The 72,089-nt window shown below is 36.3% G+C and overlaps 1 protein-coding gene across 2 annotated transcripts; it reads left to right on the forward strand.

The window, feature by feature from the left end:
- Positions 1 to 4,327: 4,327 nt before the first annotated feature.
- On the forward strand, positions 4,328 to 43,982 carry LOC139122671 (rifampicin phosphotransferase-like). 2 transcript variants are annotated; one of them, XM_070688276.1, is made up of 41 exons: positions 4,329 to 4,694; positions 8,827 to 9,083; positions 10,307 to 10,378; positions 11,051 to 11,164; positions 11,920 to 12,029; positions 12,819 to 12,927; positions 14,450 to 14,577; positions 14,868 to 15,015; positions 16,061 to 16,119; positions 17,641 to 17,774; positions 18,708 to 18,764; positions 19,980 to 20,068; positions 20,778 to 20,905; positions 21,659 to 21,729; positions 22,056 to 22,120; positions 23,807 to 23,877; positions 25,035 to 25,111; positions 26,331 to 26,448; positions 27,353 to 27,453; positions 27,784 to 27,855; positions 28,830 to 28,936; positions 29,632 to 29,704; positions 30,408 to 30,500; positions 30,751 to 30,825; positions 31,047 to 31,133; positions 31,560 to 31,652; positions 32,215 to 32,352; positions 32,768 to 32,852; positions 33,600 to 33,688; positions 34,589 to 34,747; positions 35,381 to 35,440; positions 35,882 to 35,976; positions 37,274 to 37,337; positions 38,019 to 38,090; positions 38,652 to 38,743; positions 40,224 to 40,302; positions 40,853 to 40,901; positions 41,382 to 41,458; positions 42,591 to 42,693; positions 42,910 to 42,984; positions 43,386 to 43,982. In XM_070688276.1, the coding sequence occupies exons 1-41, from the start codon at positions 4,404 to 4,406 to the stop codon at positions 43,439 to 43,441; spliced, it is 4,092 nt and encodes a 1,363-aa protein (XP_070544377.1). In that variant the 5' UTR covers positions 4,329 to 4,403; the 3' UTR covers positions 43,442 to 43,982. The 2 variants fall into 2 exon arrangements, with proteins under 2 accessions (XP_070544378.1, XP_070544377.1); XM_070688277.1 differs by lacking the exon at positions 31,047 to 31,133 and having other exon boundaries at positions 4,328 to 4,694.
- The last annotated feature ends 28,107 nt before the right edge of the window (positions 43,983 to 72,089 follow it).

The following is a 72,089-nucleotide window of genomic DNA, read 5'->3' on the forward strand; positions in this document are numbered from 1 at the left end:
TTTTTACAATTTATTAACTTTATATACCAAAGGCAATGCTTGTATGCAATCTATGAAATCTGTGTTTTGTTAAAAAGTATGTTACAAATATGAAATTAACTTTTAACAGGAACATAATATGATTTTGTAGCCTTTTGGATCATATTTGGAAGGGTACCCAGGTATCAGGGCAAATTTGCCGAAACACATACATTTGCAATATATGGGTTCCCCCTCCAAAAATGATCCAAATGGCTACTAAATTGTATCATCTTCCCGTTAAAAGTTAATTTTATACTTGTGACATACTTTTGTAACAAATAAATCAGATTTTAAACAAGAATTGCCTTTTGTATTATGTGCAGCAAAAATGGTAGAATTTAAGATAAGCTGTAATTTGCGATTTGAACTTTTTGGGTATGGGGTAAAGTTTGACCATATTCCAGGAAAACTATGAATGACATTGTATATTACAATATGTCATCTTAAAGAAGAATAAATTTCCACTAATGATACCTCACAAGCCAGGTTGTGTCACAAAATAAGTTCAGCAGATGACTTACAAGAAGAAGAATTTAACAAAAAAGTGCCAGTTTGCGGTACTGCGATTTTGCATTTCCCTTCAAAATATGGCTGTTACAACTATACAGTCCAAATATTTTTTCTGTTAAAAGTCTATTTCACATTTCTGACATGACCCAGTACCATATACAACAGATTTAATACCGAAACAGAGCTATTTTTATCATGTCTAGCTAAAAATTCACGGAATTTGATCACGTTATCTATGACAGTACTTTCAATATAAACCTTGGGGTATGGGTACGTTTTGGTCATATTCCATGAAAAATATACAAGATATTGCCTGTTACAATATGTCATTGTAAAGACTAGTCAATTACCTTTTCAATGATACTAAAGGATACTAAACAAACCCAGTTATAATCAATAACAAGCTCAGTAGACGACTTATAAGATGACAGATTTAACAAAAACGCATGCGAATCAGGAATACTGAGATTTTGCTGTACCCTTAAAAATACAGCTGTTACAGCTATAGAATCCCAATATTTTTTCTGTTAAAAGTTCATTTCATATTTCTGATATGGCCAAGTACAAAATAAAACAGATTTCATACAAAAAATTGTCTAATTTTTTATGTCTGCGTAAAAAATTGCTTGAATTTGACATTAGCTATGACAGTAGTTTTCGATGTAAATTTTGGGGTATGGGGTAAGTTTTGGTCATATTTCATAAAAATCTGTACAAGATATTGCATGTTACAATATGTCATTTTAAAGAATAGTAAATAATCTTACTAATGATACCTAACAACTTACATTATATTCTATAAGAAGCTCAGCAGATGACTTAAAAGATGATAGATTCAACAAAAATGCACGCAAGTCAGGAATACTGAGATTTTGCTGTACCCTTCAAAATCTGACTGTTACAACTACAGAATTCCAATCTTTTTTCTGTTAAAAGTCTATTTTATATTTTTGACATGACCCATTACCGAATGAAATAGATTTCATACAATAAATGCCGGAATTTATATGTCTAGGTAAAGAAAATGGTAGAATTTGATTTTAGCTATGACTGAAATTTTCAATGTAAACTTTGGGGTATGGGGTAAGTTTTGGTTATATATCATGAAAAGTATAGAAGATATTGCATGTTACAATATGTCATTCTGAAGATTAGTAAATTATCTTTCTAATTATACCTAACGAGCCAGGTTATATTCAAAAACAAACTCACCAGATGACTTATAAAAAGACAGATTTAACAAAAATGCATGCAAATCTGCAACACTAATATTTTGCAGTACCCTTCAAATATGACCGTTACAGCTCTAGAGTCCTAATATTTTTTCTGTTAAAAGTCTATTTCATATTTCTGACATGTCCCTGTACCAAATAAAACAGATTTAATAGCAAAAACGGCCAGATTTTTGTGTCAAGCTAAAAAATATGTAGAATTTGGTTTTAGCTATGACTGAAATTTTCAATGTAAACTTTGGGGTATGGGTAAGTTTTGGTTATATATCATGAGAAGTATAGAAGATATTGCATGTTACAATATGTCATTCTAAAGATTAGTAAATTATCTTTCTAATGATACCTAACAAGCCAGGTTATATTCAAAAACAAGCTCAGCAGATAACTTATAGGAAGACAGTTTTAACAAAAATGCATGCAAATCTGCAACACTGTTATTTTGCGGTACCCTTCAAAATATGACTGTTACAGCTGTAGATTCCCAATATTTTTTCTGTTAAAAGTCTATTTCATATTTCTAACATGTCCTGTATCAAAAAAAACAGATTTCACTGTATCAAATAAACAGATTTCAGACAAAGCAATGCATATTTATTATGCCTAGCTAAAAAATTGGTAGAATTTGAGTTTTACTGTAATTTGCAATGTTAAATTTGGGGTAAGGGGTAAGTTTTGGTTATATTTGACAAAAACTGTAGAAGATATTGCATAGTGCAATATGTCATCTTAAAGAGGAATAAATTCCCTTTCTAATGATACCAAACAAGTGAGGTTATGTTAAAAAATGAGCTCAGCACATGACTTACAAGAAGACAGATTTGACGAAAATGCATTTGGCTTGGAAAATCGTGATTTTGCGGTACCCTTCAAAACATGACCATAACAGCTATTGCGTCCCTATATTTTTTCTGTTAAAATTCCATTTCGTATTCTAGGGATCCCAAGGGTTCTGAAAAATACAGGTTTGTTATCCTGTGGGGGGGGGGTGCACGTAGACCCCCTCTAGCCCACGGACTAAAGCCTGTGTAGTGATTTGTAACAATGACAAACGACATTCAGTCTGGACTCTAATTCAATTATCACCAATAGTATTTACATATACGGGCTTTGTGACAAACTTAATATTGTGTGTTTCAGCATGCTTTAAGGAGACAGCAAGAAACTGTATTTGATACATTGCATAGAAACATTGAAAAATATCATCAACAGTTGCAGCTTCTGCCCCGTTACAAGGCCTACTTGTTGTTTTTCTTATGAAAATACAATGGCATTAATACAAGTTTAGATTTTTTTTAAATGAAGGTCATGAAATACGACAAAATGTTTCTACATTTTGTCTAACATTAGAACCGTTGGATGAGATAAATGTTGTTAATTTTCCATTGAATTACCTACCAAACGATGGAATATGAAAATATAAATAATAATAATATGGAACAAAAATATTAAGTCCCCCCTTGTACGCAGAGCAAAACTTTCAAGACCCCCTCTACTACCCAAAAAAATTCAAATCCCCCTGAATTCCTCCAGCTCCCCCCCCCCCAAAATTTGTGACTGCAGCCTTACTGGTTTGCCTCGCTGTGCGTCCATATATAGCTGTGGTGTTTTCAGACGGGATTCCTGCCTTTTACGGACTGATTTTAACCTTACGACCTTTACGCTACCACCACACACAACAGCTATGAACCAACGGCTATGGTTGGCCAAGCCATCGCATTCAACCCACGATCTGCGAAACAGTGTAACGCTCCCGGGGTAACGCTAAATGCGAGTTTGATGTGGGTCCTTTTACGGGCTTGTTTTGACTTTTACATTTTGTGGTTGCGGGGTTAAAAGTCGTAAAAGTCAAAACCAGCCCGTAAAAAGCAGGAATCCCGTCTGGAAACACCATAGCTATGGACCCACAGCTAAATGCGAGTCTGCTGAAATGTATTTCTTCAGTTCAATTTATCCTGCTTTGATATATGCCCACAGGCTATGGGCAAGTAATGGGCCTGTAAATCAGATTTTCTATACTCCCTTGCAGAGTATGTTGACATATCAGACACCATCGATATCGCGTACCCCTATACTCCGAGCAATGGAGGTATATCTTTTTTACCTCCATGCTTCAAGCATCGACCCAGAGAAAACTTCCCAAGGGTATGAGCAGGCCAAACATTGAATTTCTGACGATAGGAAGGAAGTCTTGAAAATGAAGACGTCTTGCTGGAGCTTTCCGAAATTGTTTTATAATCTCCTTTCTGTCACCATCCTGTGTGTGTGTCTCTCTCTCTCTCTCTCTTCTCTCTCTCTCTCTCTCTCTCTCTCTCTCTTTCTCTATATATATATACCACTAAGTTTTATATATATATATATATATATATAAAAGTTTATATTATATTATATATTATTATATATACTATATATATATATATATATATATATATATATATATATATATATATATATATATATATATATATATATATATATATGAAGTCTATTCGAGAACTCCCACCACGAATCTGGGGCTGAGAGAGCTGAGTGAAAAGTTTGTTCACCCTGCACGACCGACCCCTCGATACGCGATGCGCATTGTCAGATTGTAAAGTGCACAGTGAGTGCAGCAGAAGCTGCAAGCGGCACGGGTAGTTGAGCATGGCTCTGCTTCTGTGGATCATCTTGACTGTGATCATAGCATATATCGTGAAAAACTTACTCCAAGGGGAAACAGAGAAATTAGATGGCGTGTACAGTCAGCCAGGGAGGTGGTACGGCATCAAGAAAACCGTTTTCATCCTCATATATCTGGTACGCCAGTTGAGAAATAAACGGACGGCTCATCTCGATAGCCGCGACATCGATGAACGTACCATCGGCTATGGACAACGATCGAAGAACACCATTGAAGAGATGGAATGTGTACAAAAGCTTGTTCCGGGAAAAGACGTAAGTATTTTTAAATATTACATGGAACAATCGCCTCAAGAACTGAAAGCCCATAGCCGTAGAGCCAGTGAGAACTACCCGGGAGCACTGTACTGAACAGTGAACGACGGTAAAGTTGATAGCGGGTGACTGCACCCACAGTCGCGTGTGGTTCGATACGCATTTCTAATGCATACACATCAACACGGCAGCCTTCGCGACAGGCGACTGTGGTGCCGACATGTCAAGCATAGTCCACATTTGGAGAATTGTGTTGTGCACGCTTGAATAGCTACGAAAAACAGGCTCGGAGTACTCATTATGCAATGTATTATATAAACAAGCCAGCGCCAGTGAGACATCCCGCATTGAGTCTACGCTGATATGAAAACATGACCCCGCGGGCCCGGCCACCTGCAAAAGTTCGATGACCCCTGTTATGTTAGCTCCCCTTGTTACCACAAGAGAGCTCAGCTGACATCATTGTGACGTCTGGGCTCTCTGAGTGTCTGTCTGTCTGTGACCCGATGTTCTCGAAAAACATTGACCGGATTCGCCTGAATTTTGACTTACAGGTGTAGTTATGAATGTAACTTACATAAAGTAGTTTGGTGGCAAGGCTTGCATACTCAGCACTGTGGGCAAAATGGCCTCTATATTGTTCACCTCAACATGTGACAATTTTTTGCCGCACATACGCTGATGAGCGTAAAGAGAGCCAAATCAAGCTTCCGCGTAATGTTGAAAACTTCGTCGAATTTCCTAGCCGCACAGCTAAATATTCAGGAAAGAGATGCAGATTCCATTTCCTCATATGTTCCTCTGTCCATTATGATATTTCGGCAATAATTTCATGAAGGAATTCTTAAAATACCGAAGCGAAAATACTCTATGTAAAAATAGGCGAAAACACGGCCAACAGCACAAACGATCGTAAACTCGTCATTTCAGAAAAATAAGAGGGAAATTCAAAAATCTAAAACCATAGAGTTTTAGTGAACCTTCATGAGATGCTTAATCTCAAATATTGTGAGAAATAACAGCGAAATGAAAAAGTTGGTCCGGCGGGTTTTTTCAGATGTATTTTTCATTTTACGATGTGCCGAATAATCTCGATTCCCATAGAAAACAATGGCGTTTATGCGCGTCCGATCGACCGAACACATTGCAAACTTCTCGCCGGTTCAAATTTTTCAATTCTGAACCAATGATAATGAAAATTAGTACAATGATCCTCTGACTAATAAGCAAAAATCGTATCGTTTTAGATTTTTGAATTTCTTCGTTAAATTTTTTTTATTGCCATTCTATTTATTCTGATCACTGAAATATACTGTTGCCGTCAACAATATGGCGATCTGACGGCGTTTACATGTGCAGAACAAGGGTCTGAAATTGACGCAAATTAATCAGCAAGTGTCTCCTAAATTGTACAGATCAAATACCTGTCAGGTTGTTGTCTTTTATACAAAATTTGGGTGAATATGAACCATGAATATCGCAGTAAATTGGTAAAAATAACACGAAACGAAAGCGAACTGGTGTAGAGTCTCCACTGTGAACGTGTAGTGAACGTTATCGATCGATATTCTTTTGTTGCGAATTGTTACAATGTTGTGTTGCATACCCGCGGATCGCATGGCGCCAAACTTGTCCAAAGAGCGCCAAAATATGCTGAGACATAAAAGTATCACCAAAACTAAACAAATTGTCTTCGATTCAATTTGAGTGGAAGTAAACGACCGATACGTTGATTTTATGGTACATAAGTCACTATATACGGGCTGTCATGGAAAAATTCATGGCGTAACCTGAAATTACGAGCGACAGGCGAGCAGATTTCGATCGATATTCTATTGAAATGAAATTGATACAATGTTCGCTGTCGTCATTAGCAACCAGCCCAAAGCGTTGTCCGGCGGGGGCGCTGTACTGAACAATTAGGGCCCTTTTTTGCCATATTGTGCAGCGCAGCAATTTATAACCATTTGAAAAATGAACATTTTTAGATATCGTATTCAACAATGCCTGCCCCTAGGTTAGTGAAATTTTGCTTCCAGTGTAACTATAGAAATTATCTCATTCACGTTTCTAAAATAATGATGAAATCTGTATTTGGTGTTTCTGGGATTTTTCCTCATTATTTTGTTAAAATTTCTAATCTTTGAAAGTACGTCATCTGTGAGTCAGCTTTAATAATGTCCAATTTTTGCCTGGTTTACCGAGATGCCTGGAAAGAGTCCTTTAATATATAGAGAATCTGCCAACTGGCAGTCAGGCAGAAATTTTTAATTGTTTACAATCTTTTGCTGTTAGCAGGTGCTAATAAAATTAAATACTTGGGGTTGATCTTGATCACTTTCTTTACTATAATGGAGTACCAGGGTTCTCAAAAATTTTGAAGTAGGCGGAAAATTAAGAAAAGTAGGGTTAGCTTCTGTGTGCAACCAGGTTCCCCGGGGGAGGAGGGTGTTCAAGTATTATTTTTTAAATTGAAGACATTTCTGAGCAATTTCATGCATTCTTATACAGTGTATAAAAGGCTATTCCAACATACACACAGGGGAGGGTTTCAGGGACGGGGTCCCCCGTCCCTGTGGGCAAGAAATTTTTAAATTTTGAAGACATTTTGGAGTAATTTTGTGCATTCTTGTACAGTATAATTAAAGACCATTTCAGCATACAGAATAATCATTATCATTGTCAATTACAACATGTTTTCAAGGGATACAGTTTTTAAAAAACGTCAGAAAAATTAATTTGATATCACTCGGGCCTGTCATCTGTATCCAGTTGACAAGGATATAGCAAAATTTCACCAGACTGTTGTGTAGAATCATATTAGCTCATGACTTGAACAAACATTTTGAAATGCATCATAGAATAGGGGTTTTCAAAACCCAGAAATGATCCGCTAGAATCCTGACCAGCCTGGCTATACAAAGTTTTTTACTGATTTAAATAAACTTGATTAAAGATACAGTAAAATCAAACAGTTTATTCAATTCAATGAATTATAGGAACACAATTTTCAGTGATTTTAATTCACTGTACTAATTTCACAATAAAACGAATCTGCGAGCTGATTATGGATTTTTTGGTGATGTTGAATATAATTGAAAAAGAAAGATAAATTTCAGTGTTCATGTTTGATAAAACCTCAAACTAACGACACCGAACACCAGCCTGTACTGCACCGTGTGTGTACAAAGCACCGGCAGTCAATTGTAAGACAGTACACACAACGCGATATTGGTCGACCTGAAATTTGACACTGTGATCAACGTAGCATTTCAAAAGTACGAAAAGTGAGACCAAGTAATTTTTGTTTATTTAGATTTCATCTACACCTCCCAAAACCAAGAGACAAAGTCCTACTCTTACGCAGAAATCAAAGTTTTCAAGCGTCGACTTTCTCTTCAGCGATGCACCACGGCCCCTCCACAAAACGCGATGTCGATCGACTTGAATATTGGCATCGTGATTGACCACGGATGGATTGACATGGCGTTTCAAAGTATGAAAATAAGACTCAGTAACTTTTGGTCGCTTTAGATTTGATCAAAAACCTACCAAACCCATCAGACAAGGCCCTACTCTTACTCTATACTCTTACGCAGAAAAAAAAGCTCTCAAGCGTCGACTTTCTCTTCCCGGTTTGAGCGAAACAAAAGTCGGCTTCACTCGGAAATGGTCGGCTATTCGCGGGCAAACGTAATTGTATCGGCTATACCCGACGTGAACGTCGGAATAATTCTGCTTGTGATCGGGCAAGCAAGGTTGACCTCGAGAGCGATTAATTCCCAGTATGCTATAACGTTCGCTGATCACGGAACTACAGTGATAGCAACAAGTTCACCGCGTAAATTGCTAGACTACATGATATAGCCACATCGGCACTTCTGAAATATTATCTCCGGCTTGCAAGACCACCAAAAAAACACAATATTGTTATCAAAACCAGAATTTCCGGGCCAGAGAGCGAAACAGTGCTGAAAAGTAGCCGGTCAATTTGGCCGGCATCCGGCTAAAAATGAACACGCTGAGTACATAATAAAAATACAATTTCACGTTAAATTTTCTTTATTATTCAATCAGTGCTTGCAATACCTTATATATTATGTTAACCTTTTGATATATATTGCATATTCAGGCCATGGACTCTATATATTTCAATGGCTTTAACGAAGATGGTACTGGGCTAGTATTGAGGATGGCCCGTCGGCATGAAAACAAAATGGAAGTCTGGTTTCTTATTCATCTTCCCGGGATTGGCAGTTTGCAGCTTCCAATTCATCCAGATACCATGACAACGACCTCTGATGATACAAAATACAGCGCTCTGGGATTGACAATTGAACCCGTGGAAGCCATGAGAACATGGAAGATTACATTCAATGGAATGTGCAGGTATAAATCCCCTTTCCACAGAACAGAATTGAAAGGACACACAGACAGGGGACATGACACTTTTTCTAGTGGACCTACCAATAATCAAAATAACAAAATTAAACATACATGTAAACAGCCAGACCAACATTTTATTCTTCAGGCTGGTATGCTGATCAGGAATCTTTGACGTCATGTTCATCCCCTGGGTTGCTTGTAAAAAGTTCATAATCACCATATATAACAATGGGTTTGGACAAAACCATTGTGATGTAGGGTTACAAAAGAAATCTTTCCTTTCTGTTTTCTGCTCAATGCAGACCCTTCTATCAGCCCCATGTGCAGTACAGGTGTGTTTGTTCCAACCTTCATACTGTTTCTACACTTCAAATTGCATTGTACGTGGTTTTAATTTTGATTTCAACGAAAAGAAATAATTTCTTTTGACCAAAATGTGTCAACTATTTCAACACTAGGTATTTTGACATAAGAGACTAGAACGAATATTGTATCTCAAAGACAAAATAAAAATTGTGATTCATACATCAAAAGTTATAATTTATGGTGTTTTGATTAAAAGAATTTTAAAGTTTCACTTCAGGAAGTGTTTCCATGGCAGCAGCAAATAATTGATGAGTTGCCCGACGTGTTTGTATCATTCAATTTTTATTGCATTGCACATGGAATGTTCTGCAGTAAGCTGACTGTCAAACATACATGTATTATAAGATGTTGTGAAATCATGTCACTTTTATGAAAAAAAAAACACATCCATCAGTGATATGCCAGTAGGCTTGCTAGAGTAAACACATACCAAAACAGTTGTTTTGATGAGACTGATCTTAAAGTAAACAACTGCATGAGTAAAATAGATTCACAAACTGAATTTGTTTATGAGACAATAGCTGTATATATAATTATTTTTGCTCTCCAAAACAAGTACATTATCTTCTTATAAATGCATGTTTTACAAAATACAAAATATGATATTAACCCTGAAGAGCTGTGATTTTTCCCACCAAACTTTTAGTGCAAGATTTTACCAATATCTATGATTTTTTCCATAACTGTTTTGATAATTTTGAACTAGAAAAACATCACTTTTCATTGGCTACAGTTTTTGATCAAAGTTTTTGAAAAAAATCTGAAAAAAATTGTCCGGGTTATATTTTATGAAGGTTACAAAAATTGACTTTGGCACTCAAAGGGTTAATATCTATGGTAACTCTTCATCTTCTTTTCAGACTTGGATTGAAAACTGACTGGAAAGAGGATACCAGTAATGAGGACTTACTTCATGTCAAGTTTTCACTTTTGTGAGTAGAATTATTGCAAAGTTGTCCATGATTTAAATTGATGGAATTGAACATCAAGTTTTTATCCCAGATTAAGTATCAAACCTTATCGGATTTGATCAGATTGAGCTCCAATCGATATTAATTTATTAAAGGGACAAAGTCAGCCATTTTTCATGAATTTTGTTTGATACGAGATACTACTTATATTGTTTGACATGTTGAAAGATACTGAATAAATGGGTGACCATGCGTATATTCAACACAGGTTTTAGACACGATACATGCAATCATGGCGAAAATGAATTTATGGTCATGACCATTAATTAATTTTTGCAACGGTTTCATTTGATTTGTCCAAAAGCGGGGTTGAATATATGCATGGTCACCCATTTTATTCAGTATCTTTCAACATGTCAAACAATATAAGTAGTATCTTGCATCAAACAAAATTCATGAAAAATGGCCGACTTTGACCCTTTGTTATTTGTGAAAGGGACAAAGTTGCTCTGTTTTGACCTTTTTGTGATACCAAGAAAACCTGGAATACTTGCACAATATCACTCATTGTACGAAATGACGATGGTACATAACTGCAGCAGTATCAGCAATTACCCCTTTGCTGAATGCAAATAAGATTTTCATATCTTTCCAGAAGAGAGATAATCATAGTTTTTGTTTTTTTATTGACAGATGGAAATCTTACACCAGTCATTTTGATTTTGACACTGAACTTCACCCATTCTTGTTGGCTGATGGTGTGGCGAGAGAAAAGTGGTCCTCAGATTTCTTTGAAAAACTCAAAAAGTAATTATGTTCTTGACTTCCTGCCTAAGTCATCTATAATAAGACTTTTGATTCTTTTGTGTACTGATGATATTTCAATCACATGTTTTATTAACCCATTGAGAGCTGTAATTGCTCACACCAATATTTAACACAACATTTTACCAAAATTCATTAATTTTCCTGCATTTGTAAAAATAATTTTAGACCAAACGACAACAACCTTTAATATGCTACAGTCTTAGATAAAAATTTGAGAAAAATCTGAAAAAAATTTTCTGGATCTGAAATAAATTGTATGTGTTATATTTTACGAAGGTGACATAAATTGACTTTGGCGCTGAAAGGGTTAATATAAGTTACTCCAACTCTCTTACCCCTATATCTTTGTTTAGAGATCTGCTAATTCTTTTGAAAAAATGAGAATATCTTTTGGTTTCAGGGTTTCAACTACTGTTCCTTTTATCCTGATAACTGCTGTGAATTTAGTAATGTGTGATAATTTATGACTTTATTTAGAGGTTTATTAAAATTTGAATTGTTAAAGAAGTAAGAAATGTTGTCAGTAATCATGGTTACAATGAATTTTGTCTATGTGGATGGAAATTCTGCTTGTTTTGAATTATTTTCTGTAAGTTTGTTTTTGTTTATCAACAATAGTTCTACAGTCATATGCTATTTAAGAAGCAAAGTTATATTAGCTTGTTACTTTTCAAAACTTTAAACAAATTTGAGATTACTAGTCTCACAATTTTGAATGTTTAATTCTTGAACAGAACTCACCAGACACACTATGAGCAGTGGGGACAGATATCTGGCGCCATCTATGTGGAAGGACATGAAGAACGTCAGTTATTATTGCGGGGTATGAGGGACCACACATATGGTAAGATTTGTTACCATATTGTCAGATGCAATTGTTCAATATTGATGTATCTGCCAAAGGAAGTACCTGATTTCACTCCTCAACTTAGACCTCTCAAGTATTTAACCTGTCACTGCATGACATGATGACACCTCACTTGATTGGCAGTCATTTGTCGACCCTTTGAACCCTGTTCAGGAGTTAATCCCCAAATAATGTCAAAGGTCATTTGGGAGGCTAGGGTTCAAAGAATTTAAGAAGTCTTGTGAGATACACAACTTGAAAATTTTAAAAGCAATATGTAAATTGTTTTCATGACCAAAAGTTGACCTTTTTGTCTGTCATAAAGAAGGATCTATCAGATATAATCTAATTACAGTATATTTGGTTTGGATGTGAATTATCTTGTAAAGTTACTGATTGATGTGTATGTGGCAAATGCTCAATAGTAGTACATACTGGTACATCAGCTTAAAGGGAGGGTGTCATCGGAACTGCACATGTGCGACTTTTAACAATATATTTCATGCATGATATCCAGATGCATCACATCAACATAGCTGCAACATTTAAATTTCACGATATTCATTGTTAACAAACATGTTTTAACTTTCATCAATCCCCAACGTATCCTAGATACAGTGCCTGGGGTCCCTGGCAACCTTTGAGCAGAAATCCGATGACACCCTCCCTTTAAAATGAATGTATGCAGGTATGTGTGCATGTATGTGTTCGTATGAACAGGGGGGCACTTGTTGCATTTTAAACAGGAAGATATGCTATTTAGCCTGTAACTGTAATTTTCAACAGGTATTCGTGGATGGGACTCCTTTCATAGATATGCTGTTCAAATGGGATTCTTGGAGGATGGTAGTACCTTCCATGTGGGTGTCGTGTCGTTGCCAAACACAACATCATTGTAAGTATACAGCTGGAAATAATCTTAGTTTGTATCCTAGAGCTTTGTGTAGAGAATTTTCATCATTTAATGAACATTCATTCACTTATCTGATTTTACTTGATCAGACAGAGCAAGTTTCAATGAATATAACAGTTATTTTTGGTATTTATTAGGTGCACACACACATACACATGAAACATATTATACAAAATCGAAAACATGCCCCTTTGACATCTCTTATCCTTCAATTTAAAACTCTTCACTTGATGTAATGAAATTGGCAAGAATTTTAGAAGCAGTTATTTATACACTAGCATTTATCATAACAGGAACATGCAATCCCGTAATTGATTTTAGAAATTAAGGACAATACTCTATCTTTCAGGGTTAAAAGCAGCACCTAGAAATATATAATCAAATATTTTTGGAAAAAAACTTGGTAGTCTTGAGTAATTAAAAGTGACTGGAGTGGTGACATTAAAGTCTGTGATGATATACCAGTATTCATTAAATTCCAATCTTGATAAGTTGAACATAAGTTTCTTCGTTAGTAAGATGGTAAAGATGTCATCAGTCTTCTCAGGGACAAGATTTTCATCTATTAATGTTAGCTTGATTACTTCATGTAGTCCCCACAGACAAAGTATATGCATGTGTATTTCATGTCGTGGAAAATTACCTTTATACATTTTCAAGCCAGCATGATTATTTATATGAAAAAAATATTTTTCAAATTAACCAACTAACAGCTTTGCCACCTTGACAAAGCACAATGGTGATCACAATCTTACTGCGTTGGGACTGTATCATCGACAATGACTTGTTTTATTTGAAATGCAATTCATGATCAGAACTTCTGCTGTTAGACATACTGGTACATGTATGATGAATATTTGCTTCTGTATACTTACAGATATAACATATAAATATTTCATTGACAATATCTAGCATAACCCACAAATGATAAAGCTGTATTCTTAGTCATTTGACCGTCTGCAGGTAGGCAAAGGTCAGGGTTCAGATGCAGGCTATCACTGATGATAGTTTAAAGAATACAATAAACTACTTCATAAGAGATACAAAACAAAGCAAAGGAGCTGGCTTAACAGATTGAAGCCTAGTCTCTTAAGGTAGAACACACCTCGGAGACAGATAGTCGGACCCTCAAATTTCTACAATTCTTTTCCGATCTACCACTTGTGGGGGCTCAATTTAAAGCTCTTGGTGAAAGAAAAACTTTCATTGGCTTAGTTTTTCAAAAATCTAAAATTTTAGTTTTCCCCATATATTGAACACAGGGATGGCAGCCATTTTGAATTTCAAATATCACAAAATGTTGAGTAATTTGTATCGCTAGTTCCAAACTTTGCGCGGTGACCCCTGATTTTTATTGTTGATCGAGTAAGAGAATGCAAAGGTTTAAGTCTTTCACTTTCGAGGTGCATAATACCTCAACTCTGACTATATCTGGAATAGTACCTTTGGAAATGAAAGATGCCACTTTCATGTTTTAATTTCTTCTCATCACATTTACATTCAGCCTTCCTATTGGCTACATATACCGACCCAATGGCATCAAGGTCAAGGTGTCCTCTCTAGATATGCAACTTTCGGAGCTTGGAGAGAACGGCACACCACCAACTGAATATACAATCAGCTTTGTGGCAGGTTAGTGTAAAAGAAACTATACAGCAAATGTGAGATGCTGAGAAATTTCATCGATAACAATGATCATTTTGTGAATAAGAGAAGATGAAAATATCAATGTAAAGTATATTATAATCACATGAATGCGTTGCGAAATAAATTTGTAATTTACATATCAAAATGGAGCAAAATTTATTATATTACTTATATTGTTTGCTTTGATGCATGTGATAACAATAAATATATCATTTTACTTTATAATCATGACACAATCCACTTATGGTTTGATGTTTTCCTATCTTCATTACAAGATGGTGAGAAGTATTATCAGAGATGTGAAGTGAACACAACGGAAATGTTGTATTGCGGCACTAACTGGGGCGGCGTTGTGCATGAGAGACTGTGTACATTCACCCTTAATGGAATCAAAGGATGGGGAGTTAGTGAATTTGAGTACAGGTATTGTCACTAATTGGATATGGCACGCTGGGTGTTGCAAACGTACTGAAAAATAACACATTTACCCAGCGTTTTATCTGTATACATGTGCAAGTGTGTGATTATTTCTGTTCAGTAAGCCGTACACTGCCTGTTAAACCTTGGGGGATCCAATTGCTGACAGAGAAGACAGTATTTCATGCCATTTGAGGATTAGTAGGAGCTTATCATTCCATTCCAAATTAATAGTTGTGGCAAAGAAGAGCAACATAAGCCTTGAACATTTTAAGAGGTTTGTAAAGGAAGTTATACATAAAGCCATACTCAGCATTCCAGATGAAACTCCATAAGTATCAGGTATAAGAAGAAGATTGAAAAAAATGTTCTGTGGGTGCAAGCAGTCACATCATTTTAAATTGTTTGGCAAATCCTGAAACATTCCAGGCCTGAAAATATTCTCTTATTTCAAAGGTATATATGTATATTCTGAAATTGTATCAATTTTACACAATTGCCTGATGGAAAGTAGTTTATTTTCTGCTGTTACATTGTGTGTTTTAGTTCACTGATATTGTCATATCAAAGTTGCTGCTTCAGACAGAGAGAAAATGGAAACATTTATCAGAATGACAATCACAGACTTTCAAGGCTCTTCTTTGAATTGTAAACATTGTATGAATTTCAAGTTGTGTGAAATTGTATACACATGTACTAAATTAATTGGCCAATGTTTGAAAACATTACATAAGAAGACAAAAATTTGTGATAAATTTAGAAATATTCCTTTAAAAACTTAGAAATGATGTTAATGGATCCAAGAGCTTTCATTTTAATAATTTTATCCATACCACTCATTTCCAATGCATATGATGTAAATCCTTGGATTTTTTCAAAATATCTTTGATTAGTACGGAGACAGTAACAGAAAATAACAGCAGACAAATACAAAATAAAACATAAAAACAAGAAATAAAGTACTCTAATAAGTGCCAAGGTTTTTAGTCAGATTATGATGAAAATACCAATCAGAAGTTCATTGACCTTGATATCTATGCTTCTTTCACAGACATACAGGTGGGTGTCCTTTGGTGAGGACTTTGCCTGCACCAATCTTTTCAGAACCAGGTAGGTTGTGTATTCTTTGAAAAAAGAAGAAAAAACCTATATTTTAATATTCATGTTTATTTCAGTGGTGAAATAAATGGTACCTTAATGGTTTTAATAATTTCATGATATTTGAATGTTAAATGTAGATACTATAATGTGACTGAAGGTGTACTGACTGAAATTTAACTTGTAGTCTACATATGATACAGTTCCAACTCTCATCTTCCAATATGTATATATATATATATATCTTATATATATATATCTATATATATCTATATATATCTATATATATCTATATATATATATGTGTGTGTGTGTGTGTGTGTGTTGTGTGTGTGTGTGTGTGGTGTTTTAGAACATTTATTATTTTATTTTATTTTATTAAACCTTGTTTAACGAGGGTAGCCTGGTAAGCTTCAGTAAAGATGCTTATCTTCCCCAGGGCCCTCTAATGGCCCTCAATGAACATACAAACTGATACAAAGCAGAACAACATGAAACATGACAAACAAAGCTAGAACAATACAATGCACAGAAAAAAGTGGCCAGCAGTCACCACCTGCACACAGGAGGAAAAAAAATGCACAATCACACTAGATAACAAAAACAAATTTAACAAGAAAACTAAAACTTACAAACACAAAAAATTATACCCAATAAGCTTTCAGGTAGGCAGTTTTAAAACTGCTTAATGAGTTACTAGATCTTATATTTAAATCGACATTATTCCACTGATTGGCACTATTTACAGTAAAGCCTTTTCGATAAAAATCCTTATTTGTTGCAGGAACCACTAAAAATTTTTGCATCTTGGATCTTGTAACTCTTTTATGATCAATTTCGGTAAAAAAACTTGTCATATATTGCGGTGCAAGATTATTTAAACATTTAAAAACCATACAAACATTCTTATAAACTATTCTATCTGGTAATGGCATTATATGCATTGTTTTAAAAAAATGCTCGGTCGAAGCATTATACCTTGCATCACACATCACTCTGATAGCACGTTTCTGAATCTTATGCAACCTTTTCATAAACGGTGATGCTCCCCATAAATGACAACAGTAATCCAAGTGTGGTAAAATATAGCTATTATAAAAAAGTTTTCTTATATTCATAGGTAAATACTGTCTTATTCTCTTGAGCAAAGCAATATTACTATTTACTTTTTTAAAAATCTTGTCACAGTGCTGCTTCCATGACAGATTTTCATCGACAAGCGTACCAAGAATCTTTTCACAGTGTACTGCTTGCAATTCCGTTTCACCAAGATTACAGTCTAAAGTTTGTTTATTCAAATGTCTACGTCTTTGTTGCGTTGTTACAATCATTGTCTTTGTCTTGTCACAATTAATGGCCATTCTATTATTCTTACACCAATTATGAACATTACAGTTCAAAGCAGAAAAACTACTTATAGGTCACAGTACATGGGCCTTACTATTTATGTACACTCAGAATGACTGAAAAAATACAGCAATTTGGTTTACTTTCTGATCCGCTTCAGAACCATCCCTATATTTCTTGTTTCAGCTATTCTGTCATCAGAAGACAAGAAACAACTAGTTGTTACATTTTCTTCGCGGCTCTGTCAGAGCTCTGAGTTAGTTGGTGGTAAAGGATCTCAGCTAGCTGTACTTTCAGAACTTCAATCACAAAGCAAAGAGGTAAGTGTGAAAACATAGAGAATATTAGCACAGATATTTACAATAAGGAATATTTGATTTCACATTGGGAAAGAGGGTGTTACGAAAATTTGTGCCACCAAAAATCTTTTATACATCTACTGTTGAATTAGAAAATATGGCTGGCATATTTCTTTCACCAAATATGGATATATGCAAATTTATGGTGATGAAGTATCCTTAAAGAATATATCAGTGCTGTGTTTGATTTCAGTTGATATGATTGGTGCTGATAATATATTCATTACCTACCAGATAAGGTCTTGCATATAACAAAGCAAATACATGCACCTTTTCAGAAATTTCAGATGTAGATTTTATGATCATTATACGGTACTCTTGAATCAGAATTCTGTCAAATGACAATGACATTATGAAATTACAATGCAAAGGCTCTTTGTTCACTTATTTATTTTTCTATCAGAATTTTGACAATGAACGAAGTACATTTTGTATCAACTGCAATAAAGCATTTATGTTTTGAAATCTTGATTTTTGGTTAGACTGAAGAACGCTCTGCTAAACTATGGTAAAATTCACCACTATCCTAGAGGGTATATTTGTATTTATTCACCACTATCCTAGAGGGTATATTTGTATTTATTCACCACTATCCTAGAGGGTATATAATGTTCATATTCACCACTATCCTAGGTGGTATATTTGTGCAAAGTTACCACTATTCTAGGGGGTATACTTGTACTTACTCACCATAAAAGGTACACTTAGAAAAGCAGTTCTTAATCTCATGAAGAAGATAGGCTTTACATAATACTGGTATTCTGAATTTTGAAATGGCTGCCAATGGCATGAAAGAGATGAAATAATGGATAGATGGTAATGAGTTCTTATTACTTTTAATTCTGGTTGCATCTTTTTATGGTATTTAAAGTTAACCAGATGTGTTTCTTACAGTTCATTGTACCAGGTGGTGTTTGTGTGACGACAGCTGCATACCAACTTCAGGAAGAGGTACCAATAGTTTCTTTATACATAACATTAGCCATATATTTCTGCTATATTCAAAAAGCTATTCTCTCACAGTTCATTGCTTCCTGATAAAGGATTTGCAGATAATGAAATGAAGTGAGCAAATATTATTTACCAAGTCATCTTCTTTGAAAATGAAACATGTTTTCTTATGGCCATTGTCCCATTTAGCAGTTCATGACAAGAACAAGAACCAAATCAAATACTGGATGTCAGTACAGTAAGCCAGTGCCATGTGTTACAATATTTACTCATCGTGTTTCTTGTATACAGCATTTTATTTCTTCAGTCCAGTGGTCCCTAGATTTGACAGTGACCATGTAGATTCAAAGCTGGTCAGTGTGCTTCAATTTGTCTAAAATAAGACCTTGTTTTAACACCCAAAAGTCTATTATGTAGCTTTATTGACCTCTAATAACTCCATCACAGTCATCATAATATCAAACTTATGATAACCTAGCATAGAAAACACATTGTGTAAACGTATTGATAGAAATAACAGCAATGTAAGTTTTTCACATGTCTGCTCCAAGACCATGTGTTGTAGAAGCATGTGAAAGACCACAATGTTCACACCCCAGAAGAATAACCACACAAAACCATGAAGAATTATTAAATTGTTCCTTAGAATTGCAGCTTCTACTTGAGCTACTTTGGAAATTCATATTTGAAATTTTAGCAAATATGTAATTCCATATTGCAGCTATTTGTAGCATTTTGTTGTGCAAATTTTAACCACTTTTTGTTTTCTTCTTGGGGCATGTAGAAATGCTCAGAATTTGTTGTGTCAACACTGCCTGTATATGAAATAGCTCTATTACAGTATACAGTTTGTAAAAGCCAGACTCCAAGTCATCAGTAACAATGTAATTAGTTTGAAATTTAATGTTTCACAAAAAAAAAAAAAAGAATTTGCTTGCTACCACTGTAGCTTTTCCAAAAAAAATCTTAGGAACAAATATAATAATTTTTTTTTCTCTGGTCTTACCATACATGTACTAGTGCTTGTATATAAGGAAAGCCATCTTTTACCATCTATGATTTTCCTGCAAAACAACCGTTTTCCCATTTACTTGCTACCGGAAAATATCCCTCCTTACCAGTGTTTTCCCTTTCCCATATTTTCCTCAGTTGCTGACAATTCTGACGTGAAACCAATCTACTATTTAGTGTCACCATGTTTGTCATCTATTTCAGATGTGTCCCGACTGGCAGGGCCTGCTAGATGAGCTGAGAGAAACCTGTCATGCTGTACGTAGTGGTGACATTGAGAAAACTTGTAACAAGTAGGTAACAAAGTCTCTCTCTCTCAGGTTGCATAAAGTTACTACAGTTAGAAATGAAACGAAATTAGTAGACTTTGTGAAAATGCAACATATTTTGGTACACAGCATTTTTATTATGTTTCTTTGATAAGTCAGAATGCTTCCTACTTTGGACATCAATAAAGTCACTGTATATATTTTCTAGTGTCTTGTTTTTGTCAGAGGAATTTGATACTGCAGATACTATAACAATACTAACTTACCATGAATTTTAAGGTAGAATGCACTTCAAAGACAGATATTCAAAATCTCAAACAAAATGCTCTTTTGATTCATTACTTATTGGGGCTCTTTTTAAAGCTTATGGAGTAACAAAACTTTTTCTACTGGGCTTATTTTTGTACAAATTGAAAATTTAATATTTCTTTGAACAGTTAACCCTTTCAGGCATGACCTTCTGGTAACTTAGCAGAGCTACCCCTATGTATAGGGGTTTAGGCCTGAAAGGGTTAACACACGGATGGTGGCCATCTTGAATTTCAAATACTGGTAAATTGAAGGTATTTTGTTTCCATAGTACCAAAATTTGCACGGTGACCCCTGATTTTTATTCCTGATTGTGAAAGAGAATAATTGAAAGGTTTCCTGAGGAAAGTTTGGGCAAAAGTTTAAGACGTGCAACTTAAAGTGCAAACTACCTTAATTTAAATGAAGCTTGACATTTTTGCAGAGTTGTGGAACAGATACAAAAGTCAGAGATGGTAGATTCTATCAAACAAAGCATATCAACTACACTTAGAGATATATTTCAAGAGAAAACAGAAGAGACCCTCTTTGCTGTGAGATCATCTGCCATTGGTAAGTGAAATTGTTGACTTAGTAATTTTATTTGTCCACGTTGAACTTGAAAAAGGCACCAATGTTGATTTTGGAGTACCGCCATTTTGAAAAAAAATTATGTAAGTGAAACATTCTGTGCAAAGCAAGAAACAGAGTGACAAAGTCACAAATGTTGGAAGTTATCATCTAAGCTCCTCATTTTAAAGTTTCAAAAATTTTCTATTTTCACATCATAAGGCCTTCTTCAATGTAGCATTTGATAAAATACTAAGCTGAAGAAGTTTTTCCAACAATGTTGATGCAGTGGGAAAAATATCATAAGGCATTGAAATACCAGTGATAGCCTCAGAGTACAGTTGTACATATTTCATTGACAGGCTTTCCATTGAAACTCCCAAGATAATGAATGTTTTGCCAATTACTTATCTCAAATACATGGTTTTCAGTATTCAATAATCACAGTCAAAATTGGCAAATGTATTTCCCAATTTAAAGTGGTTGTCATTGTTATCATCACACAGCAGTTGTTGCCCATGGCAACCAGTAAATACCTAAAAGACGCAAACATTGGAGGGTGAAGTGAATCGTAAGTTGACAATGAGCGATAGAAATAAACTTGTAGACATTGCTCGAATATGTCATGTTTCATCGATTGAGCAGTTATTGAAACACAAAGGATGAATTCCATCTGCAGTTCACCCTATTTATCAAATTGTATTCATACAATTCATTGATGCTTTCCTTCAATTTGACATCCTTTTGAATTTTCAGGAGAGGATACAAGCGATGCATCCGCTGCAGGTCAGATGATAACATTACTAGCAGTACAAGGCGTTTCTAAGGTAACAAGACCTTCATAAACATGAAGGTCATTTTGACCAACAATATTCCTGCATGTACCTTCCCGTGAAGTTTTGACAGAATCAAATACTTATTGAAATTTGACTGTGACCAGTTCACAACATACATGTATATGCCAGAGCATATAATGTAATTTTTCTCTAGCTTAGTGCTCACCCAAGTTCCAACCATGCTTCATGTATATCCCAAATATAGCACACTTATTTTCACATCTCGTCCTATCAGATTGCTGTGTTTGATTGCTGTATTGGTTCCACCAGTGTACTGTTTTGATATAATTTGTCGTATTTCACATTTGATCACTCAGGTATATGAGGCTGTATGTCAGTGTTGGGCATCACAGTATTCCTACCAAGCTGTCCAGTACAGAAGGTAAACTTCCATGTAAACCATAGGCGCACGACAAATTTTAAAATCACGTATTATCTGAATTTTAATGTTGAACCATGCATTAACAAATGTGCAAACGGAAATCGTGCAGCCAGATTTGAGGCATACAGTGAACAGTGCCCATCAGTGCAGTGCACGGCTGTGGCCGTTCAGCTCTGCTGTTACTTATACACACGGCGAACTTGTCTGTAATTGAATGGTTAAACATGCATTTTATTAATAACTGTGCAAACAGAAATCGTGCGGACAGCTTTTGAGACATACTGTGAGCAACGCCCAGAACACGGCTGTGGCCGCTCGGCTGTCGCATCTTGTACACATTACTCTAAAGTGTGAAAGTGTTGGAAAAATAATTTAAATAAAATCCGTAAAATAAAACGTTGTTGGCAACCCTGGGGATTCAAACTTCTCTGTGTTGTCGCATGCGTGGTACTAAATCGATCAACTGGGTTCTTGAACACAAAAAACTGCACTGGGCCATGTAATTGCTGGTAAGTCGCTAATTTTACCTCCGGACAACGCCCGTGACACCGCCATTTTGAAGGCTATTCCTCAGTACGAATAACAATGACGTATTGGTTTAAAAGAAAAATATGCGCATGCATTAACTTCAAGCGGCACACTTTGAAAGTGGCGCTGGCATGGGAATTGTCCGTAAAAAACATTGCGCTAATTATCAGCCGTAGATAGGGCCAATGTTGACTTTACAAGTTAGGAAGCTGATCGATCAATTTTTGTAAGTATTCCCTTGATTAAGTTGAAGTTTGAATCTCGAGGATGGCCAGTAACTGTAAATTTTATCTAATTTAAAAATTATTTTCCCAATACTTTCGTACCTTTAGAGTTATGTGTACAAGACAGCCGAGCGGCCACAGCCGTGATCTGGGAGCTGCATGCTCACTGTATGTCTCAAAAGCTGCCCGAATGATTTCAGTTTGCACAGTTATCAATAAAATGCATGTTTCAACATTAAAATGATAGACAAGTGATTTTAAAATTCACCATTTGTATAAAGTTAGTAACATTAACAGCAGAACTGTGCGGCCACAGCCGTGCACGGGGCACTGTTCACTGTATGTCTCAATAGCTGCCCGCACGATTCCGTTTGCATAGATTTTAATAGAATGCATGTTTCAACATTAAAACGACAGACAAGTGATTTTAAAAGACGTCGTGCGCCTGTGATGTAAACTATAAACTGAGTTACAACCTGTTCAACTGGTAAGTTGTAGCCATGGTTTCATCCCCCTTGTGCAAACATAGTATACCGGTACCCGTGATTGCTACTTGTAGAAACAGTATGTGGATTTATAGACCATAATTTAGCTGGATCACACAATGACAAGGGCATGTTATGGGACTTCAAGGGTTGATATACATGTCTGTGCATGAATGAGGGGTCAAAGGTAACAGCAAAGGGTTTACAGTTTGTGATCAGTAAAGGAGAAATGTAAAGTGACCAAAAGAATGTTAAGCTTGATATTCATCCAACGCATATGTCCATTGTAAATGTTTTAACTCAGAATTTGGCATTTGTTGATCAATAGTTGGATGCCATGGGACAGTTTTTCTTGTGTAGATTGTTGCAAATATATCAAACTTACAGTACTAGATTGGAATCAAGTAACCTCAAACTTCATTTGTCAGTGATTTATATCTCTGACCCAGGCAGCATGGCCAGTCAGTCAACTCTACCATGGGAGTTGTCATTCAAGAAATGGTGTCATCGCAAATATCAGGTAATTGATAGTACTGACCAATAAAGGACTTTGACCCGTGTAATTCTTTGGCATTCTGACCTGGTATTGTCTGATCAAATCACTGCCTTTTCTGAGATGAAATATGAATGTGTAAATCATTTCTAATTTTAATCTTTTTTGAAAGTGAATCATTTCAAATTCAATCTGTATTTATGGTTTGTCAATCTGTAACAGTCAGCTGACATAATACATGCAGAGCAAAGTGTTGGAGATCTGTTTTTAGTTTCCATTCTCCCTGTGAACTTCTTACCACACTATGGTTTCTGTATTATTTAAATATGGTAATCTATCACTGAACTTCAATTAACCATTTGAGAGCTGTCATTTTTCCCACCTAAATTTTAGTGCAAAATTTTACAATTTTTCATGAATTTTTCTGTAATTGTTTTTGTAATTTTGGAGCTAAAGGACATAACTTTTCATTGACTACAATTTTTTATCAAAATTTTGGGGAAAATCTGAAAAGAAATTGTCTTGATCTGAAAAAATTGTTCACACTATATTTTATGAAGGCAGTGTCTAAGTTGACTTTGGCACTCAAAAGCATAAAGAGATCTCGAGTTAGGATCAAAGTCTGAGGTACATATAAACACTGAAAGGTTTTATGATTGGGTTTCAAATGCTGCTTGCCTAACTCTGTACTCAGTTGTCTTCTTTGTCATTTTGAAGGGACAAAGTCAATCTTTTTTACCTTTTTTTATGAAATTTGTTTTTGATATGAAAAGTAGTTTGTGTTGTTTGACTTTTTGAAACATGTAGAAATACTGGTCAACTGTGTACAACCTCTACTCTGCTTGCACCCAGACAAGAAACATTTCAGTGAAACATTTTAAGGTCTATCTGTACCAAAAAATCAAGTCCTGTGCACAAGTGTTACCATGCATGGCTGATCATACATGATTACCAATTTCGGACTGCATGCAAACTTTTGTAATGAAATCTGAATTGGCAGTAGTTTTACTTGATATCACAAAAAAGGTCAAAAAGCGACTTTGTCCCTTTAACATAGGCTGAATTTTGTACCAGTCAGAATCACCAAATGATATATTTCAGTCACTTCAGGTCATAGAATTTATAAACAGCTTTTCTAAGTGGCATATATGGCAGTAACTTCCAATGTCTTTGTTTTTTCCCAGGTGTGTTATTTTCATGGCACCCAATCACAGGACATCCAAAGCAGATGGTAATCAACTCCAATTATGGATTGGGAGAGGTTAGTTGTGAACCTGTCATTTCGGCAAATTTCACCCAATCAGATAGTATATTTATATATCCCATGCTATCAGCTGTTTAACTTGTCATGGACGTTCAATAAAAAGTATGCTTTCAATTGTCTTCAACTTGAACAAAGTACAGCAATTCATCACTATAGTTACCAAAATAGACAAAAGATTTATATAGTTGGCCACTAGGGGCGCTATGTCTAATATGTGATGATATTGCACTACCAACTTCTGTGCTTGTGGCCTGGAGAGTACACTGCCTTTGTTTTCAATTTGTTTGCATGAAGTTTTGATTGAAAAAATTACACACCTTGAAACTGAAAGTATTAAATTTTCACTCAAACTTTTCTCAAGGAAACATTGGACCATTCATTTTCAGTGATGATCACTGTGCAAATTTTGATGATAGTGAAACAAATTACCCAAAATTGATAGATACTGGAAATTCAAAATGGCCCATATACCCTGTATGTTAACTCGATGGAGTTAAACCAAGATTGTGAAAACTGAATTTAGTTTGGAAGCTTCAGATTTGGTCCAAACAGGCATTAGAACATGTCCAGAAATACTGGTACTTTGTCGAAATTTGAGTGTCTAAAAAATTGTCCCAGACAGACACTCTGTGCTTCCTGTGAAATGACTTTGGACAAATTTCTGAAAAAACATAGTTTCTGAGGGTGAAAGTCAGATAATCTACGGAATCTTGTGATAAAATTTATTTGATAGTATTTAAGTGACCCCATTTTACTGAAAATTTGGATTTTTGCCACAATGCCCATGGTCTTTGTAATGACAAAAGTCATTAATTATAGCTACATTTCCTGTGAAAGAGTGACAGAGAAAAATGTCTGTGGTTGCGTTATATTCTATACAGAAAAATTTTTTTCCAGTGTGATGGCTCTTAAAAATGGCAAATTCCACTGATATGTCAACTTTCTATGGCAAGATTCCCACTACTTGAGCCAAGTTTTCATGGAACAAACCTGTGATTATTCCCATGGGATTAAGGTATCCCAATAAATAAACCAAGTATGGATTATGAGAAGGCACAAGACTTTTAAATGTAAAGCATATTACAAATACACTTTTTAAGTGAATATGTCAGCACAGTCTTGAAAGACAGTGTATATCTGCAGTTTTGAGTGAACTTTTTAAGTCAGTTTTTTTTTTAATTTCACGTACATGTATTTGTGTTCTGTTGATCAATAGAGTGTTGTCTCAGGTAGCACAGAGCCAGACACAGTAACACTGTCCTGTTCTCAAAATGGCAACTTTGAAATAATCTCCAAAGACATCGGTTCAAAACAAGAGCAACTTCAAGTACAAGGTGAGAGGCATACAATAATGTGAACTCCTAATGTAGGTCATGATTTTGATCTCTTTAAATGAATGAACAGTGATTTTTCATTTGTAGAAACAAAAACTGAATCCTTGTGTGTGTTGTCCGATTTCATTTTCCTGCTGGTCATTGGCTAGGAGAGACAGACATTATTGGTGATAATTCTCATACATAAAATAGCTGGAAAAGTGTACATTCAATATATGTAGGTGATATGATCTTTTTCATCATGTAATATCATTGATTAGGAGAGACTTCATAAATATTCCATATAGGAAAGCTGTGAGTAAAGTCCTACCGGAATCCAATGGGAATCTCTTGGAGTTTCATATATTTTGAGAGTGTCGTTTGAATACAGTTTGTTACAACTGTGTGCAATCCTGTGGGATATACTATGAGGGATATGCCACTGTATTTCTGCAGGATTTTCATTGTACATTTTATAGAAGGGAATGACACCTCCGTAAAGTATTTTTTTGTAAAGAATGTTCGCAACATTATTCATCATCACAGTCAACCAGTTGCAAATATTTGAAGTCATCGCATCAACATTCTGAGGAACATTATCCTTGGAGTCAATCATTTGTCAGATTCAGTACTTTTTAAGTGGTATTTTTGCATGTTGAATATTGCATAGATTTCCATTAGTTTTTGCTAGTTTACACTCTTATATCAAGCCTCTTGGGAAACTGAGATACATCCCTTCATGGGTTTGGAAATTTTCCCTTAATTTTTATCTCATTGGAATTATTTCGCAGGGTATAAGATGACCTTTGTGTTTGATGATGTATGTACACATAGCTCAGTTGAAAAACAGATCACTAGAAACATGCAGGATATTGCCATAATGTTGCGGTGTAATATTTCAACAATGGCCTTTACCTGATTACAGAGAATGGTGGCACTGTGACATCTACAGTGGCTGATACCGATGCTAGCAAGTGTTCAATACCTGATGAATTCATATACAAACTGGCAGCTATTGCAAAGTTGGTTAGTGGGTCTTTTTTAATTGAGAAATTGACTTAATATTCAGTGTCTTTACATGTGTTTCACAATCATTGCCATTAAAGGCCAGTAGCTGTGACTCTTGAGGATTTTTTCACTATTTGTGGTTTTACCATCAATTACATTATCTTGTTCAACTCTTCAAAGCATGTTGAGATACTCAGTATTCAGCTTGTCAACTCAGCTTGTACAAATGTAGACTGCATTGCTACATGTTGACAAGTGAATTCTACTCCAGACTAGATTTGTTACATCAGTTATATTACAAATGTTTACCACTGTACAATTTCTTTGTATCTTATTTGTTCACAACAGATAGAGAAACACTATGGAAATCCCAGAGACATGGAATGGGCAATTAAAGATGGCTGTGTGTATGTCCTCCAGGTATGTTATTGGTGAGACAGCGTGGCTCTACAATCTGCCAGTACATGACCTTACAGAAATTCAAGTGCATGCCCCAGTCTTATTCCACATACAGTCATTATTGAAATCACATCTGCTTTTGTAGATATGATTGCAAACTGTATGAATCTTCTCAGTCATGGTTTACATCAAGAAATATAAGATTGTCCGTGAATTATGAAAGCTCGCTTTCAGAATCTTACAGGATTGTGTTTTATGTCTTTTACCATTTTTCTTCATTGATTGATGTAATGCCTGAATTCTGAAATGTATAGGCTCCATAAGCTGTGACATTTAATTTATTAGTCCTCATGGACATATAGTCAAGGTTGGCCTCATAGATTTTGTCATGTCCTTGTATCTGTTTGCGCAAATTTCTCAGAGATGTCAGGAGCTATTTCTTTCAAACTTGGTAAAAGGATGAGGCCCTATCTCATACATATGCACATAAATTTGTTTTGTGATACATGTACAATCAAATATATACCATTATCTGTGAAGAGGCATGTAATAAAAATATTATTGCCTGAATACATGGGTTTATGTGCCCTTGCAGCAGGAGACAATTTGCCCAATGACAGGAGGGCAAATTATCACCTGCTCTCAGGTACACAAACCCAGTATATTGTGCGTGATGTTGATATATCAATGGCTCAACTACATGCCCACATGTATGTTGATTGCGTCGTACGTTATTGTTACAACAGTGTTTACATAAATTATGTAGTCTATACAGGAATTTGTTAGCCAACAATAACATTGTCTGTTTGTACACAACGCAGTGCGTTTGCTTGGCTACAACCTTGTATTGCAACATACGATTAAAAGGTAGAAAAATTTGGAGACTGTAAAAAAAAAATATGATGAAAATATTGTCAAAAATTATAGCTATTGTATCATTAAATATAACATGATCACCAAGACTACAAGGTGTTTGTTCTTTTGTTTGTGGACAGGCTCGTCCAATCACAACATTGGAAATGGAAACAGAAGAGAGTTTAATGACTGAATTTGATAGTCCATTAGCTATGGATCATGAATGGGTGACTACAGCCAACATTGGGTTTGTGAATTTTAACTCTACTGTTACTACTTGGCATAATAAAGTTATTTCTATGATTGCTATGGCAGCCTACAGGTATCTTTGAGTAACAAAAGGAATAAAATATAATGGTTTTTTACTACTATTTTTTTAATTCTCTGGGACTTCAATACTTTGTAACAACATTGCGTTTTATTTTGAAAAAATAAAATTCTGTCAAATGTTTTTAGATGTACAGTATAGACTGTGATTCTAGTGCTTTTATTTCAGTTCTTTGGAAGTTTGTGGAAGTGATCTTTTGAAAGGATGAAAAAGCCATTAAAGGCCGTCGAAAATTCTGGATTTGTGTAACACTGCAAAGAAAACTAACATTGTAATTGGATGGAAAATATGTAACTGTTACAAATGTAGGCAAGTGATAATGTATAAACATGGCATAGGATCTTGAAAACAAAAAACATTGTCAGTAATATTATTACTGATAAAATTTTCATCTTCCAGATCATTTGTGATCTTCAAGTAAATTGAAAGTTTAGCTGTGTTTTTTAGTTCGGCTTCAGAAGATCACAAGGCATACATTGGTGAAAGGTCTTTCCAATATCTGTATGGTCATTTCCTGATAATAAACAACAAACTCAAAACAGAAGTATTTTGAAAGTCGTTTGAATTAATGCTTATCACAAATACAGGATCTATATATTTGTTTGTGTTTCTAGGGAGATGATGCCTGGTGCTATCACACCACTCACTGAATCAGTGTTTTCAAGATCTATTGAGAAATCCATGCAAGTAAGTTTGTTTGTATCTACATGTTGTCTCAGGAATATTACACCTTGACATTTCCAACTTAAGTAAAGACATTTCTCACCCACTCATTGGGGTAAGCGGTAAAAATTGGGTTAGGGTAGGTGTCTAGTAGGTAATTGTCTAATCCAGTGGGTACATTTGGGCAAGTGGTAGAAATAAGGTTAGGGAATGTAGGTGACTGTCTGATCCACTTGGTACTGTTTGGGCAAAGGGTAGGAATAGTGTTAGGGTTGGTGTTTGATGGGTAGCTGTGCTATCCACTAGGTACCGTTCGGGCAAAGGGTAGGAACAGGATTAGGGTAGCTGTCTACATGTATGTTTCTTGTTTGACATACCTGCCCAATCAGGTCCAGTGGTTTATATCACATGACCATTCCTTACTTGGTTTTCACCAATAAACACCTCTGAAAGTGCAGCATTCTTGTTCTATCACATGCACATGTTACACACCAATATCCATCCTGACAATTAATTCAAAGTTTTTCTATCAGCCCTGGTATTTCATCGTGTCAGCTATGCTCCACAGTTGATAAAACCACAGTCCCTCTAAGAGGCACAGTTGATAAAACTAACTCATTGGATGTGTCTTCAGGGATTGTGTCTTCAGGAATCTTTTTGATACATAGGTTTGACAATTAATATTATCTAATTTGGAGATGAAATTAACTTATTTCTTGCCACACAGGGCCTGCAACAGAGGTTTGGAGTCTTACCAGAGTATTGGCCAGTGTACAAGACTACGCTCATTAGGCATGCACATTGCTTCATTAATATGCATGTAAGTATCCCAGAATTCTTACCATATTCTAACTTTTGCACTTTTGTGTTATAATTTTCAACTTGTAGCTATGAATCGTTGTATTTGAACAACAGATCATACATACGGTATGTCTTTTCAGAGTGACATTTTTGATTTTCGAAATCAACTTAACACACATTTTTGCATATCAGCAACAATGTAACAGCAATGTTTGGGGTTACCTTTTTGCAGAATATCATCAAATCACAACCGTCCTTTTACTTTTCAGATGCTGGGTAATTTCTCAAGGGACAGGGTCAGTCTGTGTAGCAAGGAGATGGCTGATTTGTCTCTCTTTGGTCGAGTAAGTTGACATCAATGTTACACTTCAGTTTTGTTACTCATATGTTTCATATACAACCAAAGTTCATGGTATCACTGCTTTAAGAAGCAATAATGCTTTCAATCATCCGGGCCAAATGTCCATTAACATCTATCGTCAGTTCATTTCGATGGATTTTTGCAAACACAGCTGCTTCAACTCCAAGTTTATCATCCACATTGTCATAATATTTTTCCACATAGGTAGATGTCTCAGTTCATCTGCCAGCTGGCCATGATACTGGACATAGCATAGATCCAGATGATGCTCGCAGGTTGGGAATAAACTTGGTATGACTAGTATCTGCTATTTAAGCTTTTTTTTTCACACTCTGCTTTCACCCTGCTTTTCAATGCATGCATTGTTCAAGGAGTAGAAAATGTGACTGTATGCTCAATTGTAAGGATACATTGCCTATAATGTGATAATGGTAAATTGATATATGCAAGAAATGTTAAAGCATTTCTTTCATATCACCTCTGTAAAGCTGTTAGTTAGTATTTCACTTTAATATGAAAAGAGCTCTGTTGCGATTTTACTTCTGTGTCCATTGTTAATTAACTTTCTTTCATTGAAAGGCCAAAAAAGCCATATGTTTTAACTTCATTGATTCAAAACGCCTTCCTTTAATCAGTCACGGACAATTTCATAGATTCAAGACGTCATTCACACTATCATTAATTCAAAATTATCAAAGTTCAATTTCTGTGTTTCAGATTGTCCATGAAATGACTAACTCCATGCTGAACAAGTACAATGGAACACTATCTTGGTGGAGGACACATGTCAACTCTTTGAAATTCATAAAGGTTGGTGGTAATCAAACACAGATGCAAAGGTGAAGTGATGTGTGTTGTTTGCTGTGTTTCAACAACTAGAAATAATGTGGATCTTATCAACAATTACTTCAACTATGTTTTCCTTCAGTTGTTGAAAGAACCAGTAATACAAGGCCTGCACGATTGCTAGGGTTCTTAAAGGGCCAGTAATGCTATATTTTGATGATTTTTTAGACTATTTTGGTTTTAATGTCAACAATGGTTTCTTTTGCTGCTCCCAAAGCAAGTTGATATACACAGTATTCAGCTTGTCAAGTCAGCCCATATGTGAATAAACTTTGTTTTTATTGTTGACAAGTCAATTCTTAGTGAATTCAACTGTAAACAATAACGGTACATTTTACACAATATGCAATGTTGATAAGCTAAATAATGGGTGTTTCAACATTTTTTGGGAATAGAATAAGAACTTGCGATTGACATATAAAACTTACCGTAGATAATAAAAATATCACCAAAAGTTAGCATTATTGGCCCTTTAATTGTCTGTCTTATTAAAAAAATCTTTAATGCCGATTTTTTTGCTTCACAGAGTCAGATAGATGCCAGGAACAAACTTGATGAATTGAAGAAGATGGCAGAATCCTATCATTTTGATAAAGTGAATGATAGAAGTACAGCAAATGATCTGTACAATGAAATAAACCAAAAACTTCCTGACTATGATAAAGTAAGTCTCAAGTTATGATAAGTTTTTACCGACATTCGATTTAAGGTGGCATGTGCCTTGATATTGAAAATCTAAAATTTCTTTTGATCGAAATTTCCGTAAAGAAAAATTTTGAACTCAAGAATAAAAATCAGGGGTTTTGGTTTTACCAGAGAAACTTACCCAATATTTACAACTACCAAATATTTACTGATGCTTGAAATTCAAAATGGCTGCCATCGCTGTATACATATTTTGTAATGTACATATTTCCTTGTTACAAATGCATACTGGTTTGAGTATCAAAATTCCACAAGGACATCTTGGAAAAAATTGCATGTTAACAGCCTGATAATGTCAATCTGCAAAAGATCAGCAGAAAGCCAATAATCTCTCCTTAGTGGACGTTTGTGAACAATTCGTGTTTTAATTTCAGGCATTTGATGATTCGGTGACCGCTAGTACACTGTCAGGAATGTGGAGTCAAGTTGTGGTGGCGATCATAGCTTCATCTACTCGCAGTAAGTAATACCTCTTACAGTTCAGTGTTAGCAGTATTTCACCAACACCAGGTTCGGTCTGCTGTTTTACTTCTTCATAATTTATTACCAAGGTAAATTTTAGCTGCCATAGTAACTGATACATGAGCTATGTGTAGCCAATACAATATGCCAGGAGCTTCATCATCTACAATATAATTTTATGAATTTGTGTTTTCTTCATCAAAAAACATACAAAGAAGGATGCATTGATATTCCATGATTTAAGATTATCCCACTGTAAGTCTTATATTATAGTTCACAATTTTGTTCATTAGAATAGAGCTTTCTTGTGACTACATTAGTACTGGAAGCAAGTCAGTGCACTTTTTATGCCTTAAGTTTGTTTCATTTTATAAGCAAAGATAAGAAATGGATAGGTGCGTTCAATTATTGTCAGACCATTTTGAAGGTTACATTCAATAATATGGTTATAAAGAAAGGACATTTCTTCATGGAGTTTTTTATTCCATCCAAACTGGCAGCACTGTTTTATTAGCCCTTCTAGTAATTTTTGATTATTTTTTAACATTGAGCGTGATATCATCAGATTTATATGAAATAATAAATTCTTCATGAATGCAAAAAAGTAACTTTCTCAGAAATAGAGAGATCACAAACAAAAATATCTTGAGAACTGAGATTTTGCAAAAGTAAGCAAGTGTCATTGAATTAATATAGAGATTCAGTGAAGAAAAACACTCAATTCATGTAACTTTTTGTCAACAGCATGGAACACAGAGAATTTCTCAGACGTAGCATTGTTACTTTCTGATTGCCAAGATGTTGCCAGTGCTGATGTACCCGTTGCCATGGAGGTAGGCAACATAAATAGTAATGAATCAAAAAAAAACTTTATCCTGCAGATACAGAAATCAAAAATTACATTTAGCACAACAGTTATTTTTGTCAGATGTATATGAACTGAGTTTTACTGGGATTCCTTATCCTAAATTTTTTCTTTTATTCCGCAACCCTATCATTGACACCGACATTGAAAAGTCCAGCAATATTTTTTGTTATATCATACCAGTAAATTGATGGCACAAGTACAGCAATTGGATTTGTCAAGATATGAAATGGTCATGCTATATTAAAATTTCGCAATATAACACGGTTGGAACATACCTGACCTCTCAGCTATAGAAAAATTCCCTTTTTGATGTTTCACGCCAGAATTTCAATTTAATAGTTTGATATAAATAAACCACCTCAGTAAAGGATAAACAACTTAATTTTGGCCAGTTCACTTGGTATTATGCAGTCACTCTAGCTGATGCAGATATGTTGTGAACTGGTCAAAATCTCGTGGTATACTGTCGCTGGGTGTGGTTTATTGCTTAATCATGTTATTTATCATTTAAATGTCTTCTTGATGTAGAGTCATCGAGTTTTCTGTGAAATTATATTTTTTCAGTCCGCCACGCCCAAAATCATTTGCTTTTCAAAATTACTATAATGCTGCCCTGCATGGTCATCAATGAAAATAAATCTCTCCTTCTTTAGAATAAAACCTTTTACCCCTATATTCATCATCTAAGTTTATAAGGTGTTACCTATGTAATGATTCTGAACATTGAACTTCTCAGAAATTTTGCAAAAATTGATCGCTGAAATAAAAATATCAGCTGTTCAATATGGTGATTAGGTGCACAGATATAATGTTAACAAATTTATGTGATGTAATGTTTGATATTCAAAACATCATTTATTTGTAGCGTGTTACCAAGGAGATTTCAAAATCTGGTAATACTGACACATTTCTCTCCATGAATGCTGAAACTGCTGCAGAATGGTTGAAAAGTGGAAAAAGTGGTGAGGCAGGAAAGCAGTTTCAAACTTTCCTGCAAGATCATGGTCATCGCTGTGTTCGTGAGGTAATTAAAAAGTTAATATAGTGTGCCATATCTATTTGTTACAATTAAAAACAGCACAGTGCAACAGATATTTGAGATATATGAAATGTTGCTACACTACAAGTTTCATAAATCAAAGCTTGTGCAGTGCACAATCCCTCATTTCCATGACAACATCTTAATCACAGACAGTGGTTTGCATTGAACCTTTGGCAATAAGGAGACTAAACATGCTGGCAAAATTAAGAAGTTCCCAAAACTGTCAGGTGTACATATCTTACCAGTTGAACAAAAAGAAACCAACACTGCAAAGGTTAAAACAATGTCTGGGTGAGGTCAGACATGGTCAAACTGTATGTATGCTGTCAGTAAGTTTACCTATACCCACAGTTAACCTGCAGCTTACAATCAACATACTACATTAAAGCATACACAGCTTGTAAATTTCAGCCTTGACCAGAAAGATATTCCAAATTAAACAATTCTTTGAGTGCAGAACTTTCATTATCATATCATTATTTATCATTGAAAATCACAATCTTAACAGAGTACCTCTGAGAGATTACATATCACTAGTGTTGCAAGATTAATGCAAACACATGTTGATATTATAAAGATTGGTATTTGACATTATGTGGAATTTTTCATTTTCAGTCTGAGTTGAGAGAACCGTCATGGGGTCTTGATCCAACCTTGGTTATCCCCATCATACAGGTAAGTGTCTTAAATTTTATCAATTATAACATGATGAGTTATCCACTTTGTCAGCAGAGTGGTAGAATTTGCTTCTTTTTTACAGTGTTGTATACGTTTCGTGTTCAGAGTCAATTCTCTGCAAATTTTATTTATGCATTGTTATCAAACCAAGAAACTCCTGATCACCAACTTCTGCAAAGTTTTACAGCAGGGATTAAACATCTTTGAAAAATTGCATCAAATTTTCTAATTTACTACAATTGCCACACTGAAATTGGTTCATCTCTATATCATTAATATAGCCAATATATCAACCACCTGCTATGTTTCAGTCTTACCATCTTTCTGCTCAAATTAATGCTGATATCATATCAGTGCATGTAGTCACTTTTCACTCACAGGTACAGCTTTGTCTCCGGTCTTACCGAATTTCTGCGTTGTGCGTTTTATTTGCTTCAGGCAATGTTACGTAATCCCTATGGAACAGAGAAGAAAACAGTCAGTGTGGAAGATGCGATTAATCAACTCAAATCACCGGTGTCTTTTGTTGGAAAGTATGTGCCATCAATAAATTTTAAAACTACGCAGATTTTGGAATAATCTAACAGCATCTTTTCCTGTCAACAGTAAAAATGATAACATAAACATTAGACTGTGTTTCAAGTAGTGCAATTAAGGTAGTATGCGCCCTGAAAGTGAAAGACTTAAACTTTTGCTCAAACTTTCCTAAATGAAACTTTTAAACATTCTCTTACCAAATCAACAATAAAAATCACGGGTCACTGTGCAAAGTTTATAACTAGCAAAAACAAATTACTCAAGATTTTGCAATATTTGAAATTCAAAATGGCTGCCATCTCTGAGATAACTCCATGGGGAAAATAAAATTTTGGATTTTCGAAAATCTTACACTATCATACTTAGACAGTGAAAACTTTTTTTCACCAAGAGCTTTAAAATGAACCCCCATAAGTGGTAGATCAGAAAAGAATTGTACATAGACGTTTGACAGTCTGAATATCTGAACCCGAGGCACTTTCTACCTTAAATTATGTGCATACAGTGTTTAGAATGGAGTACTTCAGGAGATTATAACTGTAGTCTTAGCACAATGTTATGAATGTGTATACAAGTTTTCACTGTAGTATATCAGTCAAGGTTGTTACACAGCTTCCCAATCTTCCAGATCACATTTGATGCTGAAAGCATATGTAAAACTCTCTGACGTAGTGCAAACTGGATCTATAAGGAAACCAATATTGCATATTGTGTTGGAAAGGATTTGCACTGACATTATCAATCCGTGAATTGCGTCTTGTAAAAGAGGATGGTTATAGCTATCTTGGGTCAATAGATTTGGAGTGTTTCCACAATTGTTTTATATCACAGTGTTTGCATTCTCAAGAATGAACAAATAGGAGATATAAAGACTTGGTCCTCCATTGCTGGAGAGGACACTTTTTATTTGTCTTTTATACACAAATGGTATTTATTAACAGTATCTTCTTTGTTTTATTAATCATTATAGGTCCTCAAATTCAATTAGGCATGATCTGCAAAGCTGTGACTTCTTCAAAAACTAATAATTCAAAAAGATAAAAAATGCCAGTAAAATACCTCTAAGGGACTGGAAAGAATTGTAGTTACTTAACTAATAGCTAGATATTTAACCCTTTCACCCCATTTCCCTGTCTAGAGGTCCACCTTTACCATAGAAAACAGTTGGATTGGTTCAAACCATGGTGGTAAAAGGGTTAATGCAGATTAAAATTGATATTGACTTCCAGGACTTTTTGCAAATTAAGTTTTTCCAAGCCATTGACATTGAAAGAAACTTTTACTCTGCTGCAGACATGTTCTCAAGTGGGTGGTTCCCAAAGCTAGAGTTGCCGTCGGTAACAGAGAGTTGGGCAAGGTAAGGTTCTAATCACCATACATGTAGCAACAGAGATAAACGTAAGGTATGTAGCTGTTGTTTCTCAGCGGAACAGATGAGATAGTATTAGGTTATTATGAAAATACCACAAAGGATGCAAGGAGACATTGGCGTACCATTTGCATTGGGCGATGCGGCACCATAATGTCCAAAAACTTCCTTTGCAGTATTTTCATGATGACCTTGTTATTACACATCTTACATTAGTGACTGGGGCATCAAATTGTCAGAGTAGTGACCGTTTTCGTGCATTGTCAACAATTTTTCCTCCGATTTATAGTGCAAGTGTGGAACAATATCTCGACACGCTTCTAGATAGTCTCAGCAGTACACGTACAGAGCGCAAGATATCTTCTGGCGCTCGTCCAATGGGTCCCTTGAAACTGTTTGACAGTGAACGCGCAGATACAGCCACAGGGGATGGGGCGCCTGGAACTGGTAAATGTTACCGTACGGAATGGGCATTTTGTACTCTGTTTTAGAGCACACAAAATTCTATCGTTCTCCATGAAACATGCAGAATGATGTCTAATAATTAGGGATAAGTGCATTCATTGTGTATGTTTTTTACTCTGTAAAGAATTTTGCGGAATATAATTTTTCTTAGAGTTCCTATAACAAAATCATATGTCTGATGGGTTATGTTGTGTTCCTTTGCAGTCTCTGGCCATTAAAATAGTCGATCATTTCAAGTGTGCATACTGGAAACTATCAGAACTGATGGTGAAAGAGGTTAGTGTGGACAATGTTTACTTAGTGTGTCTAGGTTCTCTCTGTGAGTATGACAGTTTGTAGAATTTTATGCAGTTACTATGTGTGGCAATATTAGTACTTGCTTCATAGCCTAGCACCACACCTGTGTAGAATTCAATAAGACCATTCTGTATTGCCAGGCATGACTAACTGTACACATCTCTGCACAGTCAAAGTAGGTCAGAAGAATTTAATTTAATTTTTATTTGTGTTGGCTGAGAGCCATATATATGGTAAAATTTAGAGAATTCACTCAATTTTTTGATGAAAATGTTGAAAATGTCAAGGGTCAGCTGCGTTACCAGAAAACACACATAGTATTTTATTTGGCCTAAAGATATTGATGCATTGAACTATTTTACAAAAAACATTGGTATTTCAAAAAAGGTTTTAGATATGAAGTATTTCATAATCACATTTACTGTGAGACTGACTGCATTCTTATGCAGGGATGAAGATTCTGTATTATTTCCTTTGCAAAATTCAATCATTCTGTACAGTAACTGTTGACCCAAAGTCTGGTTTTGTCTCTCCCGTCAGGGACTGTTACCAGACAAAGATTTGCTGTTCTTTCTTACACATCAAGAACTGGGACAAGTCATCAGAAGAAGTAATACGACACTCGTTGGAAAGTAAGTCATTTAAATTTACAAGTTTGTAAAATAAAGTCATCATATTTTGATATGATTTGTTTTTCTTTACTCAAAAAAAGGTCATATTCAGTCAAACTGTTTTTAACCACCTTTACAGAGCAGTCACCTCTTTGTTTGATCACTTTGTCCCGTACCATGTCACATGTTTAAAAAGGCCCTCTTCAAATCAGCATCTTTCTTATGTGGTCAGTGGCCATGAATAATTGCTCCACTTTGGTACACAACCTGTGTATAATGATCAGCATTTATCTGACTTCAAATGACCTTTCTCAAAGCAAGAAATGAGTCCACTTCCATTGATTTTATATCTGCATCACAATCATTTCAGAAATTAAATACTTTTATCTTGATTTTTTAAGAGACATATATGATATTGGACCTCATGATTACTGCTGTTCTCCTCGATTTGCAACTCTGCACATCAAAAGTAATGCCACTCACATCCTCTGTAGTAAGCAGTGTTCGAAATCCGTGGAAAATATCAACCAGTCACCAGGACTGGTAACTTCAAAACGTTGCCTGTCCTGCCAAAAACTTACCAGTCCTGATACTGCGATTACTTTTATGTGCCTAAGTATTTTTGTTATGCGCTGTTGAGTAGGATGAATTTACGGGAAAGAAAACTGTCTTGCCATAAAATTTGAATGGGAGCCCAGAGAAAAAATAGCAGACATAGTTTTAAAGAAGACTCCCCACGCTAAAGTGAACCTGTCCGCCGGACTGGTAACTTTTTTATTTACCAGTCCGGCAGAAAAACAACCAGTCTCGGACTGCCGGACAGGTGTTATTTCGAACACTGTAGTAAGGCCACCTCCATATAGTGGTCACTTTTTCTTGCGCCCTTGAGTGACCACAATTGAACAGGTTCATGGCTCTAGTTATTTCTATTTGATCCCAAAGACACTGCTTCCACTGAGGCACAGAAGTATTTGCTGTCTTGCAAATGTTGTCTGTGCATGTATTAAGACTACCATAGTATGTTGTAATACCTCAGTCTTAAAGGACGAGTATCTGCAACTTTTTATGATATTTTCACTACTTGTTTACTCCTTGAGACAAGTTGAAAAATGCAGTATTCAGCTTGTCAACTCAGCTTGTAAATGTGTAGTGTAATCATTGATATGTGAACTCTTGTCCAGACTAGAATTCAGATGTTAGCAATAACAGTGCATTTTACAGATATAAACACTGTGTTTATAAGCTAAATAAATAGTTGGTGTTGAAACGTGTTTTGGGAGTAGAATAAGAACTCACAATCAATATAAAAAAACAAAAATATTAAAAAAATTATTGAAAGTAACGGTTATTGGCACTTTCCTTCAGCCATTTTAAACAGTCATTGAATAAACTGAAGTGTTGTTGATTTTATGTTTAATTTATGATTACCATGATTATTAATAATTGATATTTATAAAATTCACCATCCATGTATTAACTCATTTGTGGTTGTCATTATCAGGGCAATAAGAAGAAGAAGAGTACTCAGTTCATTATCAAAAATGCAGTTTCCTGAAATCAGTATTGGCCTTCCACAACCTGTGAGTATTTGTCGTAACATACATGTACACACATGAATTAATCGTTACTTTTCTAAACTGTAAAAGTTTTGTACTTGTCTTTACAAAAAGGTACACTGACTTCATAAACTGAAGGTCTGATGTTACTGACAATCTTAATTCAAACTTTTATAAAAATGATTTTGACCTATCAATAATCTTTCCTTGGGGAAGCGATTCATCTTAACATGCATACATGTATGTGAATACAGATTTGCTTGATATAGGGATGACAAATGTTTATTGATATGTTAAACATCAACAGAAGGGTAGTGGTCACACCTTTGGTTGCGAACTAAAAGTGATTTTCTAGGGGTTGCGATAGGGAGAGATGGTATAGTGGACTCCCTAGGTTACTAACAATTCAAACAAAATTTCATTTTGTCCCCTGAGCTTCAGTCTTACCCCCTTTTTTTCTGTCCAACTTTTGCATCATAATTCTGTTCGAATTCATTCCAAAATTGAGCCTTCCACAATGAGTGTTGACATTGACTTGTGTATTGAAAAATATCTTAAAATGATTTATTTGCAGCTGAACATGGAAGATGATAAGATCAGTACTTCATCAGTCAAGATGACAGGTAATTTGCTTTAAGTATATCTGTGTGTTATAAAAGAACAATTAGTAGCAATGTATTGTACAACCTAAAGTTGGGTTTAAAATTAATTTGAAGTGACCCTGGAGTCTATGTAGATTTTTGTTTCATTTTGGTATCTGCTATTCTTTATTTTCAGCATATGTGTATTTTTCCTAGTTTTTCTGTTTTGGTGATAAATATGATTTGTTTATGAATCTTTGGGCAATATTGAAATACATGTAGATTTACTTTGCCATCAAAAGATATGCAAAGTTTTTTTCTCCTTCTCTGGCACAAGTTTTGTTCAAAACACTGACCTGTATTAGACTGAGTTCTTCATACATCAATTGATTGAGATCAAAATGGGAGCACAAAGTCATTGACACTATTTATTTTTAATTATTCTCAGATGTACCATAATAAATAAATAAAAACAAAAACAAAAGAATCTGATCATGTTAAATCTTCATATTCGCGTACTAGGTATGCCAGTATGTCATGGTGTTGTCAAGGGTGTTGCTAGGGTAGTCAGAAAACTACAAGATGCTCACAATATACAAGTAAGTAAATCATCTCACATTCCTGTCACTTTTGGATCAGCTCTCAATTCCATATTAAAGGGAGGAGTTGTCCCATCTGCAGCTATGTGTATGGGACCCATATAACAGGTCTGTTGTTATGCACAACGTATCCAAACATCACTTGTGCATAGCCAAAATTTTAAAATGTCGGCTGCACGAAAACCAGTGACCACAGCTAAAGCAGCTTCATATAAACAAAGGGATGAAGGTAAAGTTTATTTGGTAAATTCTTGCAGTGATTGAAAAGCTACAAAACTTTTGAACTATGAATGTGCATCAAATGCTGAATTTGCATCGAATTTGCATCAAATTTGCATGACATTCATTGCCAATTTCTGGAGGAGGCCATGTTCATCAAGAAGAAAGTTGTGCAGCCACAGGTGGGACGACCTGTCCCTTTACGTGCAAGAGCTAGTGTTAACCCAATCATGGACTCAAAGTATCCACACCAGATACAATACTGGTATATTTCATGCTCAGCATTAGATCGCAAAATATACTGATAGATTTCCTTCGATAAGTAACATAGACTTTCAAGTACAAAATCATGAATTACTTGTATGTCAATTCTTGAATACAAAGTGCATTTCTCTACAAAGTGAATTACTCAGGTGCCACTGAAATCTTGCTTTGATTTTCATGTTTATAAAAATGAATTTTAGCATAATGTACCAGGTATTAAGGTAGTATGTGCCTCTAAAGTTGAAGACTTTAACTTTTCTTCGAACTTTCCTCAAGGAATCTTTCCACCATTCTCTTTCAGATTCAAAAATAAAAATCAGGGGGTCACCATGTTGGTACTAGAGAAACAAATTACCGAAAATTTACTGATATTTGAAATTCAAAATGGCCACCACACCTGTTTAAATCTATGGAGAAAAATAATTTTTTCAATTTTCAAAAAAGTGAGATGGTGAAAATTATTCTCACACCAAGAGCTTTAAAACGAACCATCACAACTTGTAAATCAGAAAAGAATTGTAAAAGTTTAAGAGTCCAAGTATCTGTCCTTGAGGCGCATTCTGCCTGAGTCAATAATATCTACATGAGGGAAGGTTCCATCAATACCAGATACATGTATTTCAAGCCTTGTATCTGATTTTATCCACAGAGTGGCGATGTTTTGATTGTGTGTTACACTGATGTTGGATGGTCTCCGTACTTTCCACTGATTGGTGGTTTGGTCACAGAGTTAGGGGGTCTGCTTTCTCACGGTAATTTAAAAATGGTCATTCATTTTACAGGAACTTTTGTCCAGAAACAGAACCTGATAATACTGTGTTACGAGTGAGCTCATGATACACCAAAGTTTTTCAGTGTGTTCATATGTGTCAACAATGACATAGATTGTAGCAATGATAATGTCAGTTATGCACATTCAAACGCGTTTTAAAGTCTTGGTTTTTAGTCTTCAACTTTTCATCCTGTAGGTGCTGTTGTAGCGAGAGAGTATGGTCTGCCCTGTGTTGTCAATATAAAACATGCAACATCAGTCTTCCAATCAGGTAAATATGTGTGCTAGGTGCTATGCTTGAGTCCATATTAATTTTCAGTCATGATTTAGCCCATATCGGTGAAGAGTGTTACATGTTAAAATACCGGTAGTGAAATCATCATCCTGTGAAACATAATCACACTATTCTTATTTTGACATAGACTTTAGCTGCCAGTCTTAGCAGCAACAGCAGGCTATTCTCATCTAAAAATGTCCTATCGAAAAAGTCTATGACTGTAATGTGCAGATTTCAATCAAAGAATACAACTGAAAAATTGGGTTCTTTATATCTTTATTATCATAACACTTGTCTCGCCCAAAGCACATTGGACCATGGTTATACATGTTATCTATGATACAGGGAAAGAATGAGTGAATGAATGACTAGTATCTGTGCTTTTATTTCTACAGGAGACTATGTCTTACTGAATGGCACCAAGGGTACAATTGAAAAGATTGAACAGTAATCTGGTGAAAGGAGAACAATAATTCTGATTGCGGCTACTTTCTGAAAGAGATCTTTTAAATGTGTGTTATCATCGATGTATAAATATATCATAATTTGAAAGTGACCTTTTGAAGGTGTGTTGTCATGAATGTAAAATATAATAATAATGATGATAATACTTAATTCTTAAAAAACACATTCCACAAATGTCTCAGTGCGATGTACACAACACTTTAAAAGATTCAAAGATACAAAATGTATCATTATTTCAGTAATTTCAAAGTGATCCTTTGAACTTGTGTTGTCATTGATGTAAAATGTATCATAATTTGTCAGAAAAACTTCTAAAAGATTTGCACTGTAAAGAAATAGCCTTCAACAATTTAATACAGGCACATATGTGAATATACCTTCAGAACAGTACAGGTATTGCAGGATATACCTTCAACCAAGGAGAGTATTCTTTGGTGTACTTTCAACCTCTCAAAAACCTTCAACCTGTGAACAATATTATGGGATGCCTTTTTTCATTTGCACTGTACACAAAAACATTGTATTAGCTCTTTAAATTAAAAATGAAATTAAATATTTAATCATGTACTTATCTTTAATTCAAATGCCAATTGCTTTTTTACTGTATCAGCTGTTTCAATATATTTATCAAGGTAAGTGAAAGAGAAACTAAATGTTCTTGTCTCTCTGTGACTTATGAATTGACCGTGGGTGATGGAAAGGATATGAATCTAAATCTTTTTCCGTTGCTCTCTCTGAGCATCAATAATTATTTTGTTTTCAATTGTATTATTGTGAATGATTCTTTCTGGAATCCCCAGCAGGTGCTGTCTTAATCTCAGAGCAGTTTCTCTTGACCTCAGTTAGGTTTGTTCAAATCATGGTGAAATTTGCACATTTTTATTTGTAAGGTAGTGTTTGTCACTTTTGGTCAAAAAATCTTTGAAAATCTTCAAAACCGCAGGTCAGAACGCTTTGATATTTGGGACACTGGTCAGAATGATATTTTCAATGATCATGTGAGATTATTAGCCTAACCTAATAATAATAATAATAATAATATTTATTTCTTTAAAGCGCACTACACATACGTCTCAGTGCGCTTTACACATTTAAAATTGATAAAAATACCAGCAAAACATGACAAACTTAAAATGTAAAAACAATCAAATTATGCTAAAAAATTATGCTAAAAACGTACATGGTTAAAAATAATGAAAATTTCTGCAGAGTAAAAAAAGTCAAAATACAAAAAAAAGAAAATTATTAAAATTCTACAGAGTAAGTAGCAGAAAACGTTAAAATAAAATAAATAAAATAAAACAAGCATCAGCGGTTACGGAAAAAAATGGTGACCCTTCCGAAACATTAGTAATAGTGCTTTACAAAAAGATGGGTCTTTAAAATGCGCTTAAAACAGTCAACGGAGCTAGCATTACGGATTTCTGGAGGCAATGAGTTCCACAGAGACGGTGCGCAGACAGAGAAAGCTCTCTGCCCATATGCCTTGTTGAACATTCCCCGCGGTGGCACTAAGCGTAACGAATCACTCGATCTGAGATCTCTGGCAGGAGTGTATATCTCGATCAGATCCATGAGATAAAGTGGAGCAACACGATGAACTATTTTAAAGGTTGTCAACAAGATTTTGAATTTAATTCTAGCTTCAACTGGCAGCCAGTGTAGATCACTGTCAATTCATGCAGATCAAGTTTGTAGAATCACAATAAAAAGAACAAGTGTCAGTCTTGTACAGTTTTTTAATCTGGACAGATTGTTTTAAAGAATTTCATGAAAGCTGAAATATTTCTGCAGCTGAATCAGTTTTTACAATTTCACTAGCGTTCATTTTGAACACATCATTTCTTATGGTTAATCTTGCATTTGTGAAAGTAATCCCCATTTCAATATTTTCATAAATAGTTTATTATAATTTTATAATAAAACAATGATCATGTTGACACTGAATTTTATCGACTTGTCTTACTTTTGACACCCTAAAGACCTTGATAAGCTCCCTAGCATGACCCTGGTATTTTCACAGTGGGTTTGGCTGTATGCAGAAAATTTCTGCTGCGCTTCAAGGGACAAAGATGCTCTTTTTAGACCATTTTGTTATGTCAAGAAAACTTGGAATACTTGCATAAAGTCACTCAGTATACAAAATGACGATGGTACATAACTGCAAAAGTGTCAAAAATTACCCCTTTACTGAATGCAAACGAATGATATTGTTTGTGACCTCTGAACAAAATGGATTTACCTTTTAGACAGGATAGATCATGAGGCAGGTTCATTTCATGTCCATGTCAAATACAAAACTTATAGTTGTCGCCAGACCGCAATAGACTTGACATTTCTAAACAGCGCCCTCCATGGCTACATCGACAATCGCACATCGGCCAACTCGTTCGTAAAAAATCACTGAACGATTCGCTTACCATCTAAAACGATGCTTCATTGTGACGTGACGTGAATACAGTTATCACTTATGTTCTTACTGTGAGAAAAAATCATGAAATCTGAAATTACAATTAAATTTAATCTCTTTAGGGATTCAGGAGTTTTCTTTGGGAAAGTGGATTTCAAAGTGAGCGTGACATTTATTGCCACAATGAAGGGTTTAACTATGACGTAAAATTCGACCAAGAAAATGCATATTTTTTCTAATTCATTAATATTGCTGATGTCAGTATGAATTCCCTTTGGAATAAACGGTGACAATATAGGTCAGTGTTTGACTAGTTGAACGCACTCACGAGCTCGATTTATGGTCTCTGGTTGCTCGTTTTGCTGTACGCTCAAACGGAGCAATAATTTCTCTGAAACACATTTCCTGTCAATATGATGTCTAGAGATTTATAGACGGTTGCGGCAGTGACGAGTTCAGTTGGCATTTATTATTGTAAAACGACAACTGTCCGTACAATACACATGGGTAAGACAGTAAAATACTGAGGAACAATAAAACAGCTCTGGAACTCCAGTTAAAGCTCCATAAACTGTATCTTTTGGCTATTTTTTCAGAACTTTTGTTTTGTGGTTTCCCTACACTTTCTGCATTGAATACCTAAACTGTAATTTAATGCCAAGTATTTAGCATATCAACACAACCTATATGAGTATAATCTACATTGTTACTGTTAAAATTGTATTCAAGTCCGGACTAGAATTCATTTGTAAACAATAAACAATGATCACTACACACATACAAGCTGTGTTGACAAAAAGAATACTCGAAATTTCAGCATGACAAACGGATTAGGGTCAGACACGGTAGTTGATATACAGACGAAGAATACTGAAAAACTTGCCACAAGTTACTGTTTCTTATGTCCCTTTAAAATAAGATGTGGTTATGAATCACACACGTATGCATACTTTTGTGATATTATAATATATCGTGCTTGCATGATTTTAGCAAATCATACTTGAGTATTGCTTCTTACGAGAGCCGGACTCTAAAATATCCAAATAAATGATTTAAATATCGGAATCTATATAACCACCGTTCATCCCACATCACTACTCTTTGTACATAAGAATCTCTCCTTCTTAATCCCTGGATCTCGCATTTGTGGATTTGTGAAATGCTTGTGAACAATTTGTCAATTACTTGTTCTGATTGAGATTTTTGTCAACGAAAGAATTTGCATGTATGTTGTTATGTAGGTCATTTCCCCCACACTCATCATGACCTGAGTTCAATTAGTCTAGAGCATTCTCAAGGTCACTGCCCTTAATGACCTCACAACCTTGAATTCAATTAGTCATGTTTGGAATGTTCTGGAAAGTTGATTAGTTGTGTAAGAGAGATAATTTTAGAACAGTAATTAGCATGTCAATAAAAGTTCTAGATTGTTCCTATATGCCCTTATGTAAACATTTGTAAAAAAGGGACATACACAGCTTCCAGTCAGACTTTTGGGATCGTGTCTCCTGTGTGTTACTAAACTCCAGCAGTAGTCATTCTCAAGACTTTCCAAGACCTTCACTGCCAACGCTGGATTTATACTGTGGACTTTGTGCAGCTCCAAGCCTGCAAGCCAAAGGACTGTTCATTCATCCGACTGACTGTTACAGCTCTGAGACTGGAGCTTTGCCGTCCCAGCTGAGATAAGTAGTCTGTACACTTTTAAAGCTTGTACTCTATCCCTGACTTAGCAATTAGTTTTATTTTCGTAATAAATTTGTTTAAACGTTAACTGCTGAGTTCACCCTTTTGTTCGTTTTCTCTGCACGTAACAAAATTGGGGGCTTGTCCGGGAACGAATATTTTGAGCCGTTTGACAACATTTTACCTGCCTTTTTCAAAACTACTGTATACTGTGAATTAACTCAGCGAAATTCAATCATGGCGGAATTCAAGCCAAACGAATTTATGGAAGACCTTGATCAGGACACATTTATTCCCTCAGAAAAGACAACCTCATAGCACTGGCAAATTTCCTTAAAGTAGATGTCAAAAGATCTATGCGCAAGCGGGAAATACAGTACCACATTGCAAAACATTTAGTTAATTCTGGCCATTTTGAGGAGTCTGCCTTAAAAGACTATGAGCCTGAGTCTTCCTTCGAACTCAAAAATTAGAATTAGAAATACAGGCAGATTTGGCGCGTGAAAAGTTGCAAATGGAAGAAAGACAGAGAGAGAAAGATGAGCAGGAAAGATTAGAAATGGAAGAAAGACAGAAAGAAAGAGAATTGGAAATGAAAGAAAGATCAGAAATGAGACGTTTAGAGCTTGGACAGTCAGGAAAATTCTTCCCTTCAGCCAGTTTGACATCACTTAGCATTTCAGGTTAGTTCCCCCTTTCCAAGAGAAGGATGTTGATAAATATTTCCTTCATTTTGAGAAAATTGCTCAGAGTCTGAATTGGCCTAAGGAGTCCTGGTCTATGCTTTTGCAGAGTGCTTTGGTGGGTAAAGCCAAAAAAAGTTACATTCAGTTGTCAGTAGAGCAGACTTCAAATTATGATTCTGTGAAGGAATTAATTCTCAAGGGCTATGAGTTGGTGCCTGAAGCTTACCGTCAGAAATTTAGGGATTGTGAGAAGGTGAAGGATCAAACTTATGTTGAATTTGCTCGAACAAAAGAACAACTGTTTGATCGTTGGTGTTCTTCGGAAAAGGTCAGTCAGAATTATGACAAATTACGACAGCTTGTTTGATTGAGGAATTTAAAAGGTGCATCCGGAGTGACATCAAGACGTTTATCAATGAACAAAAGGCAGATACATTAGAGGTTGCTGCACGTTTGGCCGATGATTATTCATTGACCCACAAATCTTCATTTCTCAGCAAACCATCCCAGTCCGTTTCCTACAGAAACAATGCAGGTAAATTTAACTCCTCCTTTTCATCCAAGAATTTTTCAAAGGACAGTAGGAAATCAAATGACAACAGTTCACAGAGTTCAAGTAACACTCCCACATCATCAGATCCCAAGTCTCAATCTCCTTCTGAAAAACAGTTCGGTACACTTTCTTGTAATTATTGTAAGAAAGACGGCCATTTGATGTCAGAGTGTTCAAGTTCAAATTGAAAAGAAAACGTGAAGGTCAAAGTGGTCAAAGTGGATCTAAGCCCACCGGCTTTATTTCTTCATCAACTCAATTAGAGTCTAATAATGTGTGCAACACATTTTCTGAGGTTAAACCCCTCTCATCCCCAATTAATGAGGTCAAGGTCAATTCTTCTCAAGATAGCATTATGGGTATTTTCGAACCATTTATTCATGATGGTTTTATATCACTTTCTAGTGATTTCTCTTCCGCTACCCCTGTCAAAATTTTAAGAGATACAGGGGCTTCCAAGTCTCTTTTGTTGGTAGATACCCTGCCGTTTTCTTGAAAGTAATTTTCAGGTTCTAAAGTTCTTATTAAGGGGTAGATTGCATTGTCTTCATTCCTGTTCCTCTCCATAATGTCTATTTGTCTTCGGACTTTGTTTCTGGACCTGTGACTTTAGGTATTAGGCCTTTTTTGCCTTTTGAAGGGATTCACCTTCTTCTTGGAAACGACCTTGCTGGGGACAAGGTCATTACTAATCCACTTGTGACTGATAATCCTAGTTTAGATCAGGATCCAGAGCCAATTGAACAAGAGATACCCGATTTATTTCCGTCATGTGCTATTACTCGAGCCATGTCAAAGAAAACTTCTGAGAATCAAAATACTCTCAAAAATAATGTCACAGACGTTGACTTAAATGACACCTTTCTCAGTCAGGTGTTTGACACGGATCATTCCGTTATCCCTCGAGGATTTGAAACTTCCAGTAAAACTTCTGCTGACCAAAGTCAGACATTTTCTAGATCAAATCTCATTGCAGAACAACACAAAGACCCAGATATTTTGTCTTTGTTTGACAGGGTAGATGATGAAGATAAAACTTCAGATAGCTCTGTTTCCTATTACACAAAATCTGGTATTCTAATGCGTAAATGGAGACTTCCAGATGTTTTGGTTGATGACGATTGGGCTATAAAACATCAAATTGTGGTTCCAAAGTCCTACTGTGCTGAAATATTGCACCTGGCCCATGAAACCCCCTGGGCTGGTCACTTAGGAGTCAGGAAAACTTATTATAAAATTCTAAGTCACTTTTATTGGCCTAATCTCAGGCAGGATGTAACACATTTCTGTAAAACTTGTCACACATGTCAAATGGTAGGAAAGCCAAATCAGACCATTCCAAAGGCCCCTTTACAGCCAATTCCTGCATTTCAAGAACCATTTAGTAGGATACTAATAGACTGTGTTGGGCCCCTACCAAAAACAAGATCAGGAAATGAGTACATGTTGACAATTATGTGTACATCTACTCGGTTCCCAGAAGCCATACCACTGAGAAACATAAAGACAAAGACTATAGTGAGAGCTTTAGTCAAATTTTTCACTTTATTTCGGCCTCCCTAAATGTGTCCAGTCCGATCAAGGCTCTAACTTTATGTCTGGTATTTTTCAACAAGTAATGGATCAGCTAGGCATTAAACAGTATAGGTCATCCGCCTATCATCCAGAAAGTCAGGGTGCTCTTGAGCGATTTCATCAAACTTTGAAAAACATGGTTAGGACCTACTGTTTTGACACAGAGAAGCAGTGGGATGAAGGAATTCATTTTTTGCTCTTTGCTGTTAGAGAGTCAATTCAAGAGTCTCTTGGTTTTAGCCCATTGAGCTTGTATTTGTACATACAGTCCGTGGCCCACTTAAGCTGTTAAAGAGAAATTCCTATCAGACGATGATGATTGTCTGAATATTTTGCAATATGTGTCAGATTTTCGTACAAAACTCTCTAAAGCATGTGAATTAGCCAGAGAAAATCTTGAGTCATCTCAGCAGTCAATGAAAATCAAATATGATAAAAGCACCTCAAAACGGAAGTTTGAACCAGGTCAAAAAGTTCTTGTTCTACTTCCAATTCCTGGCAAACCACTCCATGCTCGTTACTTTGGGCCATACCTAATTGATTAGAAATTGAGTGATTTAAATTACATCATAATAACACCTGACAGGCGAAAACAAAAACAGCTATGTCACATAAATATGCTTAAGCCATATTTGGATAGGGATAATCCTACTATAACTCAGCCTGTCAGTACCGTCAGTTCTGGCCATTATGAAGATAGTGATACTGAAACTGACTTGAGTGAAAATACTCTAAACTCAAAGCTGGGCTCGGTAAAGCTTCAGAACTCAGAAATCCTGGAGAAGCTGGAGTCTACAAAGTTGGCACACCTCCAGCCAGAACAACAACAACAGGTGAAAGAACTGCTCCGTGAATATAAACACCTGTTTCAAGATGTTCCAACGAGGACAAACGTCATCTATCACGACGTTGATGTTGGGGACAGTAAGCCGTAAAACAACATCCATACAGACTGAATCCAACAAAAGCGAAATATCTCCAGGAAGAAGTCAAATACCTGCTGGACAATGACTTTATTGAACCCAGTAAAAGTAACTGGAGTTCGCCGTGCATACTTGTTCCCAAATCAGATCACAGTTATCGTATGTGCACGGACTTTAGGAAGGTCAACTCTTTAACAAAGACAGACACTTTCCCAATCCCGCGGATTGATGATTGCATCGATCGAGTAGGAAAAGCCAAGTATGTGACGAAATTTGACCTACTGAAGGGATTTTGGCAAGTCCCTCTGACGGATCGTGCTCGTGAAATATCCGCCTTTGTTACACCAGACGGATTGTTCCAGTACAAGGTGATGCCATTCGGAATGAAGAACTCTCCAGCAACGTTCCAACGGATGATCAACGACGTCATATCCGGGCTAGACGGATGTGCAGCTTACGTTGACGACGTCGTCCTGTATAGTGACACCTGGGAGGAACACATCAAGCTCATGCGGAAGTTCTTTGAGAGACTGAGCAAAGCAATGTTGACTATTAACCTTGCCAAATCTGAGTTTGGTTGGGCGAGGGTGACTTACCTCGGACATACTGTAGGACAGGGTGAGGTAAAACCTGTTGATGCCAAAATCAGTGCCATTTCAAGTTTTCCCATACCAAACTGCAAACGACAACTGATGCGCTTTCTCGGTATGGCTGGTTACTACAGAAAATTCTGTCCAAATTTCTCCACAATTACTGAGCCTTTGACTAACTTACTTAAAAAGAAAGTAAAGTTTGTTTGGTCAGAGCAATGCCAACAGGCATTTGATACACTTAAAGCCATACTGCAAAGTGCTCCAGTGTTGTCTGCACCAGATTTCACTTTGCCATTCAAATTAGCTGTAGATGCTAGTGATACGGCTGCTGGTGCTGTTTTATTGCAAGAGGATAGTCATGGTATAGATCATCCTGTTTGCTATTTTTCACGCAAATTTAACAAATCCCAGAGAAACTACTCTACAATTGAAAAAGAGTGTTTATCTTTGATACTAGCTTTACAGCATTTTGAAGTTTATGTTACTTCTTCAAATCTGCCAATAGTGGTTTATATTGATCACAACCCTCTTGTTTTCCTGCAGAAATTTAAAGGCAAAATCAGAGATTGCTAAGATGGAGTTTAATGTTACAGGGGTTTAATCTTGACATTAGACATATCAAAGGCAGAGATAATTTAATTGCAGACTGTCTCTCTCGTATTTAGAGCTTATTGTTGTTCACACTTTTAAGATTACATTTGTAAAAGAAAGATTTTTCTTTGAAAAATTTTCTTTTTTGAAGAGGGGGTGTGTTATGTAGGTCATTTCCCCCACACTCATCATGACCTGAGTTCAATTAGTCTAGAACATTCTCAAGGTCACTGCCCTTAATGACCTCACAACCTTGAATTCAATTAGTCATGTTTGGAATGTTCTGGAAAGTTGATTAGTTGTGTAAGAGAGATAATTTTAGAACAGTAATTAGCATGTCAATAAAAGTTCTAGATTGTTCTTATATGCCCTTATGTAAGCACATGTGTATAAAAAGGGACATGCACAGCTTCCAGTCAGACTTTTGGGATCGTGTCTCTTGTGTGTTACTAAACTCCAGCAGTAGTCATTCTCAAGACTTTTCAAGACCTTCACTGCCAACGCTGGATTTATACTGTGGACTTTGTGCAGCTCCAAGCCTGCAAGCCAAAGGACTGTTCATTCATCCGACTGACTGTTACAACTCTGAGACTGGAGCTTTGCCGTCCCAGCTGAGATAAGTAGTCTGTACACTTTTAAAGCTTGTACTCTATCCCTGACTTAGCAATTAGTTTTATTTTCGTAATAAATTTTGTTTTAACGTTAACTGCTGAGTTCACCCTTTTGTTCGTTTTCTCTGCACGTAACAATGTAAGATACATCTTATAATAAAGAGGGGCATTTCAGTGAAACATGTATTAATAATTACTTTACAAATAGGTGTAGATTCGCATCGTTCCATAAAATTATCTGTTTACAAACTTGTGAAATATGATCAAATAACGGAATGCTACAGATATTTGTTACCTAACTACATCTCCAATACACTTACAACATAGCAATTGAGGCTTTACAAACAGTATAGTTTAGCTGACTTGCTGCTTTCCTTTAGCCTATCGAATAATCAACAGTTTTGCCAAAAATCATGAAAATTTCACTGATAATTATTAGCTTATAAAATAAGAAACCACGTAAGTCCTTACATCTACTGTGTGTTCTAAAAATACACACAGACAGATAAAATATATGAAAAAGCTATGAGAAAACGTCTACATACATACTTACCTACCTGCCTGCTCGCTCCGTGCCTGCCTACCTACCTACCCACCCACCTACCTACCTACCTACCTACCTACCTACCTACCAGACATATAATCAGGCAGCTAGACAGACAAGCAAACAAGCAGTCAGATAGATGGACAGACAGGCATACTCCAACATTTCCACGAATTGACCATTTGTTTCATTTCATGTAGGTATTACTGAAGACATATGACTGTGTGAATTTTATCCTTGTAGGATATTATCGGTCTGGGATGCACTTTTATAAAGACCCATGGGGTACGTGTACAGTAAGGAGTAGATGGATTTACAATAAAAGTGTGATCATCTAAAGGCAAAAGGGTACAATGATGTTTTGAAGATCATGTATAGCGCTTCAGGAAGTCATAGGGTTACTTGCAGTTAAACTCGGGTAAAGTTTACGAGGTTGTTATTCCAAGTAGGGCAGCATTCTTTGAACAGAAACAAAGAAGACACGCATATCGAAACTCACAGACTGAAAAATGCTCGAAGCGTCGTTTTTTCTATTTTAATTTCATGTTGTCACGAAGATAACGTATTGTATGTGATTGTATATGGCATAACATTTTGTACCCAATCAGAGGGGGATATTATGGCTGGCAGTATATAAGACGTCGTGCTGATAATTGCCAATATCCCGCTATCGTAGACAATTCCTTCACAGACTGTAACAACCATTAACTCGTGTGAGCTATCATAGACACTTTCCCCGGTAAATTTGTTGGGAGTATGGAGTGACCTTAAACCTGAAAACGGAATTTGGCAGTTGAATGTACCTTTGCGGAGATTCGACATTTTCTGGGGACGGGTAACCAGTTGTTGATGGATTTCTTTGTTTCACCTTTTAAATAGCCTTCGACTTCTCGTTTTTTGGGTTCACCACGGATACAGGGGCATTTGGAGATCGATATAAATGAGGTCCTTCTAAACGCTGAAAGCACCCTGTGTTTTCTAAACACAACAAAAGTGACATCCTCGAAGAAGGCGGTAATGCGAGACCACTTCCTTGCACCGACCAAAGCTTTGACGTCCGCGTCACACATCTAGAAAAACGTCTGGAAGTTCAAAATTACAGCAAATTGTCTGACAAGTGAATGTGTGATTGATTTACAGCTCCGTGTGTGTTGCTTTCGCGCTTTATGATTGTTCTTCATTGGTTTATTTATTATGGCGTCAGGAAACTTAACTTATTTTGTTCTCTCTCTCACCTAGGAAAATTATATGCTACTAAATTTTGAGGGGCCATATCATTTTCATCTAATCTGTTAGCTTCCTTTCTGCACATTGTGTTCATGAATTTAGTTTCAAACCAAGTCTGCGTCACAATATGTTAAGTGGAAGCTGTGAATCTACTCTTTATTTCAATTGTACAAGCAATATGCAGAGAAAATTCTGCTTTAATAAAATCTTTGCTGTTTCTAAAATGGCCACCAATATAAGGCGTCATAGAATTTTGGGCGTTCTACGCAAGGTCAGTTGAAATAACGCAAATGTCGTATGTGCTATCGAGAACCTAGTCATTCTACTCTGCAGTAAAGTTTGTCATTTTAAAAGATAATTAATGTAGCAATAATTGTAGCTGTGACGATTTTGTTCCGTAAACAGCAGTTGAATGTTACATTTCCCCGTGTTTTCTGAATTAATTCGTTACTAAGGGGATTACATTTTATATTGCTGGAATGTTGTGATTGAAAATAAGATTAAATTGAGTGATGCTTGACAAATACGAATCAAGATTAAAGTAGTGGAGTTTTAATTGGGTACTTGGCAATAAAACTAGCATGATTTGGCACAATTTTGTATTTTTAAACACTTTTAGTACTTTGAGTTAATATTGATCAAACGTGCCGCTAAGCTTGTCAAAATTTGGTGAAGCTGTTTTTAGAATAGGTGTTATTACTTAAGTTTTGAAATTAACAGCAATTACACAACCTTAATTCACATAAATGCCATAAAAACGCTGTGTGTCATTTGAACAAAAAAATCTGTTGGATTTGTCAAACTGATGATGGTAGCTCAAAGCACCATTTAAAGGTTATGTTCTGAGTGTAACACTATTAGACATGTAACATTCACCTTAAAATGACAATGATAATTGCATTAATGCCATGGCATTAATAAATATTGGAGTATTAGTAATAAGAGTAGCAAATGTGACAGGTATAGCGCTATAGAAATATTTTCAGAATCGGTTTCATATCGCTGATATTTTATAATCCCAGTTCCTCGCCATCTGTTGCGCGACTACGACGTGACATTAGGGACACGTCTTCATCATCAATCCACAGTCGTTTGAAAGTTATGCATAAAACAAGCGCCTAAATAATGGATAAGAGAGCCCATTATGTTGAGCTGTTGGTGCTAGGCATGTCCACGTTGCTTTATGGGTTTTAATATTTAATTAGAAATACAATTTCAGATATTGTTGTGATTTATTGTCCGTTTAAGTATATGGACTGTTGTATATATAATGCTTTATTGACGATATATATGGTACCCTAGATGACCAGGGACTTTGTTGTGAAAGACGTGAAAGATAGCCACGTTTTAGGAAAATTTACCGGAAAAGAATCAAGATTGAAAATGTAACATTATCAAACAACAACAAAAATATTACATAACTTATTAAACGATGACATCAACAACTGATATCATTTTTGGTCATTTAATAAACAAAATCTCGACACAATCGGAAAAAGAAATTGCGGCATTAGGACAAATGCCCTCACAATTTCACCATCTGAACATCTCCTACAAACCAGTTTGGCAACGGATACGGTTAGAATTAGTGTACGGTGAGCAAATATCCAGGGGGCAACCATCCTAAAATGCAATTAAGTGGCCCAAATCGATCATACTGTATGTGGACGGCGACCCCGGACATTTACTACCCCGTCAGTTTGGCTTTGGTTGGGGACAGGCTACTCATGTACTGGTTAGTGCCTGATGGGTAATTGACAAGGGGTTAGAGTAACGGTTGGCATTCGGTTGCCATGCAGATACTTTCCAGGTGTAGCCATATGTAACTTCTCGACCGAGTTCAAGTTCAAGGCAATACTTTCCCTTCGTTTCAAAATCGCTGCAACGCAACAAGATGCCTTGTATTCACAGGATAGTGCTCTTTAATTGTGACTGTATTTTTTATTAACTTCTACCGTCACTGTCTGTGCTATTGGATTAGGCCATACGACTGTAGGAGTGCCAGAGTTTTAGTACAATTAAACTCCATCTTAGGGGTCTGTCACGTATTAAAGCACCCCCAGACAAGCACCATTTCAACCATAAGGAGGGTATGGCTCAGTGTTCTTCTAATGTGCCCGAACTTCGAACATTATTATAACACTTACATTGCATGACGCAAGAGATGTTATAGTCCACTATATGTTTGGAAGTGAAGTTTTTTAACAAGAGTTACTAAAAACTATAATCTCGACAAGGTATATTTTCAATTTGTTCACATACTGTTAAAAAGACAATGTAGCCGTGTTCCTCTTGAATACAATATAATTTAGGTCTTGATAGCACGCTATGATCAACTGAATGTTACTGGAGTATAAGCTTTCAAAGACTTCTTCATCAGTGAAAGTGCAAAATGTCCACCAGCAGAAGAAGATAGAAACAAAAGGGGATTCTCGATGTAAAAAGTACTATGATTAATTTTCACACCCACATCATGGTGTTCTACCAAATCCTAGATTGCATTTCATATAATAATTGCTGACACAGACACTTAACCAATCAAGTACGAGATGCTTGCATAACTATAGCTCATTAATTTATGTAGCTACCCTGTTCACATTGAAATTTCACCGAAGTAAGTGTATGCAATGTACGTGATGATTTAAATCACTTAAAATTTCAGTTTAATGAAATTAGAACCATGCGGGACAAAACAAATTTGTCTGGTCGTAAGTTCAGCTGAACTTTTGAGTTCAGAACAGGAGATACTTTGTCCGACACTAATTGGTCGTGATATAATTGGTTTTTATGTAAGCACACTATGATTCTGGCATTTTACTCTTTAATTATTACCTATGGACGTCTATTGACGTCTGACTCAGTATGCGAGATACCGACGCCATCGTGTCGCAGAGGAAAAAACCCATCGTATCATCGATTCCCTGTTAGTAAATGACTGCAGCTTGGGGACATCGAAGTACTGTATGTTGCGAGTTTTAAAAGAATGTACAGTTCGTTTTTCGAATTTGTTTCCGCCAACCATGCTTCAGTAAAAAAAGACACCCCAAGATGCAAAACTGGTTTCCTTTCAGCAAACAGCGACTTGAAGTGCGTGTTGTTATCTTGAGAATGATGGATAACAAGAAAATTCAATCTATAGATTGAGGCTCACTGCGGATAACTGTTTGCGTCAGTATTGGCAAAACTACTCACGTGGAAACGTGATTGATTGTCCGTACACTATAGCTTGAATGTGCCGAACTTTTTCTCAGTTATACCGATGTTGATTCAGAGATTGTATATAGGAGAAACTAATCATCACATGAGTCATTCTAAACAAGATTGTATTATCTGTCTCTGTCTGTCCCCCCCCCTCGCTCCCTCCCATCTCTCCTGAAATTTATGACAGTTTTAAACGTACTTGCCATTTCGATACTTCAACAGTAAATCGAAATCGCCTTAAGATTTGCCATGTATTCAATTGAAGCGAGTGTTCCAGAAATATGACCAAAGTTTATAAAGGTGTATTGTTTCTGTCGGGATTAGAATATATTATCTGTGACATTTTTCGTTCCGAAACATTAAGAGGCACCTGTAGGCCACCGCAGTTTTGCCTTCAACTTTTGAAGCAATCGTGATTTCTCAAAGACAAAACTTTTTCGAATAGGAATGGCTGTAAGTTTACGGTTCATTCTGAATTGCAGTTTATGGTTCATTCTGAATTGTATTGTTCCACAAAAGTAACACTAGGCAAAATTAATACGATACAGCGTTTATCCTAGCGACCATACACGTCGGTATTGTTTGCGCACGACTTTCTCTATACATTAATGCTCGACCTAATTCACAGCTTCGTAAAGTAAATAAAAGAAAATAAAAGTAATACAGCGAGGTTAAAATCGTAACTTCTATGAATTCATAGGAAATATCAATGATTTATGTCACTTGAAACTTTCACAAAAGACTCGGTAAAATAAGCTTTATTGAAATATTTTAAAATAGTGTCTTCAAGCCTATTTTTAAAGCAGATGACAAGACTATTCTGTGGAAAAGCAAAGCTTTTCTAATAGTGCTGGGGAAAATCTATCCTTGTCCATTTTCACTGCTCGCTCAGCAATCCACGTGACTGTGTCAATAGATAGTGCATTTGCCTAGCAGTGGAAAGAATGTTTTTAAAATCTATACCGCAAGAAGATTCGAGGATGGCTAACAACCACAGTTCTATATTGCAGTGTTGCATTCAAAAGCGGCCTGTCACGTTACATACGATTTCTGCGGTGACATGGAAGGTGTGTTTGTAACAAAGTCGGCTGGCGTGCAGAGAGTTCCAATCAGACATAGGTGGTCACAAATGCAACAACTATATCTGTCAGAGCATACACAATAAAGGGAAAGACTACGGTTAGAGTAACCTCCGTATAAAGTCAAAATTTTCCAACAAACAAATTTTGCATATTAATAATGGAACTATGGTGTCATAAGGAATATGCCATTTGGTCCGACGCTACCGTGCTACGCAGGCTGTTTCTAAACCATCATACGTGTACATATCATAATTCGCCAGCTGACGTCATTTGTAGTCACGATCATGTTATGTTATTGTCTTATTGAATCCTCTCCTCCTTCTTTTCAAGACTGTAATCAATGAATCTACCAAAGACTGGTATGCATGTCATCTTAAAAAGTAAATTCTTTTCATTGTAACCTGTAACGCATGTAATTATTTTGAGCAAGATAATCGTGTAACATTGCAGTTTTCTTCCTTAAAAAGGGACTATTATACTTGTACAGTGTTACTTTAGAAAAAAAACGGTGACGTCAGCGATTTTCTTGAAAATAAAATTTATTACAAAAAATAAAATTCATCACTACATCAAGGGGTTAAGTGCAAACTGTAAACGTTTACAGGCTACTTATCTCAGCTTGGACGGCACAAAGCTCCAGAGTTGAGTCAGACAGTAAGAGAGACCGATGAGTGAGCAGTCCTTGGCTTGCAGGTTTGAGGTTGGTCCGTGCAAAGTCCACAGTATAAATCCAGCGTGGCTGTGAAGGTCTTGACAAGTCTTGAAATTAACACTGCTGAAGTGATTCCAAAGTCTCGGAGTAAACACGCCAGAGACACGATATCTCAAATGTCTGACTGAAAAATTGTGCCGTCCCCTATTTATACTCTATGATTCAATCTACAGAGTATAAGAGCAATCTTGAACTTTTACTGGTATGTTAATTACCTTTCTAAAAATATCTTCACTTGTAGTAAACACGACTAATTGAATTTCCAGAAAGTACTAAAGATGACTAATTGAATTCAAGGTCATGGAGGAGAATGACCTCAAGAATGTTCTTGACGAATTAAACTCAGGTCATGAGTGGGGGAAAATGACCTACATAACAACAGTGTGATTGTAAAAAATTATATCCAACATTAGGGGACGAACTAGGACAAATGTAAGAATGGACTTGGTACATGCGCAAATGAGCTCGGAGCCCCCGCAAATGAGCCATTATTCCAAAGTTTGGAGAGTTCCCAGACACTTCGCACCAAAACCACTTCGCACCATACCATCTCGTCCCATACCATTTCGCACCAAAACCACTTCGCACCAAAACAACCTCGTACCAAAACCACTTCGCCCCAAAAGTCATGTCCCCCAAACCACTTTGCCCGAAACTTATCGCTAACTGGTAAAGCTGAAAATAACCACCTTCCTGTCACCTGGGACTGAAATCTTGAAAGTGTACGCATTTCGCGAAATTGACATTGTGCAATTCCGCGCACGGCACATGAGTTGTAGCATTTGTGTGTTTCTTTTTCTTATTCTATCGTTTATGGTTTCATGCAACAATAAATGGTTCGTGGTAGCCAAAATGTCCTAACACATTAATGCTTCCAAGTTGTAGGTAAAAACAACCTTATGTTACGTCATAACATCGTTGTTTCAGGACGAGTTGACGGTACTATACTTTGGGCGAAGTGGTTTTAGGGAGCGTTCAGTTTTACGGCCTGGGGGGGGGGGCGGCAAATCTTGTCTTCGGTGTTCAAAAAAATATAGACCCCCTGAATTTTTTGTGAAAAAAGATGACCCCCCCTTTGTCAGACGAAAAAAATGATGACCCCCCCCCCCCCTGAAAAATAACCAAAACCCATATGTCAAATTTACCCGCATGGTTTGGATTTGAACTCCGGTACGCAGCACACTTTATTCGATGCCAGTGCACAAACTTCTCAGCCACATCCATTGAAACGTCTGTTAATTAGGACGACTGTAAGGCAATTTTAAACTTCATTTCCATAGACAACTCATGTCCATGGACATTGTATAAAGTAAACTTTATTGGAGTGGTTCGCCAAAGGCAGTTCTCCGGTTAAGAGGGTCATGGGCCATTACGTAAAGTCAACTTTATTCTAGTGGGCCACCAAAGGTGGCACGCCGGTAAAGAGGGTCGATCATGGCTATTGCATAAAGTAGACTTTACTTGACAGGGCCGCTGAAGGCGCGCGGCCATTACCATTATTCAGTGCGTGATCACAGGGGTCCCTCAAAAATGTTTCTAATACAAGCCGCGGCTTCAATTGGGAATTTTACGGTAAGATTGCCGTGGGGTATTACATAAAGTCAATTATGGTTGATTAAAGAGGGTTAATCATGGCCATTGCATGAAGTAAACCTACGGTAATTGGAGTGGGCCGCCAAAGGCGTCTGCCGTTAAGAGGGTCATGTGTAATACATAATGTATATTTATTGTAGTGGGCCGCCAAAGGCGGCCCGCCGGTAAAGAGGGTCAATCATGGCCATTGCATGAAGTAAACCTAATTGAAGTGGGCCGCCAAAGGCGTCTGCCCGTTAAGAGGGTCATGGGTAATACATAATGTATATTTATTGTAGTGGGCCGCCGAAGGCGGCCCGCCGGTAAAGAGGGTCGATCATGGGCATGGCATAAGTGAACTTTATTGTTGGTATTATGTTTTTGAAAATGTGGTGACCCCCCCTTTCCTACCAGTGAAAAAGCGATGACCCCCCCTTTGCGGATTCCAAAATTATGATGACCCCCCCCCTGGATTTTGCCGGCCCCCCCCCGGCCGTAAAAACTGAACGGTACCTTAGTACGTGGTACTTGGGGCGAAGTGGGGTTGGGCGAAGTAGTACTTGGGACGAGGTGGTTTTGGTACGAAATGGTTTTGGGACGAAGTTGTGTGGGGCGAACTGGTTTGGTGCGAAGTGTCTGGACCCCGTTTGGAGTAGTCATTATGGCCCAGTGGGTATATAGAAGTCCTTCAAAGTGACAGAATGGTGAGTTTAATACTATATCACCTTTTAAATTATATGATAAGCTCACTAAATTAAATTTCAATCCCTCGATTTGTAAATGGATACTTGAGTTCTTGTTGAATCGCAGTAACTTTTCAAACTCTATCGTCCTGAACACCAGTTCAGCCCAGGGTAATAACCTGTCACCGATACTCTATTCTTTGTTTACACATGATTGTGCTGTGAGTTCTGAGGAGAACAATTTCATAGTAAAATTCGCCGATGACACCACCCTTGGCGGTTTCATTGAATATGATAAATCACCATATAGGAAACAAGTGGACGATACAGTTAAATGATGTTCCAATAACAACTTGGAACTGAATGTCAAGAAAACAAAGGAAATAATAGTGGACTTTCGTAAAAATAGATCAGGAATTGCGCCTCTTACTATAAATGGTACCGAAGTGGAATTTTTTCAAATTTCTTGGCGTCTACTTATCTGCTGACTTGAAATGGGAAACCAATACTGATTTCATAGTTAAGAAAAGCCAGCAACGCTTGTTCTTTCTGAGGAGGTTGAAGAGTTTTCGTGTCAGTCAGAACTTGTTGATTAGGTTCTATAGCGGAGTGATTGAGAGTGTCTTGACATTCGCAATCACTGTCTGGTATGGTAATATCACAATGAATGGCCGGAAACGACTCAACCGGATCGTCAGTACCGCTAGCAAAATTATTGGTTGTAATCTTCCTCGTTAGACAGTCTTTACAAGGATCGTGTTCTCAAAAAGTCTGTCTCCATTGTCAATGATCAGTACCGACCTGCACACAATTTGTTTCAACTTATGCGTTCTGGCGAACGTTACCTTTCCATCAAGTCAAGTTCTAATCGGTCCCTAAACAGTTTTTACCCTACAGCAGTTCGCATGTTAAATGAATGTAAATCGAGTACTGTGACAGCTCACACATCTCGTCTCTCATAGTTCCTACACTTGTACGTCTAAAGTCGGCGCTTTTTTAACATGTTTTTTCCTTTATTCTATTTGTTATATTTTGTGTATTGCTCTTTTATTCCTTGTTTTTTGATCTCACTGTCTGTCCTTTTGATGTCGCAAAAACCAAGATGTATTTCATTGTATGTGCAATAGCGTATATATATGACAATAAAATTATTATTATTATTATTCAAGACACCAGGGTATGGACTAATCACAAGAGTGTGGCTGGAGTGGCATACTCGGCGTTGCGCCCTTTAGCCAGGCACCTTTCACCTCATTGCTTTATTTTGGTAAATGGTTTTAGGTACGGGCTTCCTGTAAATAGGCTTTCGCTCTCCAAACGATGGCGTAAATAAAAATAAATTACATTTCCCATTCTCAATAATTCACGACTTGCGATTCAGGTGAATATGTGAATCTTAGGAAGTGCAATTAATGTTTTTGAAGTCGATATTTCCGTAAAATTCCATCGGCAAAAAAAAACTTAAAAAAAATGTTATTTTCTAAAATGAAGAAGGTAGAGAATTCCAAGGATTGATTGCTGTATATAGAGTAAGTGTAAGCCTCGCTCTTGGAATACTGTAATTGCAATGCTCGACTGAACGTCCAGAGTACCTGTTGCGAGGAAGTACAGAAACAAGTGTTAATAGTGATTGGAAGAACGTTATTTTTTAAGTCAAAAACAAAAAGGCATGAGCAGCATTTACTAAGTCTGAAAATATATAGGATGTTTAGTTGACGAAAAAGGGGATTTGAGACGTGCGCATGAAAATAAGAAAAAGTAATTAATCGGACAATTTTCTTTTGTGGGCGATAAATGGATTCAAGTAGAGTAGTGTACGCATTTCCCATATTTCTAAGCAGTAGTGGTGATAGAATGAAGGCATTGTAGAGTTTGATGAGGATAAACTTTGGAACGAAATGTCGAAGACGTGAGATAATTCCAACTTTGGGGATTATTTGTTTATCACATTCTTTATGTGTGGTTTCCAGTAAAGAAAATTGCCAATTGTTACACCTAGATAACTAGCTGATGAAACTTCCTCAAGCAGTTGATTTGCAATGTATAAATTACCGTGTAAAGTTACACGTTTTTGACGTATTTTAACCATGTAATTAGATTTTCCTGCATTAACATTTAATTTATTCGCCTTGCACCAATCGTTGATTTCATGAAATTCACTATTAATGTGGTCGAGAAGTAGTGTTTGAGAGTCTAAAGATTTAAAAACATTAGTGTCATCAGCGAAAAGTTTGAAATTAAAGTAACTAATAGAGTAATTAATATCGTTGATATATATCAAACACAGAGTTGGCCCTAGAGCGGAACCCTATGGAACTCCACATTTAATTTGACGTGGTTTCGACACTTTCCAATCTATTACAACTGAATGCTTGCGGTTTCTGAAAAAGTATATCATGGTTGATAGTGTCAAGTGCCTTTTTAAGTTCGACAAAAATACCAACAGTAGTGCGACCATTATCCATCTGATCTGTTAATTCTGCAATAATATCTGCCAGGGCAAGTTGGTGCTATATTTCTTCGTTTCTAAAGCCATATTGAGTTTGTGAGAGAATGGTATGTTTTTCAAAGAAAGAGACACGCTGCTTATTTACAAGTGTTTCAAAAATTTCTCTTAAATCATATAACAGTCTAAAACATATCTCAAGTTATTCACAATTACAAAAGTTGACAAGTGATCAGTAATATCTGTGTCAGTGCAGACACAATCTAAAAAGTGGTCTGTGATGTTTGTGATCACATGATCTATTGTAGTACTTGAAAAGTCATTTACACGAGTGGGAGTATTAATAATAATACGACTTCAACAGATCTAAGTAAGATGGGACGGTCTTTGAATTCGACATAACATCGATGTTGAAATCGCCAGCTAATACACATTTTGTTTTTGATGACATAAGGTCCAGGAAATTTTCGAAATTATCTAAAAATCTAAAAGAGGTCTTTTCGGCTGTCTATAAACTACTTCAACAACCATTTTTGTCTTTGCAATGGCAATCTCGGTCATAGTGACTCAGAGTTTGCAATATGCAAACTAGTAAGTTGCGCCTTTTGCAATGTGGAATGCACATACATTGCTACATCGTTACCTTCTTTTACTTATGTGTAAATTGTATGGCGGTGATTCAAAAGGAGAATGATCAATACTGTTATGTAACATGTTTCAGAAAAAGCAATTATTGGGAAACTGTGATCAAGTACATTTAGCAAAGCATGGAGATCATAAAATGTTTACTGATTGACCTTATATTAAAATGATAAACTAAGAATGGTGTGATTTCACCATTTTTAGATTTACCTTGATTGAAACCATCAATAGAAGAGGATGTAAAGCAAGATTTCGTAAGTCTCTCTTGTGAATCAAGGTCCATCATAAGGGGGGACTACTATCCTCGAAAAGTAATAGTTTATGCGGTTCATGGCTTTTGCTAACGAGACAGTGATAACTTCTGATGTTTTATCTTTCCGAGTGAATATCTTGCCATTGCTCGTCCAAATAAACCTCCATTTCAGTCGCTTTCTCCTTTTATTTACTTGGTTGAAATAAACGCTCCATCGTTGGTGTCAGGTTTTCATTTATTTAAATGTTATTGATGTTGTTGTCCCCCAGGGTGTGGTTTATTGCTTAATATTGAATGAATGCAAGTCACGTTGCGATTGGATTTTGAAATGGATTGTTGGCTTTAATAATGATTGACGAATAGTTTCGAGGAAGATGCTTGCTAGGATACGTTTAAGTGCAATTTAATGACTTTGAGTTCATGGTAACACAGCGATGGGTTTTCGATCCCGAATCCCCAAAGTCATCATTAGAAAACACAGAGCACCGGAGAGCTGTATCCTGACTTAAATTACGAAGTCAATGGTTGGGACTAAATTCAAGGTTCGGCAATTTGACCTTTTTCCGGCCTTGATGTTTCAGGACAAAATACCTCAATTGTCGAAAAAATAAGCTTACATCGTTTCTTCTTCGTTGTTTGATTATCTTGTTATAGCTTGCCATGTCTGCGAAAATGGACAAGTCACGCGATGATGAGTGCGATTTTATGGTTCGTTAATCGATGCCAAAATAAGTACTCTTATTGGTGGTCTTCAGCATTTTGAAGCGGTTTCAATGAAGCCATACGCTCCGAGGCTATCCATGATAGTGAAATATCTTGCTACGTCGAACAGGCTAGCACTGGAGTAGTGCAGTACTTTCCCAAATTAGCGTAGCCATTATTCAGTGATGAGTTTGATATAATCTTTAAAATTAGTGCAATCTTTTCTCTAGTTTCCCTATCATTTAAATATATGAGAGAACCATTACAGTGGCGTCATGTGACTTAAGTATATGCGATGTAACATAGTTTTTTCAATACCATTTATGGACAGCTAGGGGGTTGCATGTGAAAGCGCTCGTTCAAAATTAAAAAAAAAAACAAACACATAAGCCATAGGACAGGTTTAATACGCCCGAAAAAAAAATCAGTGATCCTTTCATATCCACCAACGGAATAGTATAATATCGACAGACACGTTTAATTCCGAAAAAATATACGAGTCAGCATTAGAAAATGGACGATACACCAAAAAGGATGAGGACACGCACCGGGAAATATTGGCCTAACATCAGCAAAATTGATCAAGTACCACAAAATTATATTCATACATCAGAAAACGTTGGTCCGGTATTATAAAACGATAATAACGGATACCAAAACGATGGGCCCGCATCAGAAAATGTAAGTGCTAATTTCTGCATGGATTACACGCCATAGTGAGCTATAGAACCAGATTTGTCTAAAGTAACTCGTCGTCGCTCAAGGTATAAATGCTCCTCAGGGACAGATATTTCGACAATCAAATTTTCACGATACTGTTTTTTGTCTGCCACTGATGGGGGTTCATTTTTAGGTCCATGGGGTTAATAAGGTTTTCACGGGTTAATTTTTGATTCTCTATTACCAAATTTTGCGAGATAATCTTCGATTTTTATTGTTTATTTCGAAAGTGAATGATTTAAAGTTCTCTTACGGAAAATTTGCGCAAAGTTTCAGTCTTTCAATTTCGAGGCACGTGTGTTAAGACCCCGAACACAGGGGCTACTTTAAATAGCACGAAGCGAAATTCGGGCGAGGCCTTTGCCCTTCCTGAAATGACTTAAGATAGATTTATAAAATAATTAATTTTTATGCTCATTTTATGCTTTTCTAAAACATTTAAAGGGTTATGCTGATAGAGTGGTGAATGTTTGTACAAGTAATATTTCGTCACCGTAGCTCCTAATGATGAAACAGGTTGCAAAGCTTCCTCCTTAAAAGGGTATGGTATCAAATCTCAAAGTAATAGCTAGACGCAAGAGATTTTCGGAACATTGTATGCAAGTCTTGTCAGTGGAAACCGTAAGCTCAGCAAGATTCCTTTTTTCAATTCATCTTCATGTTGTAGACAAATTGGATGCACCCTTGAGCACGATAACTCTCCCTCTTGAGAATATGTACTTACCAGTTAGATGAAAGTTTAACTATGAAGGGGATGCCCAAAACTTGTTCATTGATTCAATAACATCACATTCTTAGCGTAGCTAAAGTTGAAACCACCTAGGGACAGTAACCCTTGTGTCTCATTAAGTTATTTCCTTTGTTCTAAAGTTTCATGTGACTGCTGTGGGTAGAACACGAGATCGCTTGTTATAAGCTAATTGGTTATGGTGTAATTGGCTTAGATGTAAGCAAAGTATTGCTTCAAGCAATGCGGATTCATAACTACACGATGTTTTAGCTTAAATTCTGTGACCTGATACGAACCTTGTTGTTTGATACGCTTTACTGGCGCGATAATGACGCCACGGAGTCGCAGACAATGCACCCACTTGCACCGTCGTGTCATCGATTTCTCTTTGTGAGTTAATGACTACAACTTTAGGACAGCGGAGTTGTCAGGCGACATTACAAGAAAGAATATGCACAGTTCATCTCAGCGAATTTATTCCCTTCAGCGAAAAGCGCTACAAGGCGTGGAGGCTGGTTTTCCTTGAACAAAATGCACTTTGAAAATTATTCATCGTGAATGGAAAATAAAGGATATTGTTTTTAAGCTGAGGTTGACCGTACCGCCAGCATCTTAGGCCAGCGAGTCCGTGAAAAATGTAGTGATGTGAAAGTTTGTTATCGGAGAAATCATTGGATAATGAGATGAAAATTTTACACCAATGAGACGCCAGGATGCCCACTTTATACGACATTAATGTATTAATCTCTATGCTGAGAGAAGCCTAGAAACAGCGGATTTGCTTCTACTGATCTGAAGATCCCTTTCATGTAAAGTGGCACACCATTTATGCCATAACTGTATTTGCGGCAAAGCACTTGTTTCATTTTGATGTACTTTTTTCATTGTGTTTACATTCTTAGTTAATTGTCCTATATTCTCATTACAATCCTATTTTTTAATCCCATTCTCTCATTTTGTTTGCATTTTTATTTCGTTTATGTTTCCATTTTTAATTCGTACTTTCATGTTTATTTCATAAGATTCACCCTGACTTCGAAAAAATCATTCCTTCACATTCGTTCGTCACTGAAGCTAATTTCAAAAGCGAACAGTCCCAAAGTGAATAAAAATTTCACTTGGCAATTCAAAAAACTATACGTAGCAAATGCATATAGGTGTTGCAAATGAAAAAAAAAACGAATCTTGGCGGAGACAATTTGCAGTTGATATACAACTCATTCAGCTCTAAATGACAAGAAACAGCGGGGTATACATATGTATTTGCTATTAATATCATGATCTCCCTTGTGATGTATGGCACTAAAAGCTATGTTTTACTAACACAACATGTATCGTCGGATTATTTCTACAAAAAGCGCACAGCAATTTCGGGTCACATTAGCACAACAAGTATCATGTATTCAGAACTCCCTGATACTGCCCTGACAGGCTTCGGTTAAACTGAAACCCGATAGCAACGTCACAGTATTTCCATTTACATGTTAACGTCCTTTACAAGTGCGTTATGACGTACTCATCGTTAAGGTTGGGGTTACCGAAAATTAAAAACACAGAGCTCGAGGCAAACCTCTAAGTGTAAAAGTTTGGAACATTATTTTTATTGGCCCTGAGGTATGGAGCGGGTGACGCACATCTCACAACGCAGCAGCCATAAAAATGTTTCACAGCATGCTGTGTGTATCGGGTGCGGGACATAACACACTGTTGATCAACATATAAAGGGCATCGGTGTTTCGCAATAAAGCAGGCCGGTAACGGATACTTTATATTATGGTCTGCCGATTTTAATGCATTTCTCGTTTTCTTCCGCTGTGGAGTCTTGATAAATTGGCTAATCAGTACTAGAACTGTATGGTTCACAGCCTTGTGCACACTCTCCGTTCATTAAAATAGCCTTCTTGTTTAACATGAAAGTGCGTGGTCAAATTTTATGCAGTATTTAAACATTACCGTATACTCATGCCCATATTCCTCCAGCGAAGTGGCGTTTGCCGTAAAACATCAGATTGATATTTAATCGTAAAGATCAAGATGCACCATCTTAAAAGATCATAGGTTTTGGGGTATTACCCGAATAACACTGGTAAGGTGCAAAGTAACCAGTCAAATGGACACAATTCCTTCCTAACACGATATTCTAGACGCCAACATTATAAAGTTGGGTTTTTCACATGTAACAGAGATGGATATATTGAGTGGCTAAATACTATGATCACAAGTTGAATCTTGCATTATTTTCACATTCTGGTTTTATCGAAACCCTTGTAGTTGTTGTTACCAGCTCAAACGAAAAATTGAAGTTAGCAAACGAGTGCATACATGCGAAAAGTTGCTGGTGAGAGCGCGGAATTGCAGTGGCAACGGGCGAGTGTCACCTGTTTAAGCGGGGCGCGTATAAAAGGCGGTTATGGAACACTTGAAAGTTTGGATTAATAAATGTTGTACCGTCCTGTTAAGTTGTATTTAAATCTTTCCTTGCTCGGTCACTTGAATCACGTTATCTTTATTCACTGTGTTCGGTAAAGTGTTGTGATAAATAGGGCATGCGTCTTTGCAAATGCCAAACGTATTTATGTAGTGACATATTCGGAAAGACTCTAAAATTTAAGGTTTCTCTTGTTTTCGGGGTTTTTTTTGTAAATTATTCCCGGTTGTATATAATGAATCGACTGCAATGTAGTCAAACATGAATCAATCTCAACCATTCATTCATTCATTCATTCATTCATTCATTCATTCATTCATTCATTCATTCATATTCATTGATTGATTCATTCATTCATTGATTGATTGATTGATTCATTTATTCATTCTCACTGCCTACACAAATAGTTCAGTGTTAATCGTGCTCGTTAAACGTTATTAATTTTATTCCCTGCATGCGTTGATTTAGCAAGAATTGTTTCAGAAAGTCTGACATAATAGGGAAAGTTAACCTTTTGCAAGATTATCAACAGCGCCAAATACGAGGTTATAAACTGAAAGCGAGGTTATATGATAGCAGATAAAATGCCACTCTGGGTGAAAATGAGCATATTTGGCTAGTAATTATCGCCGAGCAAAGGTATTTATTTGTGCTCGTTAAGGCATTGACCGCTGCTCTTACTGTAGGTATGTCGTTCTATCAACGAACGGACTGTCCTGTCGCAAATCTATCCCTTAACAGCTTTTTTCCTTCGCAGTTTCCTCAATGCAGGGTAAATCGATCTAAATTCCCTTGAGGCCGCGAAGGTTGAACTCCAAGTATGTCAACATCTAAAAGTGTTTACACTCACTGGACAGATCACAATATCCTCAGGTCATAACAACTCCAATGCTTAATTTGTAACATTTAGTAAATTACAAAATGCTATTATCCTGAGTCTACTAGATCAGTATATAACAAAATGGCTTTAGCAAATCAAAGGCCTGGACTCTGACAACCTGCAGGCATATTGGAATTGAATTTGCGGACCAGTGAATGAGGCAAGCAGGATTGAAATGCCGAGGAAAGTATTTCAGCCTTAAAATATGCATGCAAGGGAACGCTTTCATTATCTTTCAAATACATTTTGCGTCCGCTACATGGTATTCTGAACGATAAGTATAGATTCTTTTCTGCGTTTATTCGTTATCATTTCGTACATATACAACATGTACCAACATCACAACTCATTCCGAGTAAACCTGTAACGATGTATAACCTGGAAGACAATTCCTCTGTGAAGAATGGCCTCACCATGGGAAATAATGTCAAGCGCTTCACTGATCATCAAATTGTCAAACTTCACATTCTATATAAATTTCAGCATATAGACTGTTCCGTCATATGCTCATAAGGATTTTTTTCTTCCTTTAAGGTATTGTGCGCTTCGAAAAGGAGACTTTTTGCTCAAATTTTCCTCGATGAATCTTTCAAAATCGAGAATAAAACTTGGGTATCACCGCGCAAATTTGGATACTAGGGCAACAAATTACCTAAGATTTACAGATATTTGAAATTCAAAATGGCCGCCATCCCTGTGTTAAGTGTAAGACGGTGAAAAGTTTTCTTTAACCAAGAGCTTTAAAATGAACCCCGATTAAGGGGTATATCAGAAGAGAATTGATAAAGTTTGAAAGCCCGAATATCTGTCCCCGAGGCACGATCTACCTTAAAGGAGAAAATATGTAAATTTCATCATGTTTGACTAATCTCTGATGTAGTCAACAGGCCACTTCGAATCGATATACGAATGAATAAATAAATCATAACCGTACATAAATAATGAATATAGCTACATAAATAGATAATTTAATAAACAAAACAACAGCCTTGACCTAAAAGTGATATGTAATAATTCCTATTAAATTCGGCATGATTGGTTGTGTAACATATCCTAGTCCATGACCACATAATCTACGACGTTGCTATCACTTTCTATACGGGTTAAATCCCTTAAGATCGTATATATGTGAGTCCACAGGGTGGATACTACTATCGTCTTCGCTTTGACTGCCAGACGTTCGT

The sequence above is a fragment of the Ptychodera flava genome, chromosome 22 (assembly GCF_041260155.1).
Source record: "Ptychodera flava strain L36383 chromosome 22, AS_Pfla_20210202, whole genome shotgun sequence".
Taxonomy (NCBI): Eukaryota; Metazoa; Hemichordata; class Enteropneusta; family Ptychoderidae; genus Ptychodera; species Ptychodera flava.

Coding starts and splice junctions, on each gene's coding strand:
- LOC139122671 (XM_070688276.1), top strand. CDS start 4,404: ATGGCTCTGCTTCTGTGGATCATCTTGACTGTGATCATAGCATATATC. Junction 12,030..12,818: donor TATGAGGGACCACACATATG/GTAAGATTTGTT, acceptor AATTTTCAACAG/GTATTCGTGGATGGGACTCC. Junction 42,985..43,385: donor AACATCAGTCTTCCAATCAG/GTAAATATGTGT, acceptor TTATTTCTACAG/GAGACTATGTCTTACTGAAT.